We start from the raw sequence: 64,865 nt of genomic DNA, 5'->3' as shown, positions 1-64,865 counted from the left end.
AGTGTATTAAATATATACATTCAATATATCTTATCTAATAAAGAGGGACTATGCAAATTGACTGTCACACCATGCCAGTCAAGATGGCTGTGCCCACAGCAGAGGCCAAGTTCCCCAGATGAGCCTTAACCAGCAATTAGCAGGGGCCTGAGCTGCACCCCCACCTGGTGGGGCTTGACACGGGACCTCAGGGCATGCCCCCAGCCGCAGCGCCGGGCCGTGGAACCTGAGGCCATGCCCCCTGCCCAGCAGGGCCTGACCGGGGACCTCAGGCCGTGCCCCCAACTTGGCACCAGGCCGGGGGACCCAAGGCTGCACCCCCACCAAGTGGGGCTTGATAGGGAACCTCAGGTCACACCCCCTGCCCATGAGGCTTGACAGGAGACCTCAGGCCATACCCCCCGCCCATGGGGCTTGACGGGGACCTCAAGGTGTACCCCCTGTCCCGGCCTGGGCCAGGGGACCTCAGGCTGCACCCTCCACCCAGCGGCGCTTGATGGGGTGGCACCGGCCATGTCTGGATCTCACCCAGTTTGGGCTGGGGCTGGCTGGGGCTGGGTCTTGTGTGATTTTGAGGTGCCACACACTTGGGCGGGGAATTGACTCTGGGTCCCATAGCACACCCCAGATTCTGGCAGGAAGATTTTCATATACATTTTACTAATTTTCTTTCATCTCTGACACTTCTATTGTAGAGAAAAGGCAAATAGCAATATTAAAGTATTTCCTCTAATTAATTCCCTTTTAATGTGCACAAATTTTGTGCACCGACCGGGCCACCAGTGCTTTAATATATACCAGTATTGATGAACCATGGGCCGACTGACTTCAGTCTGAGAAGTCTCAATGTCTATGTCATTAAGATTCCAGTCCTCGTTCTCTGTAGATACCGCCTGTGTGACTGGATGTGGGTCGCCCTGCAGCACCTTTCTCGGCCAATGGACTCCTTTGTACTTGCCTCTGCGTTTCACATTCCACCTGTAGCAAAACGAGAATGCCTCCCCCTCGCAAGGCCACGTGACCCCAGCGTGTGCGGCTAGTTAGTGTGCAATGCAGTTAAATTTAAGTGTGACACTGTCCATTGGGGACCAAGGAATGACTTTTACTGATGGAATAAAGTCATTCTCTTCTGTGACTCAGATGCCCTTAAATGGTGGCTTCTGTTCCCGAGAGCCAGTGACTATCCAGCTCCCCAAGATGCAGAAAGAAAGACAGGCATGCTTAGTATGTACTGGAAGCATGTGCAAAATTACAGTTACACGCTCTTTAAGCAGAGAGGGTCCTTATCACCCACATGCCCACACCCAGGAACTGGAGGCAGGGTGAGTGCAGGACCTGCCCAGGGCACCTTGCCAGCCGGCTGGTGTGAGGCTGGGACAGAGCTGCTTTGCTCTCTCTTTGGAATTACCTGTTGGACAGTGAGGGGCAGGGAGGGGGGAAGTTTTTGGAGGCTGAGGGCCCTTTCCTGGGGGGCACCAACTCAGACTGCCCAAGACAGAGTCCTGCAGAGAGGAAGTGGGCTGCTTAGGACTGGCTCCGAGGAGACAAGGTGAGCACCAAGAGCCTTCGGCTTTCTTCTAGGCTCCCTGGGTGAGGATGCCAGGACAGCACCGGAGACCTCTGCCGGTCTGTGGCCACCTGGCTGGGCATGCCCACTGTGGCACCCGCCAGGAGAGGGGACGCAGGACTGACAGCCAGGAGCTCACCTCTGCTGATGCTGAATGGTCAGGCAGGGGCTGACCAGGACTATCCGCAAGGGGCCAGGAGACCGAGCTCCCCTGCATGTGTCAGCCCACATGCTTGTCTGGGACAGGGACACTGGCAAGATGGGTCCGAGGCTGAATTGAAACATAGTTTTAAAGACTCAGATAAAGGAATTTGCCACTTTGGCCTGAAGCACAGCTCCGGCGAGGAGATCCAGGGTGGGGGAAGCCATCATTTGAGTAGAAGCTTCTCTGAGAGATCGGTTGCTCGAGCAACAAGTTCTGTTTCAGGAGCAAGCCACAAGCCTAACAGGAAGTAGGGTGTGTTTGCAGCGAGGGTGGAGCGGGGCCAGCCGCACTGGTGCCCCCCTGGGAGTGGCCCCAGTGCTGGCGGGAATCTCCGGGCCAGTGCCCACGATTCTGTGTGGGGCTTGGGAGACCTGCTTTCACCTCCGTATGGACTATTCTGTGGGTGCGCCAAGGGGGATACCCCATTCAGACAATTGCTACAACTTGATGTGTGTATTTAATAATTAATGGGGTGAGCATGTTAAAAATTGTGTTTTCAGGGTCCTTGGTTCCTCAGAGGTGCCTGTACTTGCTTTTTCTTGTTTAGTCACATCCGTAATTAAACCCCTGATAGCAGGTTACACAACCATCAGTGCAGACAGCCTCATCTTGTCCCCTCTTCAGTGGGGGGCCCGAGTGTTTCCTCAGGGAGTACAGTGCTCTTACATGTCAGCACCACGTGTGCGTATGGAGCTCATTGAATTAAGTACATCTCCAGTAGTTCCAATTTCATTACATAATTTTTTAACACAAATTGGTGTTGACTTTTGTCCAATGACTTTTCTACAACTACAGATATTATCAAATCATTTTTCTCCTTAGAGAATATTAATGTTTTCATAACATCTAACCAGTCTTGCATTTTGGGAATAAATTCCTCTTCATCCTAATGTATTAAAAAATTCTATGTATTTAATTCACTAATATTTTATTTAGAAATTTGCATATTTGTTTCTAAGCAAGTTCAAAAAAAATCAATCGACTTTTTTTTACGTGTGTATGTGCAATCCTTAAATATTCAATTGAGAAAGTTCCTGACCATGAAAGGTCAAGGTGAACAACAAATGGAGCTTGGAGGAAATGGAAACAAGCCAAAGGAAAAACATATTCAAAATCTAACTTTAATATTCTCAGACAAGCAAGAAATGATGTCACATTAGAGCATAATAGATTTGGACATTAAAAGATAAAAGAGCTGAGATGGAAAAAAAAAACAAAAAACAACTATCAGGGTTGGAGGCTGTGAGGTGTCTCCCAGAATGTAAAACCAAAAGCCAAATAATTTGCAAAAGTGGGGTGAGGGAGTATTAGAACATTCACCTAAATCAAAGTAATAGAATATCTATACAATGAGTGTCAGGGCCAGCCTGACAGGGTTGGGCCGGACTGAGGCAGGGAGGTGGGAATTGAGAAAAGAAAGAAAGACAGGAAAGCAGGGTTGGTAGGACTCCAGTTCTCTCGATGAACTGAAGCGAGTTTATTAGCTATACAATCCTATTTATACACAACACACTGAATAGGAGGTCTGTCAAGAGGAATGTATTCTCTGTTCCTCTTAATCTCTAAGGGAGAGACACAGCAGAAGGACAAGTTCTCAGTACAGCATATCTCAGTAAATAGTTACAGACTTCTTGGTAAGCTATGAAAGGCTGTTCTCATTCTACAAATGTTGCTCTCATTCTACTGATAATCGCCATCCAAACAAGTCTGGGAAAACTGTGTGGGTAAGGATCCCAGCTTTGCTAGCCCCTTCAGGTGCAAGGACCTTGCCAGCTTACATCTGGCCCCCAACAGATCCCCCTTCCTTGTTTTTTAGGCGAAGTTCATGTAGTTCTATTTGTAGGGATCGGATGCTGGATCCGACGGTTGGGAAGCAGACTGGAAGTAAACAGAGGATAATGAGAGCAAGGATAACAACAGTTAATAGAGACCAAATAAAAGACTGTAATCCATGAAAGGAAATAAGGCTTTGAATTTCATTAAAAATATTCTGTGCTACTTTGCCAGGAGGCAACAGAGCAGAACCTGCATCATTAATAGCTTGAACCTCTCCATGTAATCTACTGATATCTAAAGTAAAGTTAGTCTGATCCCAAACTCCTAACAGGTGGTTGCAAACTCGATCCCAATGCCACATAGTACCATTATATATCTTGGGGGTGACACAAATCCAATCAAACTCAGCATGACACTGAAGGGTAGAACGCACTTTTAAGCTGTGCATTTGATTTCCTATAAGGAGCACAGCTTCTTCTAGCGCATTGAGCCTTTGTTCTATTTTCTTATCTATGAGCTCTTGAGCTCCTAAGGCATCCAAAACGTTCTTTGCCAAGCTATCCACAAAATGAGCTGTGTGTATTTCTTGGGTTAAAGCTATGGCCGCAGTAGTGGCAGTAGCAATGAGATAGACTAGAGCCACGAGGCCAGCAATAAGCACTCCGATGAACCTCTTAGGGGGGCTTAGCAATTCATTCAGTTCCCTTAATACCTGGGAGCCTGTATCCCTGTACCAAGGTCCAGTAATATTAACTGGGGGCATGACAAAGGAAGGCTGCTGTAATACAACCACTTCATAACCAAAGTTGTATCTAGACACACAGTTAGACAAGTTGCAATGAGTACAAGAAATTGTATACAAGTTGTCCTTAAGTACAATATCTACAATTCCAATAAGGAGAAGGTAAGGAGGAGGTACACAAGCAGTAAGACCTGTGATCACTGTAGGTTATCATGATGCAAAGAAATGCTCCCTACAGCGGCCATAAGCTTAAATATTTCTAACTGTATTCCTCCCCGCTTGGTGGTGAGTATCTCTTCTACCCAGCCTCCAGGGGTCTCTCTAGCCTTAAAACTACTTCTGCTAGATAGCGGGTTGGGATAGGACCAATCAAGTAACTGAAAGGAATTGCTAATGGGAGTATGTACCGCAGCCAACTCAGACGGCAACGCCACCAAGGTGGATACTTCAGAAATAGCCTATATTCATTATACACACATGGAGGCAATTTGGGCGGGACACCCTGAGAGACGGTATGGGTGATGTCAGGCAGGCCATATATAGTAAGGAACCATTCTCGTCGGATCCACCCCTCATACTCTTCAGGATCTCCACCTCTGCTAACGCCATGGGTATACCTTGGTGAAGCTTCTACAGTAAGACAGTTATTCCAATATTTAATGGCTGTAAAACATATGGGGACCCTGGTTGACCTTCCCTCATATCTATAATCTCCCAGCCATTGAGGAGTAAGAAAATCTGCACTTGATTGGCCCATGATATCTGTATCATTAACAAAAACAGGAACGCTGGGGTCATCCCAAGTAACGGCCCTGAGAAAGGGCGGATCTGGAATGTATGCCCAGTATGGAATCTGAGCATCACAGACCGAACAGCCAAAATTGACAGCATGGCTAGAAACAAAGTCTCAGCAGTTCGTTGTGCTCCTTGGCGAGCGACCATGGCCTCGGCCTCCGTTGTCAGCTTCTCCAGCTGTTCCCAAGTTGGTGGAGACGTCCCCCGAGTCGTCTGTGATCTCCGTGGTGGCGGCGGCGGCGGCGGCGGCGGCGGCACGGGCGCCAGTGGACCGACTCGTAGCCTCTTGAATGGTGGAGTGAGTTCTTGTTCCACTTCATTCTCTATCTCTGGATTGTTCTTTCTCTTGTCTTCATGGCTGGAGCAGTCCTGATAATTCTCTTCTGTTGCAGGAATCCACATGGTCTTGGAGTTGTTTTCTGAAAATATACAAGTGTATTCTCGACCAAAGGTTAATAATTATTTTTGCTCAAATGAATTTCCTTTGGCTTATTTTGACACCACGTATGTTTTTCATGGGTGTCTTGCTATTAGCATTATAAATGAAAAAAATTAATTTTCAAGTAAAAATATTAAAGCAATTAAGGCATTTACTTAACAGGTTATTATTCCACTATCCCCCCTTTTTTATTTTTTAATATTAGGAGGCTTTTGGAAATTTTTTAGTGTAGTCTTGACAACTTTTAATTTTAATTTTTTGTATAAAAATATGACTGCTTTGGGTTTATTGTATGTTAAGTAATTTTACCATGAAATGATAATTTTGGTTAATACTTCTTGAGCTAGTTTTAATTAATTTGAAAACTTGACTATTATTTTACTGTCAAATTTAATACTTTAATAATAATCTTAGTTTATACTGTAAATATTAATGGAAAGGATTATTTTGTATCCTTGAGAAGGCCCTGAGCATTCCTGGTGTTAAGCTGGATTTAGATATAGGGTAGCTGCTGTTAGCCAAGTCTCTGTTATCTGGGTACCGATTTCGGCTGGCCTAAGTCTCTTTCTGTTATCTGGGTCCCGATCTGAGCTGGGCATGGGAAGCGCAGCAGCCATGGGGGCAGGAGACCTCCCTCAGAAGGGGCGAGTGTTCAAGCCCCTGCATAGTTGGGGGGGGGGGTGAGGATCTGTGCCCTACCTCTGTTGACCCCCAAGTTCTCCCCTGAGGCCCCCTGCGACTGTGCCTGTCTTAGATCACCCCTCCCTGAGGGGTCTTACCCATTATTGACTAACCAGCCATCCTCTGGGGCCAAGCAGGGTGATGTGAGGTTTAGTTCTGTCTCCTTGGTAGCGTATGCCCCTGTGGCCTCTATGCCCAGTAACTGCCTTGGGATCCCCTCGCCTGCTGGTGGGGCCCCGGCATTGATTATGGGGAACCCAGGTTTGTTCTCCAGAGTGGGCCCAGCTCACGCTATTGGGCAAGAGACAGATCCATGGTACCAGCCACGCTGAGGCTTTAACCTTAGTATGAACAGAGAACTTAGGCAACAGTTGTAGGCAATTGGAAGAGGGACCCCCTTGGCAAAAAGGGCAAGAGAGGTCAATATAGAATGCTAAAGTGCCTTCCCAGGGGGCCTTCCACACAGTGGAAGGGATAAAATCCTTTCATGTTCTTATTAAACTTCTGCTAAACAATTAGTTTGTAAGCTTGTTTGGAATAAATGTTAATATGCTGTTGTAAAATATTAAAAATTATTAATGAGCTTTTGTTATTTTAAATTATATCTTAAAATTCTACTGCTGTATTTTAAGAAATATTAAATAAGATAACTTGTTTTGCCCTTTCTTAGAGGCAAAAACTTAAAATATATATTTATTAATATTTATTTGATAAAGCTTTCTCTGTGATTTCAAGTATATTAAATTGGCTTTATTAAAAAATCCTTTAAGAAAAGAGAATAAACTTTTGAAAACATTTTAGGGCCCATGAAATGTCCTAAAGTCATTCCTTGATTATAGTTTTGAAATCTAACTTAAAAAACTATTAAATATATATGTGTATATATAATTTAAAGATTATATACCTTTCATAATTATTAAGAGATACTGATTAAATTAAAACTGATCTTTGTATTTAAAAATTTTGGTTGGGATTATAGAATTTATCCTATTTTTTCAATTAGACAAATGTTGAAATTTTATTATAATTATACTAGGGGCCCGGTGCACGAAATTCGTGCACTGGGTGTGTGTGTGGTGGGGAGTGTCCCTCAGCCCAGCCTGCCCCCTCTCACATACTGGGAGCCCTCAGGCGTTGACCCCCATCACCCTCCAATCGCAGGATCGGCCCCTTGCCCAGGCCTGACGCCTCTGACAGAGGCGTCAGGCCTGGGCAGGGGACCCTCATTTCCCCCCATCACTGGTTCTGCCCCCAGCCCAGGCCTGATGCCTCGGCCAGAGGCGTAGACCCCCATCACCCTCCGATCGCCTGATCGGACCCTTGCCCAGGCCTGATGCCTCCGCCAGAGGTGTCAGGCTTGGACAGGGGACCCCCATCTCCCCCTGATCACTGGCTCTGGCCCCCGCCCAGGCCTGAGGCCTCTGGCCCAGGAATCATGCCTGGGCAGGGGACCCCCATCTCCCTTTGATCGCTTGCTCCACCCCCCGCCCAAGCCTGATGCCTCTGACCCAGGCTTCAGGCCTGGGCAAGGGGACCATCATATCCCCCCAATCCCCGGCTCCGCCCCCCACCCAGGCCTGATGCCTCGGCCAGAGGAGTTGACCCTCATCACCCTCCGATCACCAATCACCGGATCGGCCCCTTGACCAGGCCTGAGGCCTCCGGCAGAGGTGTCAGGCCTGGGCAGGGGACCCCCAGCTCCCCGTGTTTGCAGACTCCGCCCCTGCCCAGGCCTAACACCTCTGGCTGAGGCATCCAGCCCGGGCAGCGGGGACCCGCAGCTGCAGCGGCCCCGCGATCGTGGGCTTCGCTTTAGGCCCAGGCAAGGGACCCCTAGCTCCCGGGACTGCCAGCTTCGACCGTGCCCAGCTCCCATCGCTGGCTCCACCCCTACTTCCTGCTATCACTGGCCAGGGCGGCAAAGGCACCTGATTCTCCGATCATGGCTGGGGGGCTGGGCAAAGGCGGCCCCAGGGCCGCCTTTGCCCAGCCCCCCCAGCTCTTAGCTCCCCCCTGGGTTTCCGATCACTGTCAGTGGCAGGGGGCTTCTTCCTGCTTTCCCTTTCGCCTCCCTGCATTGTGCCTACATATGCAAATTAACCGCCATCTTGTTGGCAGTTAACTGCCAATCTTAGTTGGCAGTTAATTTGCATATAGCCCTGATTAGCCAATGAAAAGGGTAGTGTCGTATGCCAATTACCATTTTTCTCTTTTATTAGATAGGATGATTTCTCCTAATTTATTTAACCAGAACTTTAAACTCTTAGCTGGCAAGTTAAATATTTAGTATTTCTTAATCAGTAATATTTTTAAGAATAAACTTCAAAAATACAAGACATAATCAATAGATTTAATTCTGTCCTCTAGATTTTTCATGAGGGACATTTAGATTAATATTTTAGCATTTTGTTATTTCAGAATATCTAATTCAATTTAGCAAACTCCTAAACCTTGGGGTGCCATTGACTGAAAATAGGTAACTATTAAAATGCAAATTAGTTACATTCTTTATACCAAGAATGAGAAACTGAGAAGCAAGCCTCTTTTTAAAAGTTGTCACTGGCAGGAAATTTTTGGCCTAGCTGCTCTGTTGGGGGAAGGGAGGCTAGCCCTTCCTCTATCAGAAATTGCTTTGGGAAGCCAGCCTTAATTAAAGGGCGTAGCCGTCTTTTACCTGGGCTACTTAGATTTTTATAATTAATATATATCAATAATTCTTGAGATTTAAATCCAATTTATTATTTTAAGGCATATTCTTTAGCAAATTTTTGTAACAGAGACAATTTTACTGAATTTTTCTTTTTGCCCTTGAAGTTAACCTTTTAACATCCTTTATTAGTATTTAAAAACTGTTCTTTATTATGGAAATGCCAACCCTGCTGCTAGAATCTAGCCAGCCTCTTTTTTCCTTCGGGTTAAATTTTCTATTTTTCTTAGGAAATAATCAGTCTTGGGTTTTATTTGTATATTTGTAAAGAGATTTAAGCTCAAAACTCTATCTAAATGTCCAAAATCGGACGTTGCGCGCCTTAGTTCCAAGCCAGTTTTCTCTTTACACGTGGACAGAAATCCCAGACGTATTTTTAAATTTCAGATCCAATGGCATTTGCTGTAGCTGTATCAGAAATGCAAGGAATTCATCATTTCTTCTCTATGTGGGAGGTTTTAAATCTAATGATGTTTTGTTTATTTCAGTAGGCAAGGGCAGCACCCAGGGCAGACAAAATGTCTTATTTCTATGGATCCAAGGTCCAGCCCGGCACTTCCAGGGGCTGCTCGGAACAGCTCTTGTATCTATTTTGCTCTCTGGGGCGGGCTGAGTTCTGTGCAGCCTGCTGGCCTTGAGAGGGCATAGGGACAGGAGGGTAAATAGACAATGCCCCTGTTATTTGCCATGGCTGGGCTGGCCCCTTTTGGTAGTTTCCCGACTGGTGTTGAGGCAAAGAATTTCCCTGGATATCTGTCTTAGATTTACACTCATTTGCCCAATGTTTTCCTTTTTTACATTTAGGGCATAGTCCAGGTTGTTTGGGACCCCTGCCATTTCCTTTATTAACGCCTTTATTAGAAGGACACTGTTTTGCTATGTGTCCTGTTCCTCCACAAGTGTAACACTTGTGTGTTTGACTTTTCCCTGTGCTAAATTGTTGCTGAAGAATTCCTTCAATGGTGGTTCCCTTTAATGCGGCCGCAATGGCAACTCCTTGTATATATGAGGGACCAATATCTGCGCAAATGCGGATATAATCTGAGAGAGTCCCCTGTCTTTGATAGGGCCGCAGTGCAACTTGACAGGCAATGTTGGCGTTTTCATATGCCAACTGTTTAACTATTAACATGCCAGCCTCTCCATCCACCACTACTTGGCCAACAGCCTGTAATAGCCAGTAGACAAAATCCTGATACTTTTCATCTGGTCCTTGAATAGTTTTTGAGAGCTCCTCTGTTTTCTGACCAGAGGTGGGTAACTTTTTCCAGGCTCTGATCCCAGCTCCATTAATCTGTCCATAAGCTTCCTGGGGGTATTGAATTTGATTGTGGGTATCAGCATAGACTCCTTCACCTACCAGCATTTCATAAGAAATATTAATCTGGGCAGCTCGATTACGAGAAGCTTGTTCCTTAGCCTTTTCATCATATTCTGATTTCCACAAGAGATAATCCCCTCCTGATAGACAAGCCTTGGCAATAGCTCTCCAATCATTAGGTGGGAGAGCCTCTGAGGCCATAGTTTCCAAGATGGTTAAAGTATAAGGGGAAGTGGGCCCATACTGAGCATAGGCTGTTTTTAACTCTTTTAAGGTTTTAAAAGGAAGTGGGTCATAAGCACGCTCACACTGTCCCGTGTGAGGGTTCACCTGTTCTATAACAGGGAAGGCGTAAATGCCCAATCCCTCACCACACTTTCGTGCCTCCTGCAAAGCCATCTGAAGAGGGGAAGTGGAACTGGTGCTGCACAAGGCAGCGGAGAGCGGCGGGAACGGCCCCCGCGGCTTCTCTTTTTCTTGCCAAGAAGCTTAATGTTTCTAAAAAGTATTCCAACACATCCTCTATATCACTGCCCTCTTCAGTTCCAGCAGAAAAACATTCTTCCTCCTCTTCTGCCTGAACAAGACCTGTATTATCATCATGACAAAGAGCAGCAGCTTCCTCAAAATCCTCCTCATCTTGAGGAGTTAAATTGTCTTTAAAAGTTACATTATTTCTTTTTAATATACTGTCTTTTTTAGACTCCTGTTTTGTGCTATCACACTGCTTCTCCTTTTTTTCTGGTTTAAGAGACGGTTGATTATGGTCATGCCTGGGATCCAAACAATCTCGTATTAAATTCGATAAGGAAATGCAGACCTCCTGAATGAATTTTAAAAAATTTTCTACTTGATTGTCATTAACCTTAGTTCCTCTACTATTGAGCATAAATTTTAACATTTGCCCATAAAGGGCATTTTCTCTAGATTCTAATTGCCCCATGCTTTACTCCCGATTACCAAAAAATTGCTCCTCCCTTACCTTAACGAGTGCACTCTTTATCCGGAGGAGTTCCTCACGTCCTCTCTCCAAGCCCGACGGAGTTCCTCACAGTCTTTTCCCCAGTTCCTCAGTCCCTGTTAGGGCACCAGATCTGTCAGGGCCAGCCTGACTGGGTTGAGCCGGGCTGAGGCAGGGAGGTGGGAATTGAGAAAAGAAAGAAAGACAGGAAAGCGGGGTTGGGAGGACCCCAGTTCTCTCAATGAACTGAAGCGAGTTTATTAGCCACACAATCTTATTTATACACAACACACTGAATAGGAGGTCTGTCAAGAGGAATGTATTCTCTGTTCCTCTTAATCTCTAAGGGAGAGACACAGCAGAAGGACAAGTTCTCAGTACAGCATATCTCAGTAAATAGTTACAGACTTCTTGGTAAGCTATGAAAGGCTGTTCTCATTCTACAAATGTTGCTCTCATTCTACTGATAATCACCATCCAAACAAGTCTGGGAAAACTGTGTGGGTAAGGGTCCCAGCCTTGCTAGCCCCTTCAGGTGCAAGGACCTTGCCAGCTTACATCTGGCCCCCAACAAATGAGAATAAGCAGGCACCTTATAAAATTAGAATAGAGAAATAAAAAGAATTGTTCTAGAAGTAATTAAAGGAACTATCTCAAAATTGAAGGACATGAGTTTCTAGATACTTTCTAGATATTACCCAGAAAATGAATAAAGAAATGTCCTTAAAATTGCAGGTAAAAATCATGTGCTCCCGAGAGTTCTATATCCAACCAAACAATTATTCAAAACTGAGGGAAAAACGGAGATGTTTTTAGATGTACAGGGCAGGGCAAAAGTAGGTTTACAATTGTTTGTATGAAAAATAATACAATAATTAATAAGTAATCTACACTAATAAAAGACAAACATGCAAATTGACTATAACTTTGCTATGCATTAAGCCACGCCCACCAGCCAATCAGAGTGACTGTATGTAAATTAACCAAACCCAAATGGCAGCCGGCAGCCACAGAGCTGGAGCAAGCAAGAGGCTTGGTTGCCCCAATGATGGAGGAAGCCAAGCTTCCCACCTGCCGCGGCTGCTCTGAGCTTCACTCAAAGCAACAAAGTTTCAATTATCAATTATAGAAGATGAATAAACCCCAGATACCTGCTTTCAGCTGGCCGTGGCCACAGAGCTGGAGCAAGCAGGAGGCATGGGTTGCCCCTGGTGATGGAGGAAGCCAAGCTTCCCTCCCTCCTGCCTTGGCTGGCTCTGAGCTCCTCTCAATGCTACAAAGTTTCAATTATAGAAGGTAAATAAATCCCAGAATAAAAAAAAGGAGAGGCTGGGAGCTTCCGTTGCTGGAAGGTCCCCAGTGGGGGGGTCTTGACCAGCCTGCAAACAGCCATCAGCCCCTCACCCAGGCTGGCCAGGTGCCCCCATGGGGAGCCCCACCTTGAAGGGGGTGTGACCAGCCTGCAAACAGCCATCAACCCCTCACCCAGGCTGGCCAGGCACCCCAGTGGGGACCCCCACCCTGATCCAGGACACCCTTCAGGGAAAACCAGTTGGCCCCCACTCATGCACCAGGCCTCTATCCTATATAATAAAAGGGTAATATACAAATTGACCCTAACAGCAGAAAGACTGGGAATGTCTGGTCACTATGACACACACTGACCACCAGGGGGAAGATGCTCAATGCAGGAGCTTTCCCCTGGTGATCAGTGCACTCCCACATGGGGGAGCTCTGCTCAGCCACAAGCCAGGCTGATGGCTGCCAGCACAGCGGTGGTGGTGGGAGCCTCTCCCGCCTCCTCAGCAGCACTAAGGATGTCCGACTGCAGCTTAGGTCTGCTCCCTGCTTGTAAGTGGACATCCCCTGAGGGCTGCTGGGCTGCCAGAGGGATGTATGACTGCCAGCTTGGGCCCGATCCCCCAGGGAGCGGGCCTAAGCCAGCAAGTGGACATCCTCCGAGGGGTCCCAGACTGCAAGAGGGCATAGGCCGGACTGAGGGACCCCCCCAAGTGCACAAATTTTTGTGCTCTGGGCCTCTAGTAATACAATAATAAACTTTGTGCTTCACATACTTCACATACTTGCTTTTGTCACACCTTGTGTAAGGCCTCAAGGTATTTGCCTCCTGCGCTGGGGTCTATGGAAGAGGCGCTCCTCCAACAAGAGCGTTTTCTAAGAAAACAGCTTAGGTTCCGCTTAGGGTCCCCCTGAGAGCGGGGTGACAGCATCTCCAGGCGGATGGTCAGAGGAACCCATGGTGGGAGAACAAGCTCCAGGCAGACTGTTTCAGGGAGAGAGATTTCCTTGGGTGTTGAATGCACTGAGCAGCGACTTCCATTTCTGGTGGAGAGCTCAGAAGTCAACAAAGGATCGGTATAGAGAAATGTAATCAAATGAGAAAAAATAGGTATTAGCTTCAAGTGAAGCAAAAGTGGGGACATGCAAAGAAAACCATAAATAATAGTTATGTGGTCAAAATGGGGTAAACATTAAATCTTTAACTAAAATTATGATTTAATTATATTTGGAGTCTAAAGGGGGAGAATGTGTTTGTGGTGGCGGAGGGTGGGGTAAGGCATACCTTTCATTATTAGGAAGTCAACAGATTATATCCGAAACTTTGTTCAAAGTCAAGGTTCTTACAAAAACAGGCTATCCTTTGCCTCCTGATTAGTCCTGCTCCAGGTGTTGCAGGATCGTCCACACCCGTGTCCACTGGGCACAGTCTCTGGAAGGGCAAATCTACTGGAAGCTTCTCTATCCTGTTTGTGGTCTCTGCTGTGTTCAACCTGTTCGCCCTCTTTTCTTCTTGAAACCATCCTTGGATTTGTGAAATCGCTCCCTCCTGGTTCTTGTAGTACTATTTTCACATTTCCCATTGCTTTCATGGTTTCTATTTCTCTTCCCCAGGCCCCTCCTTTCTTCAAATTTCCAGGTACTTTTCTGGACTCTTCATTTCTTCTTGTGCTGCATATTCCCCTTGCCCATCAGCTCAGCTAACCTATCAATAAATCTCTGAGTAGCTGAGATTTGTTTACTGAGTCTAGAGTCATATACTCGGTTGCACATTGGGTAGGGTTATCTAGAAATGTTTATAGTGTCTAATACTCAACCATTTACACTGATCTCATTCTAGAGGTAAAGGCTCGGTGCATGGACTTTGTGCAAGAGTAGGCCTACCTTCCCCCAGCCTCCGGCACTGGCTTCCCTCTGGCACCTGGAATCCAGGTTTCCTTTTGACACCCCCAACCTGGGCTTCCCTCCAGCTGCTGGCAGGCACCGGGGACCCGGGCTTCCCTTTCAGCCCTGGCTTCATCCGGAAGGTCGTCTGGAAGGACATCTGGTCTAATTAGCATATTATGCTTTTATTATAGACTAGAGGCCTGGTGCATGAAATTTGTGCACGGGGTGGTGGGGGGGAGAGGGACTCAGCCAAGCCTGCACCCTCTCCAATCCGGGACTCGTTGGGGGATGTCCGACTGCTGGTTTAGTCCCAATGATCATCTGGCCTAAACTGGCAGTTGAACATCCCTCTCACAATCCAGGACCATTGACTCCTAACTGCTCACTTGCCTGCTTGCCTGATCGCCCTTAACTGCCCACCCCCCTGCTGGCCTGGTCGCCTCTTACTGCCCCCCCTGCTAACCTGGTCACCACCAACTGCCCCCCACTGGCCTGGTTGCCCCTTACAGCCCCCATGCCAGCCTGGTCACCCCCAACTGCCCCGCCTGCAGACCTAGTCGCCCCATGCAGCCTGCTGTTCAGTCACTTGGTTGCCCCTTACTAACCCCCCTGCCAGCCTGGTCACCTCATGCAGACTGCTGCTCAGTCGTTTCGTCGCCCCTCACTAACCCCAGTGCCGGCCTAGTTGCCCCATGAAGCCTGTTTGATTGTCTGTTCGGTTGCGATGGTCGCTTAGGCTTTTATATATATATATATATATATATATAGATAGATAGATAGATAGTGTCTCTGAGCCTACTCTTCCTACCACACCCTCTGTCTTGAATAATAAAACCATTCTCTACCTGACGATTAAACAAGAGGCTGAGAGTCATCTGTAGTAGCTTTCCCTTATCCATGGTGTTCCTTTCCATGGTTTCAGTTACCCAGGGCCAACCACAGTTCAAATATAAAGTAGAAAATTCCAGAAATAAATAATTGATAAGTTTTATTTATTTTGAGGGTTTTTTATTTTTGTTTTGTTTTTTTAATTAAAGTGTTACATATGTCTCCTTTTTTCCCCATTGACCTCTCCCAGGCCACTCCCCCTTCCTCGCCCCTCCCTCGCCCCCAGTGTCTGTGTCCATTGGTTATATTTATATGCATGCATACAAGTCCTTTGGTTGGTCTCTACCACCCTCCCCTGCCTTCCCTCTCAGGTTTGATGCTTCCCTCTCTGTTCAATGCTTTTGCCTCTGGATCTATTTTTGTTCATCAGTTTATGTTGTTCATTAGATTCCACAAATGAGTGAGATCATGTAATATTTATCTTTCTCAGACTGACTTCTTTCACTTAGCACGATGCTCTCCAGTTTCACCCATGATGTTGCAAATGGTAGGAGTACCTCCTTTTTTACAGCAGCATAGTATTCCATTGTGTAGATGTACCATTGTTTTTTAATCCACTCATCTGCTGATGGGCACTTAGGTTGTTTCCAAATGTTAGCGATTGTAATTTGTGCTGCTACGAACATAGGGGTCAGTATATCCTTTCTAATGGGTGTTTCTGATTTCTTGTGATATATTCCTAGTAGTGGGATTATTGGGTCAAATGGGAGTTCCATTTTTAATTTTTCAAGGAAACTCCAAACTGTTCTCCACAGTGGCTGCACCAGTATGCATTCCCACCAGCAGTGCACAAGGGTTTCTTTTCTCCACATCCTTACCAGCACTTGTTTGCTGATTTGTTGATGATAGCCATTCTGACAGGTGTGAGATGGAACCAAATTGTCATTTTGATTTGCATCTCTCAGATGGTTAGTGACTTTGAACATGTTTTCATATATCTCGTGGCCTTGTGTATGTCCACTTTTGAAAAGTATCTAGGTCCTTTGCCCATTTTTTGATTGTTTATCTTCTTTCTGTTAAGTTGTATGAGTTCCCTATAAATTTTGGAGATTAAAACCTTATCGGAGATAACATTGGCAAATATGTTCTCCCATGTAGGCTTTCTTGTTGTTTTGTTGATGGTTTCTTTTGCTGTGAAGAAGCTTTTTATTTTGATGTAGTCTAATTTGTTTATTTTTCCCTTAGTTTCCATTACCCTAGGAGCTGTATCGGTAAAGATATTGCTATGACTTGTGTCTGATATTTTGCTGCCTGTGAATTCCTCTAAGATTTCTATGGTTTCCCATTTTACCTTTAAGTCCTTTATCCATTTTGAGTATATTTTTGTATATGGTATAAGTTGGTGGTCTAGGTTCCTTTTTTTTTTTTTTTTTGCATGTATCTGTCCAATTTTCCCAACACGATTTATTGAAGAGACTGTCTTGACTCCATTGTATGCTCTTGTCTCCTTTGTCAAATATTAATTGAGCATAATGGCTTGGGTCAATTTCTGGGTTCTCTGTTCTGTTCCATTGGTCTATATGTCTGTTCTTGTGCCAGGACCAGTCAGTTTTGAGAACTGTGGCTTTGTAATATAGCTTGATATTTCGTATTAAGATCTCTCCTACTTTTTTCTTCTTTCTTGGGATTGCTGTGGCTATTTGGGGTCTTTTTTGGTTCCATATGAATTTTTGGAGAGTTTTTTCTAGGTCTGTGAAATATGTCATTGATATTTTAATGGGGATTGCATTGAATCTATAGATTGCTTTTGGTAGTATGGACATGATAAAGGTGTTGATTCTACCAACCCATGAACATGGTACATTCTTCCATTTGTTTACTCCTCTATCTCTTTATTCAATGTCCTGTAGTTTTTTGAGTAGAGGTCTTTTACCTTCTTAGTTAAGTTTATTCCTAGGTATATTAATATTTTTTTGCAATGGTAAATGAGATTTTTTTTTAATCTCTCTTTCTGTAAGTTCACTATCCTATATAATAAAAGCCCATAATGAAAACGGTGGAACAACCAGAATGAGCAGAGACCAGAACAACCACGGCCAGGCTGGCCCCGCCCCTGAGCAGGGACCTCCACCCTGATCAGGGGCATGGCCAGCTTGCAGACCACCCATGGTCCCTCGCCCCGGCCGGCCTTCCCCAGCAGGGACATCCACTCCAATCCAAGGCCCCCATCAGAGCAAGCTGACCGCCCCCACCTGCGCACCAGGCCTCTATCCTATATAATAAAAGGGTAATATACAAATTGACCCTAACAGTGGAACAACCAGAACGACTGCTCAATCAGTCACTATGAGGCACACTGACCACCTCTAGGTCTCTTTCCCTGACCATCAGGCTCCGATTGCCTGATGGCGAACAGGGAACCAGAGGTGGCTGTGGGCAGCCAGTGAAGATGGCCCTGATTGCAGGCCAGGCCTAGGAACCATACCCATGCACTAATTTCATGCGCCAGGCCTCTAGTAGATGCCATAGATTTCTGGGTGTTAATTTTGTATCCTGCTACATTGCTGAATTCATTTATTAAGTCTAGTAGTTTTTTGATGGAGTTTTTGGGGTTTTCTATGTACAATATCATGTCATCTGAGAATAATGACAGTTTTACTTCTTTTCCAGTTTGAAGCCTTTTATTTCTTCTTTTTGTATGATCACTATGGTAGTACTCCCAGTATTATGTCAAACAGGAGTGGTGAGAGTGGGCATCCCTGTCTTGTTCTTGTTCTTAGGGGAAATGTATTTATTTTTGGCCATTGAGTATGATGTTGACTGTAGGTTTGTCATATAAGGCTTTTATTATACTGAGGTATGATCCTTCTATTCCCACTTTGCTGAGGGTTTTCATCAAGAAAAGGTGTTGGATTTTGTCAAATGCTTTTTCTGCATCAATAGATATGACTATGTGATTTTTATCTCTCATTTTGTTTATGTGATGTATCAAATTTATTGATTTGCAGATATTATACCATCCTTGCATCCCCGGGATAAGTCCTGCTTTGTCATGGTGTATGCGCTTTGTGATAAAATGCTGGATCCGATTTGCAGAATTTTGTTGAGGATTTTGGCATCTATGTTCATGAGGGATATTGACCTCTAATTCTCTTTTTTTGTAGTGTCTTTATCTCATTTTTTGATTATGGTAATGCTAGCTTCATAGAAAGAGCTTGGAAGTGGTCCTTCCTCTTGAATTTTTTTGGAATAGTCTGCAGAGGATAGGTTGTAGTTCTTCTTAGAATGTTTGGTTAAACTTCTCTGTGAAGCATCTGGCCCTGGGCTTTTGTTTGCTGGAAGCTTTTTCATGACTGCTTCAATTTCTCTGGTAGTTATTGGCCTATTGAGATTTTTTTTTATTGTTCCTGATTGAGTTTTGGAAGGTCGTATTTTTCTAGGAATATGTTCATTTCTCCTAGGTTGTCTAGTTTTTTGGAATAGAGTTGTTTATAGTATTTTTTAACAATCCTTTGTATTTCTGTGGGGTCAGTTGTTATTTCACCACTTTCATTTCTGATTTTGTGTATTTAGATCTTTTCTCTTTGCTTTTTGGTGAGCCTGGTTAGAGGTTCATCAATCTTGTTTATCCCTTCAAGAACCAGCTCTTGCTTTCATTGATCTTTTATGTTGTTTTTTGGTGTCTATGTCATTTATTGCCACTCTAATCTTCATTATTTCCTTCCTTCTGCTCACTCTGGGCTTTTCTTGTTGCTCTCTTTCTAATTCTTTAAGTTGTAGAGTTAGATCATTTATGACCAGTTTTTCTTGTTTCTCAGGGCTGCTTTCACTGTGTCCAATAGATTTTGAATTGTTGTGTTTTCATTGTCATTCATTTTCAGAATGTTTTTAAAATTTCTTCTTTGATCTCTTTTGTAATCCAATCATTGTTTAATAGCATTCTATTCAGCCTTCAAGTGTTTGAATTTTTTTATTGTTTTTACTGTAGTTGATATCTAATATTATGACATTGTGGTCTGAGAAGATGCTTGATATCATTTCAGTCTTCTTGAATTTGGAGAGACTTTGCCTATGACCCAATATGTGTTCTACCTTTGAAAATGTTCTGTGTGCACTTGAGGAGAATGTATATTCTGTTGCTTAGGAGTGAAATGTTCTGAAGATGTCAATTAAGTCCATCTGATCTACTGAGTCATTCAGGATTGCTGGTTTGTTTGTTTGTTTTTGCTGATTTTTTGTCTAAGGGTGTATCCAGTGAGGTCAGTGGGGCATTAAAGTCCCTTACTATGATTGTATTGCTGTCAATATCTCCCTTGATATCTTCCAAAAGTTTTTTATGTATTCGTCTTCTCCTGCATTGGGTGCATATATGTTTACCAGACTTATATCCTCTTGTTGTATCAATCCCTTTAGTATTATGAAGTGGCCTTCCTTATCTCTTGTTTTGGCCTTCACTTTGAGGTCTAATTTGTCAGATATAAGTATTGTTACCCTAGCTTCTTTGTTTTTCATTTCCATTTGCCTGAAAGACATTTTTCCATCCCTTCACTTTCAGTCTGTGTGAGTCCTTAGTTCTGAGGTGGGTCTCTTGTATACAGCATATATATGGGTTATGTTTTCTTATCCATTCAGCCACTCATGTCTTTTGATTGGAACATTTAGTCCATTTACCTTTAAGGTTATTATTGATAGACACTTTTTGTAGTCATTTTTATTTCTTTTTGCTTGTATTCCTCCCGTTTTTATTTCTTTTTACAACAGTCCCTTTAGCATTTCTAGTATTGCTGGTTTGGTAGTGATAAACTCCCTTAGCTTTCTTTGTCTGTAATGCTCTTGATGTCTCTCTCTTTTGCAGCCTTTAAGATTCTCTCCTTGTCATTAACGTTTGCCACTGTAATTATGACATGTCTTGGTGTGGGTCTTTTGGATTAATCTTGTTTGTTCTCTGTGCTCATGTGACTTTTTTCTTCCCCAAATCAGGGAAGTTTTTTTGACATCATTTCTTCAAATAGGTTTACTAATCCTTGCTCCTCTTCTTGTCATTTTGGCATCTCTATAATACATATGTTGTTTCGTCTCATGTTGTCTCAAAGCTCCCTTAGGCTCTCCTCCTGACTTTTATTTTTTTGTCTAATTGCAGTTAAGATTGGGTGTGTTTGTCTGCCCTGTCTTCTAATTCACTAAATAGGTCCTCTGTTTCTCCTAGTGTACTGTTGAAACCTTCCTTAGTGTTTTTTATTATAGCTATATAACTATTTCCTCTTGATTCTTATATAAGTTGTTGATTTTCTCATCTATCTGATTTATGAACTGTATGACCCTTAGTCTGAATTCTTTTTCTGACACATTGCATGCCTCAGTTTCATTTAGTTCCTTTTCTGGTGATTCCTCCTTTTTCTTCTTTGGGGGTTGTTTCTTTGTATCCCCATCTTTGCTCTCACCGAAGGATCTAGGCATCAAGTTGTGCAGTGCCCTGGGTTGAAGCAACAGGCTGTGCAGTCATCAGGCCTGGGGTCAAAGCGGTGGGCTTGGTGGTGGCTTGCATGGTCACCAAGCCCAGGGTTGATGTGTAGGGCTTGGTGACACCTCATGCAATCATGGCACCCAGGGCTAGAGTGGTGGGCTGGTGGGAGGGAAGCATGCTCTGGAACTCACAGGACCCCACAGCCAGGGAGGCTGGAGTCCCAGTGTCCGTGGGTCTGTGGCCAAGGCAGCAGGTGGCTGGCCGGAGTGACTATAGGTTCCCAGGTGGTGTCTGATAGCACCCTGGGTGGTGATGAGGCTGTGCTCCCAGGCACAGCAGCTCTCCCATTCAAGATGGCATGGCTGTTGCAGCAGAGCCAGCTGCCCCGGGTTTAATTGCAGTAGTAGCAGAGGCTGTCCAGCTAGGTGAGCCCACTTGACCAGCCCCAATTGTCCTGCGTGATCTATCTGTCCCTCACTCACACACACAGACCTAGCCCACATTTCCACACTCTCCCCTTTCGCTCCCTCCCCCATCCACACTCTCTTCCTCACTGCCATCCTGTCAGACACCATCTTCAAAAAACTAATTCATAAATTTTAAATTGTGCACTGTTGTGCACTGTTGTGCACTGTTGTGCTGAGTAGTGTGGTGAAATTTCATGCTGTCCCATTTTGTTCTGCTGGGCATGTGAGTCATTCCTTTGTCCAGTGTATCCATGGCTACCTGTCCATTTTCTCTCTCTCAGTAGCTATCTTGATTATAACAGAGAGAGACCACATAACTCTTATTACAGTATGTGTTTTATCTTATTGTAAATTATTATTGTTAATTCCTTACTGTGCCTAATTAACAAATTAAAATTTATAATAGGTATGTATATAAACATAAGAAAAGGTGTCGTATATATAGGGTTTGGTACTCCATAGTTTCAGGCATCCACTGTATGTCTTAGAATGTATCCCATGTGCATAAGGTGAGACTATTATATATCAATTCTCTTTGTCCTATGTCCTTTCTCAGATTCAGCCAGTAAGTCCACCCTGGACCTATATTCTCTATGATAGCTTCATGACTGCCTTACCTATATCCCTTACTATTTCTTGCAAAGACAGGTGGGTAGATGCTTTGGAGAGAACTCATAAAAGTTGTTTCCTGTTTGCTGTAGTATTTCCAGTCTTCAGCTGAGAATGAGGTTGAAGGACGAGATTTTAGGTAAAAGGAAACACTATAAAATTGTTTTCTAGAAGAATGGGAGACTGAAAGAACTAGAGAAATATAGTACACTTGTCAAGAATCATTACTCTCCTTTAATGGAGAGTGAGGCTAATCAGCATGGCTGTGTGTTCTGTCAGCTGTTGAGCAGTGTATGTACAACTAGGGAATAGAGTTCATATTTTTCTAGCTAGTATGATAAAGAGATTGGAAAGTGAACTAAAGTCATATGCAAGAGAGTGATAATAATGAATAATAATAAAATTTAAGCGAGAAAATGCAAACATAGAGGGAAATAATTGAAAATTTGATGGGGTCAATATGAGCGTCTGTGACAAAATAATGGTCACAGTTGAATTGAAATTAGTGTATTTTAGGGAGTAAGCTGATAAGAGGTAAGTATCAGGGAAAGGGACACTTGAAATGCAGGTTATGGATGTCTGGCAATGATTAGTAATAATGAGTCTATGCTGTGACCATAGGAACAAATGTCTGAGGTCGAGGTGGAGAACAAGACATTTTGAAGAGGGAAATGAGGTGTTCCATGGATCATTTGTGTGAATACTAACATTAGCAAGAATCAGAACAGGAAGAGCTCTGCGGAGAGTAAGAGTGAGTAGGGTACTAATGTCTCCAGGGAACAAAGTGGAGTGACCCAGGCTTTGTGAACAGCCTCAGCAAAGTGGGTCATGGGTGATGTTATAGTATAAGGCCATGCTATTCGAAATTGGGGATTTTTAGGGAGGAGGGAGGTATAATGTCTGAGAAATCAATGGTATGAAGAGAGAAAGAAAACAACCATCATTTTAGGAAACCAAGATGGCGACATAGGTAAACACCAGAAATTGCTGCCTCCCACAACAAATTCAAAAATACAACTAAAAGACAAAACGGACATCATCTAGAACCACAGTAAGGCTGGCTGAGTGGAAATTCTACAACTAGAAGGAAAGAGAAAAGCACACTGAGACTCAGAGGAGCTGCGGAAGTGCAGAGGTACTGTGGTGCACGCGGCAGGGGCTAGCGACTGAGGACGCGGCTGTCTTTTTGAATTGGGAGGGAGTCACAAGCCCCCAACTGCTCTGAACTCCAGTTTGGGGTGAGTCTCTGGGGACCCAGACTCATACAGAGAAAAACTGGATTGTCTGGCAGCAGGCAGAACTCGGAACTTGAGAGCAGCTTTCCCTCAGAGGTGCTTGCAGCAATTACTGGGACACTGAGACATGGGGTCCTTTAGGGCAGGGCTGAGGATCAGCCATAGCTGCTTGCTCCACCCTGTTGATTCCCAGAGACCCTGCCCCACCCAAGCTTCAGCAGAGGCTTTTGCATATGAATGCCCTGGCCCTTTGCAATCTAAAAATTACCTAAAAAACTGCAGCTGGGCCAGACAGACACAGAACTTCCAAGAGAAGGCCCAAGGCCCCACAGCAGCTTGCATTGCTTCACAGCTGGGCCTCATTTGGGCACCTCCAAACCCCAAACAAGGAAGGGGAATCTGCAGATCTCTTCGTAGTTCCTGCTGGGTAGCCTCAGGCAGAGGCTAAATTAGCACCTCCTTAGATCCAAGAGCCAGTGTACCCAGTTGTCAGAGGGGGACCATCCAGATTACAACTCCTCAGATCCATAAGGGACACACTCAGGGCGCAGACTCAGTGAGCACCAAAGCCCCACTGAAGCGAGTCTTGCCCAGAAGGATGTCTCCAGCACAGAAGTTCTCCCACCCTAGACACAGCTGACTCTCACAGCCAATTGGCCTGGAGGTCAATTCCTCCCAGTGATTCCTACAACAATCGAGGCTTAACTACAACAAGATTGTGCACCAAGCCCACAAAGGGGTGCACCAAAAGTGTCCACCTCAGGTAATTGGGGAGGCTGAGCCACTGGGCCCTATAGGACACCTAGCACACAAAGCCACTCTACCAACACAGGGAAGCATAAAAAAGGTGTGGACAAAGAAATAGGTCACAAATGACAGAAATGGAGGAAAGCAAACGACTGGATATAGAGTTCAAAACCACACTTTTTTAAAATATATATATATTTAATTGATTTTTTACAGAGAGGAAGGAAGAGGGATAGAGAGTTAGAAACATCGATGAGAAAGAAATATCGATCAGCTGCCTCCTGCACACTCCCTACTGGGGATGTGCCCACAACCAAGGTACATGCCCTTGACCGGAATCGAACCTGGGACCCTTGAGTCCACAGGCTGATGCTCTATCCACTGAGCCAAACCGTTTAGGGCCAAAACCACACTTTTAAGGTTTTTCAAGAACTTTCTAGAAACCACCAATAAATGTAGTGAGACCCTCAAGAAATCTAGTGAGACTCTCGAGGTTATGATAAAGGAGCAACTAGAAATTAAGTATACACTGACTGAAATAAAGGATATTATGCAGAGTTCCAACAGCAGACTAGAGAATCGCAAGAATCAAGTCAAAAATTTGAAATATGAAGAAGCAAAAAACACTCAACCGGAAAAGCAAAATGAAAAAAGAATCCCAAAATATGAAGATAGTGTAAGGAGCCTCTGGGACAGCTTCAAGCGTACCAACATCCGAATTATTGGGGTGCCAGAAGAAGAGAGAGAGCAAGATATTGAAAACCTATTTGAAGAAATAATGACAGCAAACTTCCCCTACCTGGTGAAAGAAATAGACTTACAAGTCCAGGAAGTGCAGAGGACCCCAAACAAAAGGAATCCAAAGAGGACCACACCAAGACACATCATAATTAAAATGCCAAGAGCAAAAGACAAAGAGAGAATCCTAAAAGCAGCAAGAGAAAGAAAGTCAGTTACCTACAAGGGAGTACCCATATGACTGTCAGCTGATTTCTCTACAGAAACTTTGCAGGCCAGAAGGGAGTGGCAAGAAATATTCAAAGTGATGAATACCAAGAACCTACAACCAAGATTACTTTATCCAGCAAAGCTATCATTCAAAATTGAAGATCAGATAAAGAGCTTCACAGATAAGAAAAAGCTAAAGGAGTTCATCACCACCAAACCAGTATTATATGACATGCTGAAAGGTATCCTTTAAGAAGAGGAAGAAGAAAAAGGTAAAGATAGAAATTATGAACAACAAATACATATCTATCAACAAGTGAATCTAAAAATCAAGTGAATAAATAATCTGATGAACAGAATGAACTGGTGATTATAATAGAATCAGGGGCATAGAAAGGGAGTGGACTGACTATTCTTGGGGGGGAAAGGGGTGTGGTGGATGCGGGATGAGACTGGACAAAAATCATGCACCTATGGATGAGGACAGTGGGGGGAGCGGGCTGAGGGCGGAGGGTGGGATGGGAACTGGGTGAAAGGGAGCTATGGGTGGAAAAAAGAGGAACAACTGTAATAATCTGAACAATAAAGATTCAATTAAAGAAAACAACCATCATTTTACAAGAAACTGTTGTGGGGAAAGTCCAACAGCAGTTGGTGGGGGAAGGTAAGTAAATGAATGTCTATGGAAGAGATTGAAGATATTACTGATGACCAATTTAACCATCTCTACACTGGAGGTTAGAAAAAAAATTAATGGAAATTTGTGAATTATCTTCCAGAGTCAGTCCCAAGGCCACACAGAAGCCCCTCCCCATGATCTGCTGGACATACCTCACTGGCATTTACCACACAAGAAAGGATCTTTAGGCATCCAACCCCTCTCTGTCCTATTAAACTAGTCATGTCTGAAGGGCAATGCACAATGACAGTTACTAGCAAAAGAACTTGCATATAATAGATGTTTAGCAAATGTTTGTTAGGTAGGAGTTATTATTGTAATTATTTATCTGAAATCATTTATCTATCCCCCCAAATATAATCTCTTTGAAGGAAGAAACTGTGTTTTATTTACCCTCTATCACTTTTCTGATACAATAATAGACACACATAAAATGATTGGACATGAATTCCCAGAATGGTCTCTTTTTTAAAATCCTCACCTGTTTGTTTTTGAATTTATCTTTATTGTTGAAAGTATTATAGATGTGCCCATTTTCCCCCACATTGAAAGTAAAATATCACATGATTCACTCATATGTAGAATCTAATGAACAAGATAAACTGACAAACAAAATAGGTCCAGAGACATAAGATCTCCTGCCCCGCTCCAGGCCTTTGCTGCACTATTGTCCATGTCCCTGGGTTGTGCCTATCTATCTATCTATCTATCTATCTATCTATCTATCTATATATATATATATATATATATATATATATATATAGAAGGCTAATATGCTAAGTGTCCGACCATCCAGGTAATGATGTCACGTAGCAACACCCGGCTTCCTCTCCCTAGCGACTAGCCTCCTTGGAGTTTCTTCATCCCAGGAACACAACTTGCTTTATAGCCAGGTGGAAACATTTTACGCTTTAATCAAATGTCTGTGAAGCGTTTTCCCACATCTCATCTCATTTGATCCTCACAGAAGTCCTGGAATAGGTAGATAGGAGACTCAGTGGAATCCTATTTTCTTTTCATTAGCCAGAAAACAAAGATTTAGAAAGCTTAGAAACGTGACCCACCTGAAAAGAAGTAAGAAATGATGGACCTTGAAAATGATTTCAAGTTTTCTCACTACGCAGAATATAGTCAGACACTGCTGCAGTTAAATATTTTACCCTTTGTTCTCCCTGTGTGATCTACAATAATAATCTGCTTTGTGTTGATATTTACTGCTTTATTTACAATTGACAATATTTACAGTTGACAATTGCCTGAAAGAGAAGATGGGGTGCTTCATTGGGCTGAAAAAAGTTTAGCTAAATCAGAAAGCAGGTCTAATTAAGCAAGTTTATTCTATATCTATAAAAGGCTAAGTGGACTCGTGAAAGCACAATACATATAAAGCTCTCACTGGTGCCAATTGCACATGTGTGTTTCCATCTGTTGTTGTCAATTGTGAATTTGATTGACACTTCTATTATAGAGCAAGGGCAAATGGCAATATTAAAATATTTCTCTTATCGCTTCTCGACCTTTTGGCTAAGATCAAGTGTAGTATCTGTTCTTATCAGTTTAGTTTAAAATATTTCTCCTAATTAATTTCCTTTCAATGTGCATGAATTCGTGCACCAGGCCACTAGCATGCATATAAGTTCTTTAGTTAATCTCTTTCCCACCCCTTCCCTCTGAGATTCGTCAGTCGCTTCCATGTTTCCATGTTTCTGAACCTATTTTGTTCATTAGATTCTACATCTAAGTGAATCATGTGATAATTTTCTTTCTCTGACTGACTTATTTCACTTAGCATGATACTCTCCAGGTCCCTCCATGCTGTCTCAAAGGGTAAAAGATCCTTCTTTTTTACTGCTGCATAGTATTCCATGGTGTAAATGTACCACAGCTTCATTATCTACTCATCCACTAATGGGCACTAGGGCTGCTTCCAGATCTTAGTTATTGTAAATTGTGCTGCCATGAACATATGGGTACATACATTCTTTCTGATTGGTATTTTGGGTTTCTTAGGATATATTCTTAGAAGTGGGATCACTGGGTCAAATGGTAGTTCCATATTTAATTTTTTGAGGAAACTCCACATTGTTTTCCACAGTGGCTGCACCAGTCTGCATTCCCACCAGCAGTGCACTAGGGTTTCCTTTTGCCACATCCTCACTAGCACCTTTCGTTTGCTGGCAGGTGTGAGGTAGCACCTCATTTGTAGTATGCTCAGTTGGTTGGAGCATTGTCCTGTACACTAAAAGGTTGAGGGTTTGATCCTTGGTTGGGGCACATACCGGAGGCAACCAATCAATGTTTCTCTTTTCTCTCTCTCCCTCTCCCTCTCCCTCTCCTTCTCCCTCTCCCTCTCCCTCTCCCTCTCCCTCTTTCTCTCCCTCTCCCTCTCCCTTTCCTTCTCCCTCTCCTTCTCTTCCTGTTTTTGCAGCTGCTTTTTATAGCTACCTTGGGCTTGCTGACAGAATATTTGGCTTCTGAGAGAAAGAAAATGAAAGCAGGAGACTTTTTGGAAACTAGGTCCAGAGCTGGCACAGCGTCATGGCCTGTGCATTCCATGGGTTAGAGCAGCGGTTCTCAGCCTGTGGGTTGCGACCCCTTTGGGGATCGAATGACCCTTTCACAGGGGATGCCTAAGACCATCGGAAAACACATATATAATTACATATTGTTTTTTTGAGTAATCACGATGCTTTAATTTTGTTCAATTTGTAACAATGAAAATACATCCTGCATATCAGATATTTACATGACGATTCATAACAGTAGCAAAATGACAGTTATGAAGTAGCAACGAAAATAATTTTATGGTTGGGGGTCACCACAACATGGGGAACTGTATTAAAGGGTCGCGGCATTAGGAAGGTTGAGAACCAGTGGGTTAGAGCAAGTCACAGTCTGCCTACATTTGAGGACAGGAGAAATAGACTGCACATCTTGGCACAAGGAGCAGATTTTTGGAGTATGTCCACAATGCCTGGACCAGAGCACTCCATCTCCAGCAAACCCTATTCCAAGTCCATTCCAGTGAGCAAATTTACTTCAGAAACACCTTTCTAAATACCTTTACTCTCAGCTTCAAGATCTGCGTCAGAGTCTCTGAATCTTCGGGAAGATAGCCCATGCCCCATTGCACTGCAGTCCAGTTCAATTCAACAGTTACTGGGACCTGTCATAGGAACCCTATGTCAGCCCTTTCCCCCATCCTACCTGATCTCTCCCCAGCCCCCGGGTGGTCTCTGTGCTGCTCCCAGGACACTGAGGCTGAGCCTCCCGCACAGAGTGTCCTTTCACCTGCTCCCTGGCCTCCCTCGGGACCAGCCTGGAAAGATGTGTGTTCTCTAGGAATCTGCAGGGTCATGACGAGCTCAGAAATGCTTTGGGGTGCTTCTAGCCACAGTCGCTGATGCTGTCTTCTGGCCTCCCAAAGTCACCTCAGGCAAACACGAATGCTACCTTCATCCCAAAGAGAACTTGGTCTCCAGCTGTCCTTGAGGCTCCCCTCCAGCTGTGTGCAGAAGTGACCTGGAATGGCGGGGGCTCTGCAAAGAGGCCTCATCTTTACTGGAACATGAGAGGAGGGTGTTTCCTTGGCTCGCCCCCATGCTGTGTAGGTGAAGCTCTTCTGACGAGCATGATCTCTGGGTGCTGGAAGGTCTGACTTAAAGGATTTTAGTTGTCACATCAAAGGACCGTGGTATTCTTAATTGTGTTATATTTTGAAGCTTTCTCTTCATAAACATGCACCCAAAAAACCTTGGTGATTTCAGATTATTTCCTAATCACAAGAAAAGCTTAGCGTTTATCTTCAAGGTTACCCTTTGGGAGGTTAGTTGTACAAGACCAAAAACAACAAACAAACAAAAACCCACAATTGAGAAATTGAGTGCTAATAGGCTTTACAGGAAATTCCTGTAAAGGAAATAGGCTTACTCAGTTTTCAACCGAGCCTAACCGCAAACCTCATCTAGTCGAGGGGTGTCAAAGAGTCTTAGCTGCTTCATCTTCAGGGCATTTCCTTCGACTGATAGAGGGAGTTATTTGATTTTCCTCTATGTGACCATGGATTTGACAATGTCAGTGGTCCCTCACAAGATAATAAAGATTGCCTTTTTTCTCCAGGTGTATTTCCAAACTTGTAAGAGTTAACTGTTGTTGCATCTTCTCCAGTTACCTGTCTGAGTAGGAAGAGAAACAGGAGAATTCTTTGAAGATGGGTATTCTCTTATGTTCTTCAGAAAGAACAGCCGGCAGTCATTGAAGCGATGTGAACTTCCTTCCTCTTTTTTGTCTTCAGAACAGGAAATAAAGGTAAGGCAATAGTACATTTTTTCACTAGATTTCCTAACCAGAAAATGTAAGCTGCGAAAAGAGTTTAAATAAGTTTCAAAATGAATTGCTAACACAATTCCTTCTCATAAAATGTTTTGTAATAATATGTGTGCTATCTAACTGGCAAACTTTATATCTCTACATGTCTGGAGTCTTCAGTTTATAAAAACTGGTGATTCTAACTAACATAAATCTATTCATAGGGCTTTGAGCATTTTATGGATAAAGACTTAAGATGTTTGTCCAATTTGACACCTGACATCTCCAGCATTTTCTTCTCTTTTGTTTTTTCCCACTCAAAGCTCTGGTCAGTGAAATTCTTAATTCATTATCAACCAAATATCATTGAAGTTGTAGCCTTGACCCACTGAGGGGTCAACCTCTGACAGAAGACATGCAGCTCATATAGAACCAGGAAAATGCTTTGAGGAAGAGACCCTGATGGGCTCTCATCTCTTTCTGTGAGGCCACAGCATGTGGTAACGAGACAGTGTCTCTGAGACTCTACATTTGTACGTAAATTCCCCTTATTATACCCATGAATAGCAGGGACCACTATTTTATGGTAAATTTTGTCTGTCAATAAAACTGAAGGACATTAGCTCTCTCCCAAAGAGTACAGGAGAGAGCCGGGGTCACTGAGACAAAGGAATGTCACCTGAGTAACAGGAGCTTGACTGGCAGGCAGGCGCAGTGGGTGGCAGGGGCATGTCATCATGCAGGTGTCCAGGGAGGGTCTCTCTGAGGAAATCCAGGTCAGATATGAGAGCCAAATGAGGTCATGCAGGGCCTCACAGGGGTGCTGAGACTGGATTCTTCACCTCGCAGGCAGAGGGCCGGTGAAGTCAGCATGGAAGTGTCACCCTCACGCTTGCTTTTAGAAAAATGCTGCCAGAGGCTGGCGATGGGTAGACTATTTGTTCAGGGCTTTGTGGGCAAAATAAAGGAAGAAGGGGCCAGGCCATGTCTTGAAAGGCAGCTGCTTTAGCCGGCCTTCCTTGACCACAGTCCTTAGGAGAAAGAGCAGCCCACGGGGAGAGGCACAGTGACTCCAGCCCTGCCCAGCCCTCTCCTGCCCTCCCCCTCAGGAAGCTCCCCTCTGTCAGCATCTCACAGCAGGGCTCTGCCTCCCGCCTGAGCTCTGGGCTGGACAGACCTGCCCGCCTCCTGTCCCAGCCCATGGCTCTGTGATTTCCCGGCTGTCTCGCTTCCTGCCCCCTCAGAAATCGGCCCATGAATCTCACTCTCACTTCTGTTTCACCTGCTATCTGCCTGCTCCTCCCCACACAGGAGACTCCTGTCACAACTCTCCTTTCACCAGCAGAGGAGCAGACCCGCCCTCTCCCCCCACTCCCCGCAGTGTGGCCTGTGGGAGGCGTGGCGCGTCCCCACTCCCCACATTGTCCCCTGCTCCCTCCTCACAGCACAGCTCTCATCACCTCCCCTCCCTGTGCACTCATCTGACCCGATGGTGGCCAAACATAGTGGACACTTGCAGTCTTTTTGTGTCTGATTCCTCTATAGCTGCTGCCATTGGCATCTAGTCTTCCCTTCAAGTTCTCCCTGCGCTGTGTCAGGGTGGTCCCTGTGATCTGTTCTTTATTTTCTTCCTTTTGGGGTATATTCTGTTTAACTTTTCTTGGCCCTGACCCACCCTGCCAGGCCAGTGCTCCTCGGGGAAGCCCATCTCTTCTCCCTGGCAGCTTCCAGACTTCTCTGGCTTGAGCCCCTTTCCCCCATGCTGTTGCCCCAGACTCCTCTGCTCTGACCGGATCCCCAAAGACGCCTCAAGCTCAATGTTTCTGCTAGAGAAACATTACTTATTGATAACTAATTTATAAATATTAAAGTTATCCCTCCTCCTGCATCCCAAGATGTTGGAGACACAGTGTGTGTGTGTGTGTGTGTGTGTGTGTGTGTGTGTGTGTGTGTGTGTTGGAAACTGGTTGAAAAGGAAGAATTTTATAAGATGAGAAAAGGCAAGTGTTTCTTTATGAAAAAAAGATGGAGACACCTGGAAAGAAAGCTCCTGGGAAAGTCGTGGGTGGAGGGAGTGGTTGCAGGAAGGACCGGTGAGTGCAGGAAAGCGTGAGCAGAAGACCTGCATAGCTGGTTAGATGTGGATACAGAGAGACTGATGCTGCGAGCTTCCTAAAAATCAAAGATGCGTGGGGAGATTTTTTAAGGGAACTTTCAGCTTGGCCATACAGTATTTAATATAGCTTATCCCGCACTTCCTTCTTTTACTTCCCCCTTTATTTTTCCTTTGATATCTGATCCAGTTTCTGTTCCCCACCCTTGTTTCTAAGTCCTTAAACTGTCTTCAGAAAGAATCCTGTTAGGGCAGTTTAATCAGAATCCCCAGCCTTTCATCTCTCCTCTTGGTAAGTTTCCATCCCCTGATGGCCTTGCACTGCTCCTGGGCTGGAAACCGCACCTGTCCTTGTTGTGCTCTGAGTTGAGTTAATCTCTCTCCAGGCCCTAGTCCACTGCACTAGTCTTGGCCGCTCTCTCCATTGCACTAGTCTTGGCCGCTCTCTCCGTTGCACTAGTCTTGGCTGCTCTCTCCGTTGCACTAGTCTTGGCTGCTCTCTCCGTTGCACTAGTCTTGGCTGCTCTCTCCCTTACACTAGTCTTGGCTGCTCTCTCCGTTGCACTAGTCTTGGCTGCTCTCTCCGTTGCACTAGTCTTGGCTGCTCTCTCCGTTGCACTAGTCTTGGCTGCTCTCTCCGTTGCACTAGTCTTGGCTGCTCTCTCCCTTACACTAGTCTTGGCTGCTCTCTCCGCTGCACTAGTCTTGGCTGCTCTCTCCGCTGCACTAATATTGAACAAAGTCTTCCTTGCTGTTCTAATCAGTGTCAAATCATTTTTTCTTTAATATTGTTCTCCACGCTGCTAGGCCCTTGAGAACAGGGGCTGTGCATTTTCATGTGTCCCCTCCCGGATTGCCTGGAACAGGTGGAAGTGTTCTCGGAGAAATGTTAGCTGAGGTCCGGGGTTAAAGTGCCTTAGTCTGTAACCCCAAGAATAATGCACAGCTTATTTCTATGTTAGTGACAACAGTCAGAACTCTCAGAGGCACAGGAAAACTGTTCTATAGGAAAATTACTTTTATTTTCCCACTCATAAAATTAAATAATAATCAAATATTACCCACTGCTATGACCTGAATGTCTGTGTTCCCCCCAACCTCCTAATTTATATGTCGAAATCCTAACCCTCAGAGATAATACCCTAGTGATGGTACTAGAGGTGGGGCCTTAGGGGGTGTTTAGATAGTAAGGATAGAGCTTCATGAATGGGATTTGTGTTCTTGTAATAGAGACTGCAGAGAGAGCTCCGAGCCTTCCGCCAAGCGCGTAACGGCCAGGCCAGGCTGAGAGGCCTTCCCCAGAGCCAGGCATGCTGGCGCCGCGATGCGGGCCCCAGGCTCCAGGACTGGGAGGAGGGCGTTCCTGCTTCACAACCATCCTGTGGCGGCCTGGATGGACTGGCCCTCCCAGGGCCCTGACCTCTCATCTCTTGTAGGTGATTTGAAAATTCCAATGACCAGGCTACCAGCAAGGGGACAAGCGCTGGGAGCACAGCCCAGGCTCCTGCACTCTCTGCGGTGACTATCCTCGTCTTCCAGTCAGAGGATTGGTAGCAATGCCCTCCAGCAGCAGCGCTTTCCTCTTATTTGCGACACAGAAAGTCCAGCGTCCTGCATGCGCTACAGTTCCCACACACTAGCAATGTGCACACAGCGCGGACTTCGCACTCCACCAGCTCCCCTAAGTGTGGGGACTCTAACATTTTCACTCAACGTGTCATTTTCTTTTCAGGAAAATTTTCATTTAATTCTTTCCAAATTACTCATGGAAATGTGCGCACTAGCTGCGAACGTGGGGAGGAAACCCCGTGAGGAAATGGGTCAGGAGTAGCGCACTGCCCGTGCCAGGCCCTGCGGTGCTGAGCTCGCCATGCTCCCCTGCCACAGGGGTGAGTGGCACGCAGCCTGCACACCCCACTGAGTGCCATGCACACGTGGACATGTGACCGCTTGCTAGGAAGGACCTGCCCTTTCAAAGCTTCCTGTGTGACTTGCATTTTGATCACAGTTTCAATTTCTTATCTCCCACTTATTTCAGCAATGAAGAGGCTTTGCGGGGTGGACTCTGAGTCCCAGCGCACCCCCGCGCCACGGAGTGCTTCCTGAGGGACCGGCCCCTGGGTGGACGATGCTCTCTTTGGGGTGGATCTTCCTTTGGTTTGTCACAGGAGAAAGGATCAAAGGGTTTAACATCTCAGGTAGGGTTCACTTTTCAAGTCAACACTGAATCTTATGGTCAAAGCTTAAAGTGACAGATAATTTGATATATCAGTAGCATGACACACTATCACAGAACACATTCTTCCTACTAGTAAGAGGTTGTAGAAGGAGAAATTACTGGGGTGAACAGCTTTCAGCTGACGCCAAGCATTGATGGGGGACCCAGTTAATCAGGTGGGTGTTGGGCGGGAGCAGGAATACACTGGCTCGGCTGTCTAACTGCTCAAAATACAATTACATAATAATCAAATATTACCCACTGCTAAGCTGAAGTGGCTGGTGTGCCCTGGGGGGCGGGGGGGTCGCGTTAGCATGTAAACTTCCTTTTCCCACAAAACGGGGACAGTGAAGTGGAAAATAACAACTATTCTTTGTAAATGTAAGTCAGTTTCATCCTTGAATGCGTTTCTGTGTTGCTTGTCTATTGTGGTTTCTAGGTTGCTCCATCAAAAACTTCCTTTGGATGTACTCCGCGGAGAGCGCCGAGGAGTTTGTCTTATTTTGTGACTTAGCAGAGGCACGGAAACCCCGTTCCTACCACAGACACCCGCTCTCACCCGCCCAGGGCCCTGCAAGCCGGCCCTGCCATGGCCTTGAGGGCCTGTCTGATGCCCAGTGGTACCTTCAGCCTCGGGAAGGAGGCGCCTTAAAGGAAATTACCAGCAACCAGTCCCACCTGCTCCTGGACAAGACGGCCCTGCGCTTTCTGACCGCGGAGAGGAGCCATGCTGGCTCCTATATCTGTAGGCCCAGGATGAGGTGTGTCCCCCACGCATTCTTATCCGAAATATCCCCAAGCCCGCTGGTCCTGGGTCAAACCTGTGTTCACGGGGCCGCGCTGACCCTCCTGATTCTCCCAGGAGCCGCAGGGACGAGGCGTGCTGTGTGAAGATGGTCCTGGAAGTGCAGCCCCAGGCCGACCTCTCCTGTGCACGCCCGGTGCCTCGGACGCGCTACCTCCGTCTGGGCAGCACCGACGCCATTCACTGCCCCAGCCTTGGCTGCCAGGGTGGCGCCCCGAGTCCAGAGATGACCTGGTACCAGGTAAGAGTGACTTTTCCAAAACTCATGCAAGATGTGGTTTCTAATGGCAGCATCTCTGCCAGTCTGTAGAATCATGGGTTTGAGGATCTCAGGTCCAGAGCTTCCCCAAGGCTGGCCTTGTGCCCACAGAAAAGACTGACTTTCTAACATGGTCTTCGCCGGGAGCCACAGGACTGCCGCTCCAGCCATTCCAGCCACCCTTTCGATTGTGCCAGGAAATTGTCTCAAAGTCAGGTATATCCATGTGAAGTAATAGGTAGTTACAGCACCAGCCAAGGCAGCCGCCAGAGCGGTCGGCGGGACGCCTTCGGAAAGCAGTGAGAATTGCTCAGGGAGGGAGCACCCAGCAAGTGAGAAGGTCTCTGGTCGAATCGGAGCGTAGAACACTTTCCTGAGTGGGCACCTCTTCGAGGCCCTGAGTGACAGGTGAGACCAGGAGACGGGAGTGCTGTGCTAAGAGAAGAGAAAGGCCAGGAAAGGTAAGTTCTGTAATGGGTTTGAGTTACAAACCACATAGCAAACACCTGGCATTTTCCCTGTGCTTATGGGTTACCGAGTGCCACAATCTATGCCAATGCTCCGAGCATCACCTCCAAAGCCCTCTGCCAGTTGGCCCCTAGACGGCGGAATCAGGGAATAGAATTTAAATGCCATTACACTGATGATAATTGTTTAAAGTCCAGTACTTTGTCCGAAAAATTGTGTAAAACTTTAAAATTGACTTCAAAATATGTTCGTTTGTTAATATAAAACATCATTTTAACTTGCCACTGACTGATGCCCAGCAGGCAGCCTGCTTGCTGGGTGGTCCCGTGCACTTCCAGACCCCACAGCAGAGGCGTGGGGGAGGGGTGCTGCTGGGGGGAGAGCGTGTTCCACTCGGCTCTCCTGAGCCTTGGGGACAGCAGGTGGCCAGGTGCTTTATGTCCTTTGTAGAAATAACTACTCGGGGATGATGAGTGATGTGTCTAAAGTTTCACATTTGTATTTTAAAGTGACACGGAAAGCGTGCTGGCTTCAAAAATGCCCAGTTTGGGGCACATTCATTTCACAGCCTCTGAGATGAGGGTAGTAAGGAGTCCATGGTTCTGTTCATCCTCTTCAGCTCTCGTAAGAACGACACTCCCCTGGCTGATGAGTGTTGCAGTCGGAGGGCGGAGGCCTTGCTCTGCCCCGGGCGCTGCTCCCAGCCCGGGGAGAGGCTTGCCCCGGCTTTTCAGGTGGAAGGGCAGACCCGGCAATGCAAGGCCGTTTTCACTTGTCGGTGAGCAGGAGCCAGAGCGGCTGCCGCCTCGGCGAAACCCCAAGGCTGCCTGGCGTCTGCTCAGGAAGCTCATTCCCTTCTCCGGGCTCTGGCTGCATGCGTCAGAGGTGTCAGTGGGAAAGGCATCTGTTCCAAACGCGGTTAATCGATGCTGCTCTGCAGTCGTAGCTTCTGATGCGGCTTTGGAGAGGCATGGTTTAGGCTATGTTTATGCATTACGTGTGTGTGTGTAGGTCTGTGCGTGTGCGTGTGCAGTACATACACGCACATGCACACAGACACATGCACACCTGGAGACTCACAGACCTCATGGACGCAGTGTGCTACTAAAAGTGATGATATTAGGCAGGAAATAGTACCCAGTGCTCCTTTCTCTCATACAAACCCGCAGGTCCTCAGGCAGAGCAGATGGCACTAATGCAGGTGTCCTGAGTCCAGGTGGAATTGCTCCCCATAACATACCTTTATTACCATTAAAAGATAAATAATAGAGCAAAATGTGTGTATAAATGGAATGTTGTCAGTTGATTGCAACAAGGGACAGCGCAGCGGCCCTCGGCAGGGAGTGGGGGATGGACGCTGGGAACAGGAGCTGCAGGCACGCTGCGTGCTGGGAGCGCTCGGCTCAGCGGGCAGCGGTCGTGCCTGGTGGACTCAGGGTGGACTGTGTGCACAGGCGGCAGGCTGGGTATGTGGTAGGTTGTTAGGTCCCTGTTGGTGTGTTTGAACTTTACAAGTATAAGTCCCGACCCGGGACCCTGTGGGAATAGAAAGAAGATGGTAGGCCCTACAGATATTTTCAAGAAATAAAATAAAAGATAAAATGATTTAACTGGAGGGTGTGAAAGTGGTGACTATCACATCTGGGGACTTTATGGCTCAAAGTAAACTCACAGCATTTGCCAAACTGGAGAAAGTAGCCACTAATGCAATTAGGGGTGAGAAGAGGTGAGCTGGACACTGAGTCATTAAACAGATGTGAAAACACCGGGCCCCCGGGAGACAGGGCTTGAGATGTAGTCCCAGGCGAGCAGCAAAAGCCCAGGCAGGAATGCTGTGTGGCCAGCTCCAGGGCGCGCCCTCCACACAGACAGCGCACCGTGTGGGGCTCGCTGGAGTGGCAGCACTGCCCGCAGCACAGCAGGCTGGTGACATCAGAGCAGAACGGTGAACGCTCCGAGGGGCGCGCTCGCTTTGCTTTGTTCGTCTCCTTGCGTCACACATTCCTTTAAGAGTCCTGTACCCTGGCAGGTCGCACAGTTGGCTGGTGTGTCATCCCATACACCAAAAGGCTCTGGGTTCGATCCCTGCTCAGGGCAAATACCAGAGGCAGCCAATCAATGCTTCTCTTTCACATCGATGGCTCTCTCCCTCTCTTCCTCTCTCTCTAAAACCAATTTAAAGACATTCCCAGGTGAGGATTAAAAATAAGTAAATAAAATAAAGGGGCTTTTTGTGCCCTCAGCCTTTTCTTCGTGCCTCAGCTCTCTCCAGGACTCCCAACACTCTCCGCACAGGTCTCATTGGTATGCTGCTCCTTTTATCTGTGTATTTCTTTACCTCTGAACAAAACAAAGCATTCCCTGTACAGCCCCACTAGCCCCTCTGTTTCCCACCTAAATCATTTGTGATTGTATTATTAGAACGGGGTTCCCATCGTTCTTAGCACAAATTGCTTATCTCTTATCTCTTGTCTTTGATGTTCCTTTTATTTCCACCTCATAAAATCTTAATGGTACATACTGCGCCATTCTTACATTTTTATGGGAAAAACTAGAGGCCTGGCGCATGAAATTCATGCACGGGTATGGTCCCTAGGCTTGGCCTGCAATCAGGGCCGTCTTCCCCAGCTGCTGACAGCCAGCCCAGCCCCCCACCGCCACCCACCCCTAGTTTCCTGTTCACCATTGGGCAATAGGAACCTACCGGCCGGGGGGAGGGAGGAGGAGGGGAAGGGGGGGACCAAGAGGTTGGCCGTTCCCACCCACTTGCCAGCTCTGTCTCCCAGTGCTGGTCACCCTCTGTGTGGAGCGACCAGCAGGGTGGGGGCCTTGGCCTGGCTCCACTGGTATCTGAAGCCACCCACCCCCAGTTCCGCATTCCCCATCAGGCAATTACAGCCTGCCTACTGGGAGAGGGTCTGAGAGGTTGGCCAGCAGGCCCTATTTGGGCGATCAGGGCCTCCAGGCTGGGGGAAGCTCCAGCGTTGAGCATCTGCCCCCTGGTGGTCAGTGCTTGTCATAGCGACCGGTTGTTCTGCTGTTCGGTTTATTTGCATATTACCCTTTTATTTTATAGGATTAGGTCCACTTTGTTATCACTCATCTTCCCTGTTGCTCAGCCAACGTCTTAGTTCTAACTCTGCCTTCCCATGTGATTTACGACCTCCACTCTAATTTCTGTTCTTTTATGTGTTACTGTGCAGAATTCTGTCTCTGACTTTTGTCCCATGCTCTGAACCTTCCTTTTAAAGGGTTCTTGATCCTTGAGATCAGCCGATGGGTTGTTTAACCTTGTCTGTCCCACTACTTGGCCTTGGTTCCCTTCACACGGCAGCCGCCCCGCCAACCAGTTCTGCCCCCCAACCCTCAGCTGCTTGTCAACCTCCTGGAAATCCCTCTTGAGCCACAGGAACCACACTAGAGACGTGGAGTGGGGAATCCCTGACTCTGCAGGTCAGCAGGCAGCGTGGCAGGGGAATTCCTCCATCAGAACTGGAAACTCAGAGTCAGAATAATTTAGATAAATTTCCAGTGCTCTCACTGACGAGCCTGTGTCACAGAGCAAAGGACAAAGCCCGGGAGCTCAGGCTGCCCACCCGTAAAATGGAAAACAATCTACGCAAACCCAGCCGGAGGGGCCTCTGCGCAGTCCGGGGAGCCGAGACCCGATCAAACACTTGGCCAGCGACCCGGATAAGAGGCTCTTCCTATTGTTCTTTGCTGTTGATCTCTTTTCCTCGGCTGCAGTGGTGAGAGGGCTGCTCCTGGAACTCTTGGCTGGAACTTGGAGGCCAAGGGCCACGTGGAGGCCGGAGCCCCTCGTCACTGCACAGTGATAACCATCTACCAGAGGCTCACAGTCCTGCCGCGCCCCAGTCCCCCATGGTGCAGAAGTGATTATGATAGTCTCTGCTTAAGTTGGTAAGCACTCTCACACTGAGTTGCCACTAAAAAAAGTCTAATAATATGACGCTTATGCTTCACAACCTTCTGTTCAGTTGTGCAGGCACTCACTCACTCTCCCTCTGCGGAGGGCAGCCGCCTGCCCGCTGGGGGCCGGAGCCCGGAGGTCAAACACAGCCAGGCGCATGGGCCCCTTCAGCTGGGCCTTGCCTCCTGCATGGATGCTTTGCTTCAAGCTTCTTAAATGACGCTTCCCTTCCCCGCCTGATTCCGGCACCTTCTTCAGAGCGCTGCTCGCACTGGAGGGCAGGCCTGCCTCCTATCAGCGGAGTCACGGCCTGGGGGGCGTCCACCGCCACGGAGACGCGCCTGCGTCCTTACACTGCGCGCCCATGAGAGAGGCCGGGCTGATTCCCGGCGTGTCCAGGACCTGGCCTATGTCTTGGCACAAAGGCTGCTCTGGACGACCCGGAGAAGGAGTGACCTACGCACCGAAGACCGCACTAAGTCCAGGGGTGCACGGACGCAATGACGGAGGTCTGAGCTCGCAGCGGGGCGCTGCGCTGCGCGGGGCTCCTAGGGGTGCCGATTTGTCCCCAGGAGGGCGCCCTCGCCCTGGGAGTGGAAGCCAGGCGGCGCCCACCTGGCAAAGGCGGTGCAGTGTGTGCACCCTGGGCTGGGAAGGGGCGCGGCGCTGAGGGGAGGGCGGAGGCCAGGGCACCGCACCGGCAGGAAAAGGGTCTGGGAAGGACAGGCAGGTCGCCCTGCAGCGCCAGAGGCCTCGCCAGCAGACCCCAGTTCCAGTCCTCAGCCACTCTGTCATATTGATGGACTTAATGTTTTACATTTAAATTTTATTATTTTATTAAAGTTAAATTTATTTAAAGAGGAAGCTTTATATTAGCCCTATATACAGAAAATCTGCATCAATTTTCAGACATAATAAACACATAGGTTTTTTAAAAAATTTATTTAGTATTAGCTACTTAGAATATGATGCGTTTTCTAGAATACTCTCAGGGGCCTGAGTCATGCTTTGGAAAATAATAAATGAAATACTTCTTAGTGGGCTGACGAGATTGGGCGCCTGATCTCCACGCACAAAGTGATGGTATTTAAAACGCCTCTTATTTTAAGAAAGAACTTTGCAAAGACAACTTTTGAACAGAACCTCTTCCTCCCTCCGGGGATGACTGTCGTGTCCTCATCTCAGGCTGGCTGTCCCCTTCCGGGTTCGCACTTGTGAAGGTCTCTGAAAGGTGCAATTAGCACAAGACAGTCTCTGGAGAAAGAGCTTCACTTGCCTTTCTGTCTCTCGGACTAGAATGGAAGACTGCTCTCTGCGCAGAGGAGCAACCCGCTGCCGCTGGCCGTGATCTATGACTACCACCAGGGCACCTACGCCTGCGACTACACGCAGGCCGACGGCGCAGGGTCCCGCACAGTCAGAGCCGTTGTCCAAGTGAAAACCATTGGTAAGTGACATCTTGGTTTCAAGATTTCATGTTTGAATCCCAACTACCCAGTCTTTTCCTGAGGTTTCGTGATGTTTTCCTTTTAGGAAAACAAAATAAGATAGACATATAGTGTCGTTGGGGAAAGCCTTGAATATCAGCAAACATCAGTATTCCCATTAACCTAGAGTCATTCTGCAGGGAAGGTGCATATCCAAGTTGTCCCAAGTTGGGTTTTCCATGCATTTATCCCTGGTTTGTTTCTATAATAAATTTTAAAATGACATCAATAATTCACACACAGAAATAGCTGGCATCCACATACCTATTACCAGCTTTAATACTGTGGATATTTTTCCACAGGCTTAAAATCTTGATTTTTATTTAAAGAAACAAAAGATTACAGATACAGCTCGAGGCCCATGCCATCATCTCTTCCCTTTCTCCTGCCTTCCCAGATGTAGTTTAGTATTATAGTTTACTAGAGTCCCAGTGCACAAAATTTGTGCACTTGTGGGGGAGGGGCCCTCAGCTCAGCCTGCACCCTCTCACATTCCAGAAACCCTCAGGGGATGTCCGACTGACAGCTTAGGGAGTGGGCCTGAGCAGTCAGGCAGACAACCTTAGTGTTGCCACGGATGCGGGAGGGGCTCCTGCCAGCCAAGAGCCCAGCTTTTGGCTGAGTGGCGCTCCCCCTGTGGGAGCACACTGACCTCCAGGGGGCATCTTCTGCATTGAGCACTGCCCCTTAGTGGTCAGTGCATGTCATAGCAACTGGTTGTTCCACCGTTCTGTTGATTTGCATATTAGCTTTTTATTATATAGGATATCCTTTCTATTTATGCCTTTTTTACATATGTACGTGTCCATTCATAAATAGAATATCGTTCTATGTTATAGAATGTGATTTGTGTTATTAAGCACATGATGTTATTCTAAGGTATTGCTTTGCCAGTTTCATCATCAGTGAATAGATTCCTATTATTTCTACATTATTCTTGGTGTCTTCAGACTTTATTTTTATTGGTGCCAAGTGGGGTCTTTTTCATTTATATCAATTTACATTTCCCTGAGTCCTAGTGAAGTTGAGCATCTGGTTGTGCTTATGGCCCATTGGGCTGATTCTTCTGACAGTTCTCTATGTGTTGGCCCAGTCTCTCCCCTGGATCAGCCCACTGGATTTACAGGTGTCGGCACAAATAAACTAGTCATTAATGTAAGCATGGCGATGTCAAAGCATTACCAAGGCAGTCATCCATGTCTCGTATTGAACAGCTACAGGGTAGCGGATTTATCTCTTGGAAACATATTTCTCAGTTTTGCCTCCTCTCCTGTTCCTGAGCCACAAACCGCACGGGCAGCCTGGCCCTGCACCTGCTGCCTCAGGCCTGAGCAGTTCCACACCAAGAGACCGCTCCTTGCAGAAGGAGACAGATGCAAATGCCCCGCTGGCACCACTTGCCCCTCCAGGTGGCCCGCGGCTGTCCTTCCCACAGGCCTGGCCCCTCGCCCATCGGTCCCCAGGGGCAGACCAGCTTTCTCTGCCCCAAGGACTCCTTGGATCACCTGTGGCATCTCGTTCATTCAAGCCTAGCCTGTCGTTACTCACGTCTTCCTCGTTTACTCATTCGTTTATTTGTTCATTCTCACACAAATATCTGCTGAAAATCTAGGATGTGTCAGGCACTGGGCTTGGTGCTGTGGCTGTGAAAACAGCACCTGCACATTTCCTCTGGCCTCCCAGCACTGAGCATTCTGTGGGGCCCAAGGGAAGGAACAGGCTATGACAATACACTGTGAGGAGTGGAGAAAAAGCGGGCACAAAACCTAGACCTGGGTATCCCGAGCCCAAAGCGGGAACTGGGATGGGAACCAATTAGCCAATGGAGGCGGGAAAGATGCCGTTCTGGCAGAGGGAGCGCGCAGGCAGTGTGGGGAGACCCTGCGGCCCAGGAAGAGCCAGGAGCAGTACAGGGGGAGTGTGTGCAAACGAGACTGACAGACGCTGTCCCAGTGAGCGCGGACTTCATCTGAGGAACAGCAGGGAGCCATGCAGGGTTCTGGGCAGAAGAGGGTCGGGAACAGATTTGTAGTGGACATAGGTTCCTGTCCACTGTGTAGAAAATGGGTCTGTGGGCGGGAGAAAGGAGACGGGAGAAGAATTAGGAGGCTGCCGCAGTCAAGCAGGCATGGCTGATGCAGGGGGAACTAGGACGGCCGTAAGGACGGGGAGAAGCAAATGGACTCAATATTTAAGGGGTATATCAGAGAGGAATTGGAAATGGTGAGTGAAGGAGAGAGGAAAGGATGAGAGCTAGGTTCCAAGTTGGACAACTGGGTGAGCTTTGGTAATGTGCTGAGGAGAGCACAGCCTGTAGGGCCTGCACAGCCTGCACAGCCTACATACCACAGCACAGCACAGCACAGCCTGCACAGCACAGCACAGCACAGCCTGCACAGCACAGCAGAGCCTGCACAGCACAGCACAGCACAGCCTGCACAGCACAGCCCAGCACAGCACAGCCTGCACAGCACAGCACAGCACAGCACAGCACAGCCTGCACAGCACAGCCTGCACAGCACAGCACAGCCTGCACAGCACAGCCTGCACAGCACAGCCCAGCACAGCCTGCACAGCACAGCACAGCACAGCACAGCACAGCCTGCACAGCACAGCACAGCACAGCACAGCACAGCACAGCCTGCACAGCACAGCCCAGCACAGCCTGCACAGCACAGCACAGCACAGCACAGCACAGCCTGCACAGCCTGCACAGCACAGCACAGTACAGCACAGCACAGCACAGCACAGCACAGCCTGCACAGCCTGCACAGCACAGCACAACACAGCACAGTACAGCACAGCACAGCACAGCACAGCCTGCACAGCCTGCACAGCACAGTACAGCCCAGCACAGCACAGCCTGCATAGCCTGCACAGCACAGTACAGCCCAGCACAGCACAGCCTGCACAGCCTGCACAGCACAGCACAGCACAGTACAGCCTGCACAGCACAGTACAGCCCAGCACAGCACAGCCTGCACAGCCTGCACAGCACAGTACAGCCCAGCACAGCCCAGCCTGCACAGCCTGCACAACACATCACAGCACAGTACAGCACAGCACAGCACAGCACAGCACAGCACAGTACAGCACAGCACAGCACAGCACAGCCTGCACAGCCTGCACAGCACAGTACAGCCCAGCACAGCACAGCCTGCATAGCCTGCACAGCACAGTACAGCCCAGCACAGCACAGCCTGCACAGCCTGCACAGCACAGCACAGCACAGCACAGTACAGCCTGCACAGCACAGTACAGCCCAGCACAGCACAGCCTGCACAGCCTGCACAGCACAGTACAGCCCAGCACAGCCCAGCCTGCACAGCCTGCACAACACATCACAGCACAGTACAGCACAGCACAGCACAGCACAGCACAGCACAGTACAGCACAGCACAGCACAGCACAGCCTGCACAGCCTGCACAGCACAGTACAGCACAGTACAGCACAGCACAGTACAGCACAGCACAGCACAGCACAGCCTGCACAGCCTGCACAGCCTGCACAGCACAGCACAGCACAGCACAGCCTGCACAGCCTGCACAGCCTGCACAGCACAGCACAGCACAGCACAGCCTGCACAGCCTGCACAGCCTGCACAGCCTGCACAGCACAGCACAGCACAGCACAGCCTGCACAGCCTGCACAGCCTGCACAGCCTGCACAGCACAGCACAGCACAGCACAGCACAGCACAGTACAGCACAGCACAACACAGCACAGCACAGCACAGCCTGCACAGCCTGCACAGCACAGCACAGCACAGCACAGCACAGCACAGTACAGCACAGCACAACACAGCACAGCACAGCACAGCCTGCACAGCACAGCACAGCACAGCACAGCACAGCACAACCTGCACAGCCTGCACAGCACAGTCTGCACAGCACAACACAGCACAGCACAGCACAGCACAGCACAGTACAGCACAGCACAGTACAGCACAGCACAGCACAGCCTGCACAGCCTGCACAGCACAGCACAGCACAGCACAGCCTGCACAGCACAGCACAGCCTGCACAGCCTGCACAGCACAGCACAGCACAGCCTGCACAGCCTGCACAGCACAGCACAGCACAGCACAGCCTGCACAGCCTGCACAGTACAGCACAGCACAACACAGCACAGCCTGCACAGCACAGCACAGCACAGCACAGCACAACACAGCCTGCACAGCACAGCCTGCACAGCACAACACAGCACAGCACAGCACAGCACAGCACAGTACAGCACAGCACAGTACAGCACAGCACAGCACAGCCTGCACAGCCTGCACAGCACAACACAGCACAGCACAGCACAGCACAGTACAGCACAGCACAGTACAGCACAGCACAGCACAGCCTGCACAGCCTGCACAGCACAGCACAGCCTGCACAGCACAGCACAGCACAGCACAGCACAGCCTGCACAGCACAGCCCAGCACAGCCTGCACAGCACAGCACAGCACAGCACAGCACAGCACAGCACAGTACAGCACAGCACAACACAGCACAGCACAGCACAGCCTGCACAGCACAGCACAGCACAGCACAGCACAGCACAGCACAGCCTGCACAGCCTGCACAGCACAGCCTGCACAGCACAGCACAGCCTGCACAGCACAGCACAGCACAGCACAGCCTGCACAGCACAGCACAGCCTGCACAGCACAACACAGCACAGCACAGCCTGCACAGCCTGCACAGCACAGCCTGCACAGCACAGCACAGCCTGCACAGCACAGCCTGCACAGCACAGCACAGCCTGCACAGCACAACACAGCACAGCCTGCACAGCACAGCACAGCACAGCACAGCCTGCACAGCACAGCACAGCACAGCACAGCCTGCACAGCACAGCACAGCCTGCACAGCACAGCACAGCCTGCACAGCACAACACAGCACAGCCTGCACAGCACAGCACAGCCTGCACAGCCTGCACAGCACAGCACAGCCTGCACAGCACAACACAGCACAACACAGCACAGCACAGCCTGCACAGCCTGCACAGCACAGCCTGCACAGCACAGCACAGCCTGCACAGCACAGCCTGCACAGCACAGCACAGCCTGCACAGCACAACACAGCACAGCCTGCACAGCACAGCACAGCCTGCACAGCACAGCCTGCACAGCACAGCACAGCCTGCACAGCACAACACAGCACAGCACAGCACAGCCTGCACAGCACAACACAGCACAGCCTGCACAGCACAACACAGCACAGCCTGCACAGCCTGCACAGCACAGCACAGCCTGCACAGCACAGCACAGCACAGCACAGCACAGCACAGCCTGCACAGCACAGCCTGCACAGCACAGCACAGCCTGCACAGCACAACACAGCACAGCCTGCACAGCACAACACAGCACAGCCTGCACAGCACAACACAACACAGCACAGCCTGCACAGCCTGCACAGCACAGCACAGCACAGCACAGCACAGCACAGCCTGCACAGCACAGCCTGCACAGCACAGCACAGCCTGCACAGCACAACACAGCACAGCACAGCCTGCACAGCCTGCACAGCACAGCACAGCACAGCACAGCACAGCACAGCACAGCACAGCCTGCACAGCACAGCCTGCACAGCACAGCACAGCCTGCACAGCACAGCACAGCACAGAACAGCCTGCACAGCCTGCTCACTCATCCCAGTATGTAGCCTCACCCCATGGACTGCAAGAAAATTTCACGCAGGCAGACATGGATTTATAAAAAACTACTCTTTTGCCAGCACCTGCACCCCGATGTCACAGTCATTGTGGAAGCTTGCTTTTCACGTGGGACCCGAGTCCTAGCCTCTGGAATGTGAATAAAATCTGCAGAGGCAGCTCCAAAATATTTAGCTTTCAGTGTGACCGCGCGTGCAGACGCTCAGCGCGCAGCTGCAGCTTCCCCTGCATCATGCTTCTGCTTTTCCTCCTCAGTGAGAAACACCACGCTCAAGCCGGACATCCTGGAGCCGGTCAGGGACACCCTGGAAGTGGAGCTGGGTAAGACGGGTGCCTGTCACCCTGGGCGGATATTGGGATTCTGGGCGCACGTCCAAGTGTGATGTGATATAAGGAAAAGAGAGTCGCATTCAAGCCAAATAGAATTGGATGTGGATCTGGACTCAGCCGCTGACTGGTGCTGTCTCCTCATACAGTCACTTAACCAAAGCTTCAGCTTTTAAGTCTGTAAATAGGCAAAACTGAACTGACCTCCCAACCTGGGCAATCGGGGCTGGCGTCCGTTCGGGGGCTGAGCATTTGACATGATCAATAGGGCCACACTCTTTCTTACCCAGGAACAGCTGCGTGTATAGTAGGCACTTCGGCTTAGTGAAGTCTATAAATATAACCAACTTACCAACTTGAGTGGCATTAACCTATAAAAAGTAGGTGCTTGTCTGGCCCTTGAGGTACCTGTAGGAGAGTGTTACCGTCCCTGCTCACTTAATGTGTTTCCCAAAGCGGTGTCTCCTTTGGGGCAGAAGGGCCAATGGCTTTTCTACGTCCATTTCATTCATCAGCTTCACTAGCATCTACATCTCACCAAACAGCCAATTACGAGCTGCACTGTTTAAAACCAAGTACTGGTTGCTTCAACAAAATAATTATTATTTAAAATATGAACTGTTTCTAATAGAAATGTGAAAACAAATGCTGAATTGTGGCAAGAGACCGCTAGGTGGGGTATCAGTATCCTGATTATAGGAATCGCAATATGGGCAACAACACAAGAATAGAAGGACAAAAGAAAGAACAAAAATTATGTAATTAAAAAATAACAAAGTTACATATGGTGCCAGCGAATTTAAAGTATGACTAGGAGAGAAGCATTCGTAAGGTGCAAAGATGAGCTTTCAAATGGAGTCTCTGTGCACCCCATGGTTAGGGTACTGAGGCCGAGGCAGAGCGAACGGGGTAGCTCTCGGGAGGAAGTGGGGAGACAGGCTCATGTGATCACATCCGTGCACATCCATCGTGCACGGTCCACAGCAGTGAAATGTCTGAATAATGTCGTTGAATGACGTGCACAGTCAGCTCATGCCGTTTGCTGAGCATGTAAGTGCTGGTTAGAAAGATGCCCGTCGCCTTTCCCTCAGCTCCGCACTGGAGCCCGAGCCAGTGCTCACACTTCACGTTTTCCTCTGTTCCCTCAGACCACACGGGGGCCCCAGTGCTCTGACCAAACCAGCCTTCATTTAAAAAAAAACCCAGTTGTTTTTAAAGTGCATGGACCTGGAGAGGATGATGCTAAGTGAAGTAAGCCAGTCAGAGAAAGACAAACACCTTATGATCTCACTCATGTGTGGGATCTAATGAGCAAAATAAACTGATGGACAAAATGGAAGCACAGAACAGACTGACTGAGGTCAGGGGAGGGGACTGACGAGCGCATGTGAAGAGAGTAGCCAAAAAGCTACTGTAGCCATAGGCACAGACAACAGAGGGGAAGGCCTGTGAGGGGTGCTGGGAGCTGGTGCCAGTGGGCAAAGGTGGGGTGGGGAGAAACGGGGAATGGTGTCAACAATAAAAAAGAAATAAAAATAAACAAATAAACATAAATAAGGAAGGAATTTGGTTCTGATAATGCCCTTTTGAAAAATAGTTGATACTGGAGACTAGAAGATAGCAGCTGGCAGGACGGAGGTGAGGGAGAGGAAGTGAGCGAGTGAGGGGGTGAAAGGGGAGTGTGTGGTGTGTGTGTGTGTGAGTGAGTGAGGGTTAAATCTGGCAGGAACAGCAGGGGCTGGCGGACCAGGCTCTCTGGGACAGGGAGAGACTACCACCACTGCGGGCATCCCCTGCACTGCGGGGCTCGGGCATGGAGCCCACGCCATCTTGAAGGGGAGAGAGGCCTCTTCTAGGAACTCATCAGCACCACCACCCAGACAGTGGCCCCCGACCAGGCAGCCACTCCAGCCAAAAACCTGCTGCCCCACCTACAGACCTGAGGACCTGGGACCTCCACCTCCAAAGGAGCACTGCTCCCACAGCAGTAAGTGCAGCCACCCCCTCCCAGTGGCAAACCTCCAGCACGCAGGCCTCTGAGCCCACCGCTCCACAGGCTGCTCTTGGATGCCGGTGTGAGCCCCTGCTGGGTGTGATTTTGAACAGACAAGGGCGCACTGCCCCACAGTAGAAATTCCAAATTCCCTCTTCCTGAATAACTGTCACAGACAACCCAGCCGCACATCTTTAGCACCAGGGCCCTCAGAGTGCGTCAGAACTCTGTGCTGGCAAAGGCACTGCCACAGTCGTGCATTTCCAACGAGCAGGCACCCAGAGCCCATCTATCCACAGGACACTCATGGGAGCCCTGTGAGCCCCTACTAGGTGCAATCTTGGACAAACAGGGACACACTCCCCCATACCCCCCTGCCCCAGCAGTAGAAATTCTGAATTCACTCATCCTGAATACCTGCCCACAGACTCCTCAATTATGTGGCTTCAGTGCCAGGGCCCTTCAAAGCGCTTCAGCTGGTGCCCCTGTGAGCTGCCCCTGGGAGCGCGCGCCTATCCACCACAGGCGCAGCAGCAAACACTGAGCCTGCCCGCCCCACAGCTGCAAAACTCTGGACAATACAGGGGCATGGTTTTCCAGCGTGCAAGCCTCCCAAGCCCACCGTGGCATAGGCAGCCCTTGGGTGCCTCTGTGAGCCCCCGCTGGGCATGCACTTATGCAAACAGGGGTGCACTGCTGGGCTGTAGAAATGCTGAATTCCCTCTTCTGGGGTACCTGCCCACAGACACCGCAATTCTGTGGCTTCAGCGTCAAGGCCCTTCAGAGTGTGTCAGTACACCCTGCTGGCAAATGCACCACAGGTGCCTCTGTGAACTGCTGCTGGGATCACGTGTATCCAACCATGGAGGCAGCAGCAAAAGCTGAGTCTGCCCACCCTACAACTACAGAACTCTGGACACCATAGTCACGCCTTTCCAGAGTGCAGACCTCCTGAGCCCCATCACCCCAACAGACGGTTCCTGGGTGCCACTGTGAATCCCCATTGGGCACACACAACTTCAACCAAGGGCATAAGACAGCAAAAATTTGGACACCCCCCTCCACGGCTGCTGCTGATTTCTAGTCACCGCAGTTGTGCCTTTCCAGCTCACAGGCCTACATCAAGGGAACCCAAATAGCTCAAGTAGGGAGCTACACTAGATTACCAAGCCCAGGAGACCTGAGAGGTCACACCAGTAGCATCATCCCCAAAAGAACCTGGGTAGCAAAGCAATCAGATCTACAATTAAAACATTACAGCAAAACATGGGAAGATAATAAAGAAATCTCCAAAGGAAAGAAAAAGAAGAATCACCAGAAAGGGAGTTAAATGAAACTGAGGCTAGCAACATATCAGAGAAAGAATTCAGAGTAATGAAAATAAGCATGCTCAAATGGCTGGATGACAAATACACACAACTCAATGAGAATTATAAGGAGTGAATGAGAATGTCACCAACATGAAAAGGAACCAAGAGGAAATGAAGAATGACATAGTTGCAATAAAGAACACAATGGAAGGCTTAAACAGTAGACTACAAGATGTTGAGGACCGCATCAGCGAATTAGAAGACAAGGTAAGAAAAAACACACAAGCACAGCAGCAACTGGAAAGAAGGTTTAAAAAGCAAGAGGATTGCCTAAGGGAGCTTTGGGACAACACAAAATGCAACAATATGTGCATAATAGGGGTACCAGAAGGAGAGAAAGAGAAGCAAGGAATAGAAAACCTGTTTGAAGAAATAATGACAGAAAACTTCCCTGATATTGGCAAGAAGCATACTATGCAAGTCCAAGAAGCACGTAGAGTCCCCAAAAAGATGAACCCCAAAAGACCAGCACCAAGACACATCATAATTAAATTGGCAAACACCCACAAGAAAGTAAGAATCTTAAAGGCTGCCAGAGAGAGACAGAAAATTACTTACAAGGGAGCCCCTATTAAAATATCAACTTATTTTTCAACAGAAACACACCAGGCCAGAAGGGAATGGAATGAAATATATAAGTGATGCAAAGCAAGGGACTGAATACAAGAATACTATACCCAGCAAGGCTGTCATTCAAAATTGAAGGTGGAATCAGGAGCTTCACAGACAAAAAAGGGCTAAGAGAGTTTACTACCACCAAACCAGCAATGCAAGAAATGCTAAAGGGACTGCTAATAAAGGAAGACACAGAAAGGCAAGAAGAAACACAAACATTAAGACTAAAAATTACAACAAACAAGTATGTAATTGGATTAAATGCACCAATCAAAAGACATAGGGTAGCTGAATGGATAAGAAAACATGACCCATATATTTGCCGTCTGCAAGAGACCCACCTCAGAACAAAGGATTCACACAGAGTGATAGTGAATGGATGGGGGAAAAAATTTCAGGCAAATGGAAATGAAAAAAAAGCTGGGGTTGCAATACTTATATCTGACAAAATAGACCTCAAAGTAAAGGCTATAACAAGAGATAAGGAAGGCCTTAATACTAAAGGGAGCAATTCACCAAGATATAACTCTGGTAAACATATATGCACCAATACAGGAGCACCCAAATACATAAAACAACTTCTGGAAGATATCAAGGGAGAGATTGATAACAATACAGTCAGAGTAGGAAACTTTAATACCCCACTGACACCACTGGATAAATCCTCTAAACAAAAAATCAGCAAAAACAACAGCAATCCTAAATGACTCACTAGATCAGATGGACTTAATGGACATCTTCAGAATATTTCACCCCAAAGCCACAGAATATACATTATTCTCCAGTGCACAAGGGACATTTTCAAAGATAGACCACATATTAGGCCACAGGCAAAGTCTCTTCAAATTCAAGAGGATAGAAATCATAACAAGCATCTTCTCAGATCACAATGGCATAAAACTAGAAATCAACTACAATAAAAACAATGAAAAAAATCAAACGCTTGGAGGCTAAATAGCATGCTATTAAACAATGACTGGGTTACCAAAGAGATCAAAGGAGAAATAAAAGCATTCTGGAAACAAATGACAATGAAAACACAACAATCCAAAATCTATGGGACACAGTGAAAGCAGTCCTGAGAGGGAAGTTCATAGCTCTACAGGCCTTCCTCAAAAAACAAGAAAAACTGGTAACAAATTATCTAACCTTGCAACTTAAAGAATTAGAAAGAGAGCAATAAGAAAAGCCCACAGTATCCAGAAGAAAGGAAATAATAAAGATCAGAGCAGAAATAAATGACATAAAGATAAAAAAAACAAACAAACACAAAACAACAATACAAAAGATCAATGAAACCAAGAGCTTGTTCTTTGAAAGGATAAACAAGATTGATGAACCTCTCACCAGGCTCACCAAGAAACAAAGAGAGAGAACCCAAATAAACAAAATCACAAGTAAAAGAGGTGAAATAACAACTGACCCTACTGATATACAAAGGATTGTAAAAAAAAAAAAAAATACTACGAACAACTATACTCCAAAAAACTGGACAACCTCGATGAAATGGACACATTCCTAGAAAAATACAAGCTTCCAAAACTCAATCAGGAAGAATCAAAAAAACTGAATAGGCTGATAAGTACTGATGAAATTGAAACAGTAATCAAAAAGCTTCCAGCAAACAAAAGCCCTGGACCAGATGGCTTCACAGGGGAGTTTTACCAAACATTCAAAGAAGACCTAAAACCAATCCTTCTCAGACTATTCCAAAAAATTCAAGAGGTAGGCATACTTCCAAGCTCTTTCTATGAAGTCAGCATTACCCTAATCCCCAAACCAGATAAAGATACCACAAAGAAAGAACTACGGGCCAATATCCCTGATAAACATAGATATTAAAATCCTCAACAAAATCCTAGCAAACTGGATCCAGCATTACATTAGAAAGATCATACACGATGACCGAGTGGGATTTATTCCAGGGATGCAAGACTGGTACAATATCTGCAAATCAATAAACATGATACATCACATAAACAAATTGAGAGACAAAAATCATATAATCATATCACTTGATGCAGAAAAGGCATTTGACAAAGTCCAACACCCTTTTCTGATAAAAACGCTCAACAAAGTGGGAATAGAAGGATCACACCTCAACATAATAAAAGCCTTATATGACAAAGCTACAGCCAACATCATACTCAATGGTCAAAAACTAAAACCATTTCCCTTAAGAACAGGAACAAGGCAGGGATGCCCGTTTTCACCACTCCTGTTCAACATAGTACTAGAAGTACTAGCCGTTGCAATCAGACAAGAAGAAGAAAGAAAAGGCATCCAAATTGGAAAAGAAGAAGTAAAATTGTCATTATTCGCAGATGACAGGATACTGTACATAGAAAACCCTAAAGACTCCTCAAAAAAATTATTAGACTTAATAAACAAATTCAGCAATGTAGCAGGATACAAAATTTTTTTTTAAATATATTTTATTGATTTTTTACAGAGAGGAAGGGAGAGAGATAGAGAGTTAGAAACATCGATGAGAGAGAAACATCGATCAGCTGCCTCCTGCACATCTCCTACTGGGGATATGCCCGCAACCCAGGTACATGCCCTTGACCGGAATCGAACCTGGGACCTTTCAGTCCGCAGGCCGACGCTCTATCCACTGAGCCAAACCGGTTCCGGCAAGGATACAAAATTAATGCCAAGAAATCTATGGCATTTTTTATACACCAATAGTGAACTTACAGAAAGAGAAATTACAAAAACAATCCCATTTACCATTGCACCAAAAAATTAAGCTACCTAGGAATAAACTTAACTAAGGAGGTAAAAGACCTGTACTTGGAAAACTACAGGCCATTGAAAAAAGAGTTAGAGGAAGACATAAGCAGATGGAAGAACATACCGTGTTCATGGATTGGTAAAATCAACATCATTAAAATGTCCATACTTCCCAAAGCAATCTATAAATGCAATGCACTCCCCAGTAAAATACCAACAGTTTATTTCACAAATCTAGAAAGAACTCTCCAAAAATTCATCTGGAATAAAAAAAAAAATAAAAAAAAAACACGAATAGCTGCAGAGATCCTGAGAAAGAAGAACAAAGTAGGAGGGAATCTCAATACCAGATATCAAGCTGTATTACTGAAGCAGGGGGTCCCACGGGGGTGAGGACGACGGAGCCCCAACGCGCTAGGGCATCTGCATGCACGACTCCGGAGACCAGGTTCAGTGACACAGATCTGTTTTATTGTGGAACTACAGGGTATATATAGCATGAGGGGACCAATCAGAGGGAGACACATTGCTACAGGCAACCAATGGCTGAAAGGCTGGGGTACTGTGCACGTGGCTCTAGGAGTTCGTTCAGGCAGGCGTTGCTACTTCCTGGTGTGCCGAGGAAGCATGTCATGCTGGAGTGTGCTCACACCATTGCATCAGCCGCAGCGCTGAGACATACTTCCCGAGCTCTACGTACATGTTACAAAGCCACTGTTCTCAAAACTGCCTGGTACTGGCACAAGAACAGACATATAGAGCAATGGAATAGAATGGAGAACCCAGAAATCGACCCAAACCACTATGCTCAAATTAATATTTGACAAAGGAGGCATGAACATACAATGGAGTCAAGACAGTCTCTTCAATAAATGGTACTGTGAAACTTGGTCAGACACATGCAAAGAAATGAAACTAGACCACCAACTTACACCATACACAAAAATAAACTCAAAATGGATAAAAGACTTAAACGTCAGACGGGAAACCATAAAAATATTAGAGGAATCCACAGGCAACAAGATATCAGATATATGCTGAAGCAATTTCTTCACCGACACAGCTCCTAGGGCAATGGAAACTAAAGGGAAAATAAACAAATGGGACTACATCAAAATAAAAAGCTTCTGCATAGCAAAAGAAATCATCAACAAAACAACAAGAAAACCCACTGCATGGGAGAACATATTTACCAATGTTATCTCTGATAACGGTTTAATCTCCAACTTTTACAGGGAACTCATACAATTTAACAAAAGGAAGACAAACAACCCAATCACAAAATGGGCAACACATCTAAATAGATACTTTTCAAAAGAAGACATAAGGAAGGCCAAGAGACATGAAAACATGCTCAAAGTCACTAATTATCCGAGAGATGCAAATCAAAATGACAATGAGGTATCTCTCACACCTGTCAGAATGGCTATCATCAACAAATCAACAAATGACAAATGCTGGTGAGGATGTGGAGAAAAAGGAACCCTCGTGCACTGCTGGTGGGAATGCAGACTGGTGCAGCCACTGTGGAGAACAGTATGGAGTTTCCTCAAAAAACTAAAAATGGAACTTCCATTTGATCTCATTTCTAAGAATATATCCCAAGAAACCAGAAACACCAATCAGAAAGGATATATGCATCCCTATGTTCATAGCAGCACAATTTACAATAGCTAAGATCTGGAAACAGCCTAAGTGCCCATCAGCAGATGAGTGGATGAAAGACTGTGGTACATCTACACAATAGAATACTACACCACAGTAAAAAGGAAGGAACTCCTACCATTTGCAACAGCATGGATGGAGCTGGAGAGCATTATGCTAAGCGAAATAAATCATCAGTCAGAGAAAGATAAAGATCACAGGATCTCACTCATTTGTGGACTATAATGAACAACATAAACCAATGAACAAAAACAGACCCAGAGACAGAGAAGCATCGATTAGATGCTCAAACCTCAGAGGGAAGGCAGGGGAGGGTGGGGGTAAGGGGAAGAGATCAACCAAAGGACTTGTATGCATGCATATAAGCATAAGCAATGGATGCAGACAACAGGGGGTGAGGGTGAGGGCAAGATTGGGGGGATAAGGGAACAATGGGGGATAAAGACACATTTGTAATACCTTAATCAATAAAAAATTTTAAAAAATAGCTGATACTTTATTACACATTTATAATACAAAATCTTTTAATTGATAGAAACATTCTTTCATAACAATAACAACAAACAACAAAAATCATAGCCCATGTTTGCGATCTCAGCATTGCCACTGCAGATGCGCAGCTGTGTGCATGTTTCTGCCTAGAGGTGGGCGGGCAAGCAGGCGGGCGGGCAGCTCTTCCCGGCCCTGCTGTGCCTGCGGCCTGAGGGCAGGGAGCCATGTCCACAGGTCTCTTGCTGCGCCGGACAGCGTCCTCACTGCCCTCCTATATACTGTGGCCCCTTCTTTTGCAGGAAAACCTTTGACTCTTAACTGCACGGCACGATTTGGCTTTGAAGAGCACTTCAAACCAGTGCTGAGATGGTACAGCAAAGATTCTGGTCAGGAGTTGGAAATCCCAACAAAGGAAGGGGGAAGGTAAGGAGAACATCAGAGGACAATATTCTTTGCAGCCCACAATGCGTGCTCTCATCTTCGGAAACCTCTGTGATGTGCACACGGAGGTGTACACACACACACACACACACACACACACACACACACACACACAGACAGTGTGCCAGGAGCGCCAGCTAGTGGTGAAAATGAAAGTCAAAGTGCACATTAACTTTAACCCTGGGCCAAATGCGGCTTCGGGCAGGGCCATGGAGCGAAGTATTTAAGTGGCTTTCAAGTTCAATGTTTAGCAACAGTTTGCTGTGGCTGCTTTAGACATCACGCAGACAAGGGGACAGACAGTGGCCCAGGCTGCTGGAACAGAAGCAGCGTGTCCGACAAATGGGGGGATGCTGTCCCCCAGCCCCCGTTCCCCGGTGCCCACTCAGCATACCCAGGTCTCCAGAGTCATTACAGCCAGAAAGTACTAAATGAGGAAACGCTGCATGACCAAGGGATCTGACCAAAACTTACGTGAAGTGAGGACAGGGCAGCAGTGCAGCCTGGGAAGGGAGCCTGAGCGGCGGTCTGTCTTGAAATGCTTGGAAGCTACTCTGTTTTCTAGACTTTGTTGCTCTCAAGAGCACAGACCTGAATTAGTGGCCAGAATGAACTGCGAAGACAGTTTTGCTTCATAAAATGGAAATCTCTAGCCATTCACATCTATCCAGCTCCTCACAGAGCTGGACACAGGCCCCTGGAGATTAGGGCTTGGGGCCAATCTGCAGGGCTTGTCGCTAAAAGATATAGTTCCTCGTCTTTCTAAGATCTGTTCCACAGCACCAGTCTGTGGGTTAGCACGCCTCTGATTTATAAAACATTTCCATAAACAAATATAACGAAGGACAGGTTTTTGGAGCAGTAATCAGATTTAGCAAGAACTTCTAACACAAGGAAAGTCATTGGGTCCCCTATTAAGCTGATACTGCATCTAAGCTCAAGGGAGCTGAGTATGAGAGAGGGTGTGCTCTGACCTCACATGCCCTCTGTGTGGGTGTTTCCCACCCATGGGCAGTGTGAGTGTGGGAGCGCCACGGTGCCCCCTGCAGCCCCTGCCAGCCCCTGTGAGGGGCGGACGGGCAGGTGAGACCTCAGCAGTCTCCGGCAGCAAGAAGCGCTCTGTGGGGAAGCGTCAGTGTTGATGTCTCCAAGCAACACCCCCTACAATATCACTCGTGTAAACAAGATTCCTTAGGGTGAGGACAGAGGCAAGATTGGCAACTTTAGAGAATCCACATTGTGAGGAAATAAAGACCCCCATTCCTGGCTGGTCCTGGATGGGCAAGGGCACAGGCCAGGAATCAGGTCCCACGTCTGGCTGCGTGAACATGGGCTCGCCTTCTGTGCCTGATCTGCATTGCTAGCCAAGTTAGGACACTCATGCCGCACCTGTGGGCTTCCTGTGAGATGCAGAGTGGAGGGATCCGTAACCCCCGTTTGTGCTAAGACGGCCTGATACAGAGTAAGCCGTCCACGGAAGTCGTAGATGTTCATAAATTCTTGTTAGCATCTTTTCAGGGAAAGGCTTAGAGTGAGCGAGGCCAGCTGAGGCCCACAGGCGAATCACACCTGAGATTCAGCGCTCTGAGGCTTAGCAGGTTCATCATTTAAACTCGAGCCTCCTGGCCGCGTGAAGCTGGGCACCTCCTGCTGGTTGCCCCAGCTCTGCAGAGGCCGATGCTGGCGATCGCATGGTCCCGAGACTGCAAATGGGTGTCATCGTACGTCCTGGGCAGCTGTGATGTCTCCTCCTTTCCTAGCGTGAAACCCACCGTGGAGGCGGAAGTCATCCAGCGCACCGTCCACTTGGAGAGAGTCACCCAGAGTGACCTGCACAAGACGTTCATCTGCTTCGCCCAGAACTCGCTGGGGAACAGCACGCAGCCCCTCCAGCTGAGGCGGAGGAAGGGAGGTAGGCCGGGCACAGCTGCCTCCCTGCGGGCCAGGCTTTTCCTAGCAATAGTGCTGTGGTGAGAGCAGCAAGACAATGCTGGTAGACAGCCTTCTGTGCACTTCGCTGCTTAACTCAAAACTCTGACCAAGACCACACACTAGTAAGTTTCCTATCAGTGATCCAGACCTGGTCGCCTTAACCGATACCGGGCACATTGGGGCTGTGTCGGGAAAGCCCATCATTCATTCTCCCACTCATTCCACAAACACCTATGCGAGCTCCATGCGAAGGCCTTGTGCTAGAACCTCGTCCCTCTCTCATTTTCCTCTCCTGACTTCTGAATCCAGGAAACGTGATGGTCAGGTATTGGAGCCTGGAGGGGGGAGAAAGTGCTTCTGCTCAGTGTCCGGGGGTATGTGTATATCACAGACCACAGCCCTTTAGAGCTGGATGGGTATTCCAGTGAGAAATCGCTTTTAATTCTTTTGAGATGAAGCTCAGAGATGAAAGCGATATCATTCATTCATTCAGTTAATAATGATTCTAGAACAGCAGACTGGCTGCTCACGGGATTTCAATAAGACAGCCTTTGGCTCTGGCCCGTGGGCACTATATAAAGGGGTGTCTCCTATGCTAGGTGCATGGAGGGTGCGCCAGACGCACCTCCTGGCCACAGGGAGCGTAGGTTTCAGTGGGGATGACTGTACCTGAAACTGGTTTGCAGTGAGAGGGTGCAGAGCCCCGGGGACCGTTCCCGCGGAAAAGAAGTAACAGTGGCTCCCATCACTTCCCAGGCGCCCTGCCCAGCACCTGCCCCTTCCCAGTTCTCCCCACTCAGTGTAGGACCTCCCTCCAGGTGTGGCTGATGCATCTCAGCCTTCAAGAGGAAGCTCCCGTGGCGGCCATGCTGCTGGGATAACAGGGTGGAGACGCTGTGGATGGGCGCAGCGGCGGGCGCTGTGCACTGGCTCACGGCGCTGTGTCCCGGTAACCAGACAACCAAGGGGTCCGGCGGCCGGTCACTACTTGAGCCAATTGCAGAGACAGAGTGGAATCCTAGCTGAGCGTTTATTCCAATCCTGCCGGCGGCAGCAGGGAGAGCAGCCGGTCACCCACAAACACCTGCTCTGCCCCATAAGCCGGCGGCTTACATTGGGTAGAAGGACACGGCTCTGTGGGGAAGTAGGGATTGCAGGCATGGGGGAGTGGGCACGGGATAATCTTACAGGTTACAAGTCATGCGGGCTGAGGGGGGTCGGTCACGGAGGGTGGGTGCCTCTGGGCGCCCTGGGACCAGATTACAGGTGACAGGGGCTGGGGTTGCAAAGAGCAGGTGCCTCCGGGACAAAGTGCCTCCGGGCCCAGGTGCCAGGAGGTTGCAAATCTTTCCATAGTGACACGCAGTTCTCGGAAGAGGACGGACTGCGATCCCATATGAGCTCCGTGCCCTGGGTGTGCAGCTCCCAGCCAGGAGCTGCTCTGAGCAGAACAGAACCGCCCCGTTAACAGGTTAACAGAGCAGGAGCCATGGTTCTTACCCTTGTAGCTGGTCCCCAATCTATTCTGTTCCTGCCCCTTCCGTCCCCAGTGGTGTTCCTGTACGTCCTCCTGGGCACCGTGGCCACCCTGGCAGGCGCGCTGGCAGCAGGCGCGCTGCTCTTCACGTACTGGATTGAGGTGGTGCTGCTGTGCCGGACCTGCCAGGACAAGGACGAGACGCTCGGGGGTAAGGGCCGCCCGCTCTGGGACTGTCCCTCTGGAACTGGCTCAGGCACAGGAGCCCAGAAACGGGTGTGCCTGACGCCAACCTGCCCGCCGAGCCACCAGGGCGGCTGCACCTGGAGGCGCAGGGCGCAGGGCTCCTCACTCCAGCGGGGTGTCCGCCATGAGGCTCACACAGGTGGGACCTGACACGGTCTCCTGCTGACCGCGAACTCGGTGCGGGACCCAGCCCTGGGACTATGGTTGGTTCCCCGCCGGAGGCCGCGGGCGGGGTGAGCGAGCACAGCTGCGGCCCTTAGAGCAGCCCCTGCGCTGCTACCTCGCGGGGAAGCCGAAGCCGGCCGGCAAGCCCCCAGCCAGACAGTCTCGCCCATGGCACTGCTCGGCAAGGGCGGAGCTTGGGCGGGCCCCTTAGTGTGGCCTCGTCAGCCTCGCCTGTACAGCCAGGGGCCTGATGGTGGAGGGAACGTCCCGGGTGTGACGTTGTGTGAGCTGCAGGCCCCGTGCTGTCGGCCAAGTGCCGTCCACTCCCGAACAGAGGGCCGCTTCTGTGTTCTCTGGTCCATGGGCCCAGGGTTAGAATGTTTGTAGTTTTAGCAAATAGCTCTGTTGCCTGGAGAGAACACAGCCCTCTGCTGGCCTCCAGGCCGGCACTTAAGCCCTTACCTGTGGGGAGCCCCCCACACCCCAGGCCAGCTCTTACCTGCGGGGAGCCCCCCACACCCCAGGCCAGCTCTTACCTGCGGGGAGCCCCCCACACCCCAGGCCAGCTCTTACCTGCGGGGAGCCCCCCACACCCCAGGCCAGCTCTTACCTGCGGGGAGCCCCCCACACCCCAGGCCAGCTCTTACCTGCGGGGAGCCCCCCACACCCCAGGCCAGCTCTTACCTGCGGGGAGCCCCCCACACCCCAGGCCAGCTCTTACCTGCGGGGAGCCCCCCACACCCCAGGCCAGCTCTTACCTGCGGGGAGCCCCCCACACCCCAGGCCAGCTCTTACCTGCGGGGAGCCCCCCACACCCCAGGCCAGCTCTTACCTGCGGGGAGCCCCCCACACCCCAGGCCAGCTCTTACCTGCGGGGAGCCCCCACACCCGGGCCAGCCCTTACCTGGCAGAAGCCCCCACACCCGGGCAAGCCCTTACCTGTTGGGAGCTCCTCACACCCCAGGCCAGCTCTCACCTGGCAGGAGCCCCCATACCCCAGGCCAGCTCTCACCTGACAGGAGCCCCATACCCCAGGCCAGCTCTCACCTGACAGGAGCCCCCATACCCCAGGCCAGCTCTCACCTGACAGGAGCCCCCATACCCCAGGCCAGCTCTCACCTGGCAGGAGCCCCTCACACCCCGGTCCAGCTCTCACCTGGCAGGAGCCCCCATACCCGGTCCAGCTCTCACCTGGCAGGAGCCCCCACAGTGCTCCCCCACACCAGCCACCCATGAGGGCTGTCAGGTCTCCAGGAGCCGTAAGTGAAAAGCTCCCTCACCTTCCCTGAGACCATTCACTGAGACACGCACTAGAAACCCTTAGGCAAGCAGGCTGCTGAGATTCATTTAAAACGAAGGTCAGCCTTCTTGAATTAAGCCAATATCTGGTCATAGTCTTGTTTCTCTGACAACTTCAGCTTCTGCTAAAATCTGCTTGTCCTGCGGTTCTGCAGCTTGTACGGTGGGCGGGAGCCTTCTCTGTGACCACGCTCCTCTCACTGCCACGGACACGTCAGGAGCCTGGTGTGGGCAGGACGGGCTGGGCACAGCCAGTCAGTGCCCGCTCTGGCCAACCCGGGGCTTTCCAGCAAAATGTTTCCTTCATGCTGGTGATGATACACAGAAGCTTAGAATGTCGCATTGTGAATGTCTAACAGGTTGTCTAACTCTTCCGCGCTCTAGTTTTATTACCCAAGATCCATAATGTTTCCCGATTATAGAAAAGTCCTAGTTTGCTGGGCTTGGAAGGAGTTGGGACAACTGTGGCATGTTCCACATGAAACTGCGCAGCGGAACCTGCCGGCCACACCTGAGCGTCCTGCTCCGCCTGGGGGACTGGCTGCCTGGAGCAGCTCCCCGCCTGGCTGCGTGGTGCCCGCCCCTGACTCCAGGCCCGCTCCTCCCTCCTCCCTAGAGGCCCCTAGGCCCGCAGGGCACTGGTGCTGTGGCTACCCTGTAGCTGTGACCGCTGGCCCGTGCAGAGCACCAGTGTGTCCGACCCCAAGCCAGGGGCTCACCTGGAGATTTCCTGCCACTCCAGGTAGTTGGTTAGCGTGGCCCAGTCATGAATGTGCATTTGAAATCCTTTGTCAACGGAGGCACTGGAGACCTAGACCTGTCCTGGGACAAGTGCCAGAGCTGCAGAGCCCCTGGAGGAGGAGGACGGGCGCTGATCCGTGCTGCTAAAGGCCAGGCACCAGCTTTCTGATCTGCTACCTCCTGCGACCTGCCAGCGTCCGCGGGGCTTTGGCCGTGGGGCTCCTCCCGAGCAGGACGTGGCGCGCGGGGCCCACGTGGCCACCACAGAGGCCCGGAGCTTCGGAAAGTGAACCCACGCGGCTCCTGGGCTGACAAGGGCACACGCCCAGTGGGGTTTGAAATGGACTGGCTGCTGCTTTTATTTTTTGTCATTGATTCAGTGATGACCCCACACCCTGCTTCACACGCATTTGCCATATGTTTGGATCACAGGTAGGTGTGCGTGGCTTACACTGCTATCATCCTCTCTCCAGATAAAAAGGAGTTTGATGCTTTCATCTCCTACGCCAAGGGGAGCGCCTCTGAGAGCGAGTCCGCCTCGCCCGTGAGTGAGGACTGCCTGGCCTTGAAGCTGTTCCCCGAGGTTTTGGAAAACAAATATGGCTACACCTTGTGTTTGCTTGAAAGAGACGTGGCTCCGGGAGGAGGTAGGCCCGGCCCGCCTGAGGTGTGATAGCTCAAAGGGGCGGTCAGTGCCAATCTGTCCCCTCGCCGCTGGGGCTGGCCCCGCTGGGAGGGCTGTGAGCTTCAGACACCTGGGCAGCCACGTGTCTATCACGTGAGCCTCCATCCCAGGGGAGAGGACAGAGCTTCCTTGGCACCTCACAGGATGACCCTGTTCTTCCCACTGGGTGGCCCCTGCCATGGGGGACGCTGCCGGCCACCAACGCAGCACCGGCCACGGGCTACGGGAGCCTGGGCCAGGCCTCTGCCTTCTCCATTCAGATCTACCAAGGGGCTGGACGGCCTGCGCTCCTGATCCCGCCCCTTGTTCCACAAGCTTTGCTCCTAAAGGAGTGGCCTTTGAGGAGACAGCATGCAGGGAGAACTGCAGGTTGAGGCGCTGGGCAGTAGGGTGTATCCCCGCTGTGGATAGGGCGGCGGTAGCTGGTGAGGTTAGTGGAGCAGTCTGCTCTGCCTGGAAGGGAACCTCTGGGTAGGTCTGGGGGAACCAGGGTTATTGTGACTCCAGGTTTAGCAATAAGAGTGTAATTAATTAAATCCTTTCTTTCCAGTGTACACGGAAGACATTGTGAGCATTATCAAGAAAAGTAGAAGAGGAGTCTTCATCTTAAGCCCCAACTATGTCAACGGACCCAGTGTCTTTGAACTGCAAGCAGCAGTGAGTCTTGCCTTGGATGATCAGACGCTGAAGCTCATCTTAGTCAAGTTCTGTCCCTTCCAAGAGCCAGAATCCCTACCTGACCTGGTGAGGAAGGCTCTCCGGGTTTTGCCCATAGTCACTTGGAGAGGCCTCAAGTCGGCGCCTCCCAATTCCAGGTTCTGGACTCGCATGCGCTACCACATGCCCATGAAAAACCCCACGGGGCTCCCCTGGGGCCACCTCAGGGTTATCTCAAGGGCTTTCTCGCTGGGAAGACAGTAAGACAGAAGCCCCTGGGAGGAGCTCCCAGCCGAGGCACTGGCGACCTGGGCGTGGTGAGCAGAGAGACAGCCGGATCGGGCTGATCTAAAGTGGACGGTGCTCGGCCCCCTGGGACGGCCCTGGGGCTGGGCCTCTGGTCTCTTGGACTGGACAGAGGGAGAGGGGATTCTCCAGCCACTGCAGACGCTCAGCACACTCCCACGGCTTTCTTAGTGGTCACCAGCATTAGCAAATGTGTCCACTTTTACTGGTGGCTATGGACTATCATGTCTACTCTGTATTGTACATATACATTTATATATATATTCACAATAAAATAAATATTATTTCATTAGAAACAAGCAATTTTAACTTTGTCAAATATTTCTCTGTAAAGAAGGTAATTCTTGCTCCATGTTCACCCACTAGCTCTGGAGCACAGAAAGCGAGTTGGAAGGCCGGATGGGGAACAGGAGCCACGTTAGCCTGTACTCTCGTCCTGTGGGCACGGTCCCCTCTGGCAGATGAGCTGGCTGAGCACCTCGCCAGGACACAGGCCTGGGAGCAGAGGAGGGGTATTTTCAGCTTCTCCTTGCCGTTGGCCTTAGGGCAGGACCGACCTGAAGTACAGAACCTTACTCTGGGCCAGTGGAAGGAGGGACCATCTGGGCCATAATGGTTGGAGCAATGAATGGACTCACAGCTACACACAAAGTGGAAAGACGGTGGCAAGAGTCAGCAGCCAAGATACAAGCCTGAGAAACAAGCCTCTACACATCAAAGGACAGCAAGGCCGGACTGGGCAGAGCTTCTGTCTAAGCCCTTCCCCCTGAGGCGGATGCTTCTAGTCCGCGCTTCCTGGCCTGCCGGCCGCAGGGCAAGGCCTGCTGGTCACAGGTGCTTTGCTGGAGGACCGAGCAGCTGTTCCCCGCAGACGAGAATTTCATTCTCATGTATTTGTTTTCCTTCTGAGAGTTCAAATAGTGCTCTAATCCGCATGAACATAAAGCCCTCTCACCCCTGATCCATCTGAGTGGCAAAGAAGAGCAACTTCTGGACTCATTCACATGTGCTGTGTCACTCATGCGCGTGTGCTGTGTCACTCATGCGCGTGTGCTGTGTCACTCATGCGCGTGTGCTGTGTCACTCATGCGCGTGTGCTGTGTCACTCA

General features: G+C 48.3%; 1 protein-coding gene, 1 long non-coding RNA gene and 1 pseudogene across 4 annotated transcripts; all 3 read left to right on the top strand.

Annotated features, from left to right (window-relative positions):
* Positions 1-26,861: 26,861 nt before the first annotated feature.
* Positions 26,862-27,012, top strand: LOC132214128 (U2 spliceosomal RNA; annotated as a pseudogene).
* Positions 27,013-29,344: 2,332 nt separating this feature from the next.
* LOC132213740 (uncharacterized) lies at positions 29,345-30,121 on the top strand. The gene is made up of 3 exons (XR_009448054.1): positions 29,345-29,430; positions 29,541-29,665; positions 29,989-30,121. It is a non-coding gene; the product is annotated as an uncharacterized LOC132213740 (long non-coding RNA).
* Positions 30,122-33,036: 2,915 nt separating this feature from the next.
* IL18RAP (interleukin 18 receptor accessory protein) lies at positions 33,037-64,639 on the top strand. Of its 3 annotated transcripts, XM_059658853.1 has the most exons (12): positions 33,037-33,214; positions 33,817-33,976; positions 34,436-34,757; positions 34,859-35,042; positions 40,756-40,906; positions 46,865-46,930; positions 56,107-56,230; positions 58,009-58,160; positions 59,731-59,868; positions 62,582-62,755; positions 63,344-63,537; positions 64,123-64,639. In XM_059658853.1, the coding sequence occupies exons 2-12, from the start codon at positions 33,907-33,909 to the stop codon at positions 64,219-64,221; spliced, it is 1,674 nt and encodes a 557-aa protein (XP_059514836.1). In that variant the 5' UTR covers positions 33,037-33,214; positions 33,817-33,906; the 3' UTR covers positions 64,222-64,639. The 3 variants fall into 3 exon arrangements, with proteins under 3 accessions (XP_059514836.1, XP_059514835.1, XP_059514837.1); XM_059658852.1 differs by lacking the exon at positions 64,123-64,639 and having other exon boundaries at positions 63,344-63,788; XM_059658854.1 differs by lacking the exons at positions 33,037-33,214; positions 64,123-64,639 and having other exon boundaries at positions 33,850-33,976; positions 34,564-34,757; positions 63,344-63,788.
* Positions 64,640-64,865: the final 226 nt, after the last annotated feature.

The sequence above is a fragment of the Myotis daubentonii genome, chromosome 12, assembly GCF_963259705.1.
Source record: "Myotis daubentonii chromosome 12, mMyoDau2.1, whole genome shotgun sequence".
NCBI lineage: Eukaryota > Metazoa > Chordata > Mammalia > Chiroptera > Vespertilionidae > Myotis > Myotis daubentonii.
Note: the sequence above shows the minus strand (reverse complement) of the source record. Positions and strands in the feature narration are given on the sequence as shown.

Bases quoted from the DNA above. Each gene is read 5' to 3' on its own strand.
- IL18RAP (XM_059658852.1), top strand. From the start codon at position 33,907: ATGCTCTCTTTGGGGTGGATCTTCCTTTGGTTTGTCACAGGAGAAAGG. The intron at 56,231-58,008 runs GTAAGGAGAACA...CTCCTTTCCTAG, and splicing joins CCAACAAAGGAAGGGGGAAG to CGTGAAACCCACCGTGGAGG. The intron at 62,756-63,343 runs GTAGGCCCGGCC...CTTTCTTTCCAG, and splicing joins AGACGTGGCTCCGGGAGGAG to TGTACACGGAAGACATTGTG.